This window comes from Caloenas nicobarica, chromosome 17, assembly GCF_036013445.1.
Source record: "Caloenas nicobarica isolate bCalNic1 chromosome 17, bCalNic1.hap1, whole genome shotgun sequence".
In the NCBI taxonomy this organism is placed as follows: domain Eukaryota; kingdom Metazoa; phylum Chordata; class Aves; order Columbiformes; family Columbidae; genus Caloenas; species Caloenas nicobarica.
This window is the reverse complement of record NC_088261.1, coordinates 1,420,887-1,481,834: the sequence shown is the minus strand read 5'-3', so window position 1 is coordinate 1,481,834 and position 60,948 is coordinate 1,420,887. Positions and strand designations below refer to the sequence as shown.

Below are 60,948 nucleotides of genomic sequence, written 5' to 3'. Positions count from 1 at the left end.
TTCCCTCTTTGCATCCTCTAACCCACGCTAAAAACACATAAAGCTCATGGCGGGGTGAAGGTTAAAAGCACAAGTCGCACCAGCATTAAAAACATCTATGCACAGCTGTGTGAGTGGTTCAGAACCACCTGTGACGAGCAGCTAGGGCTGTGCAAGAGCCAGTTTCTCATTTAATGACAGTCAAAGCAGGGGAAATGAGGGGTTTGGATGCTGGTGGGGAGAGCTCCAGAGGCTGGGGAGGCTGCCGCCCCAAAACCCATCCTCATCGTTCCCTATGCTGCCCATGGTGAGGGCTCCAACGCCCAGCTGAGGGCACAGCCCCTGCACCCAGCTCCCGAGGAGACCCCCACAGGGTTCAGCCCATCTCTGGCAGACCCGAGCTCGCCCAGGGGTTCGTCTGTGCCCCTGACACGGTGCAGCTCCAAGAAAAGCAGCAGACGAAGAGCAGAACTGATGCAACACAGAGGCAAAGCAAACCTTGAGCTTGCAGAGCCGAAATCCTTACATTTTCAGTTTTTGGCCTTTTGAGGTTTTCTTAATTTGTCTATTTTTGTTCCTCGCCCACCTCCGCGCTGAGTGTGACGAGAGCCTTTGCTGGAGAGGCCGAGCTTTAAGGAAGAGCACTGGCTGTTATAAAGCAGCGAGGCTCTGGGAAAAACAGCCTCTGGAGCAATAAACAGCTCCGGTGCCGAGGGCTGTGAGGGACGGCTCCATCTGGGCTGCTGAGTCATGAAACCTGCCCAAGGGAGACACAAGCCAGAGGGTTCGGGGCAGGGGAAGCTTCCTATTAGGGATTTTTGCTATTTCGGTCTGAACGTGTGACGGCAAAACCAGAAACCGAACAAAAGTGGGGTGGAAACGCTTCGCTCCAGCAGCTGGGGGGGTTAAGGCGGAGACTGCCCCCCCCCTCGCCCCACCGCACCCCGGTCCCATCCCCGCCGTGGTGGGGGGCGGCGGGAGCAGACCCAGACACCTCAGCCCCACGGTTTCCAGCCAAAGCCAAACTTGAGGATGTCACGAGTCCACAAAACCCTGGCTCAGCTCCCTGCCCCGAGGGCTGTCTCCCCCAGCAGGGACCCCACTACATCCCCCCGTGTTGTCATGTCCCCACAGGGACCCTGTGATGTCCCTGCACGGACTCTAACACATCTAAAACATCATCCCCACGGGGACCCCTCCATATACCCCCAGGGACCCTCACTTGTTCGCAGCCCTAAGGGGCCCTGCCACGTCCCCACACACTCTGGTAGAGCCCCCAGGGGACACAACACGTCCTACCCCTAACGGGGACCCCCCCATGTCCCTTCGCAGACCTGGCCGTGTCCCCACAGGGACCCTGCCACATCCCCATCCCCACACGGACCCTCTTGTGTCCCCACAGGGGTCCTGCCACGTCCCTTCATTGACCCTGGCACGTCCCCATCCCCACAGGGCTCCCGTCATGTCCCCGCAGAGACCCTCACTTGTCCCCAGCCCCACAGGGACTTGACCCCACACCCCGTCACATCCCCACAGGGACCCCGCCAGGTCCCCCGGGGCCCGGGCAGCCCTGTCACCGCCCACGGGACCCCGCGGGCAGCGGCGCCTTTAAGGCTGGGCCGGGCGCCAGCAGCCTCCGCCCGGGGGCCGAGCCCGCCGTAGCCTGGTAACCGCCGCTGGGCGGGCGGAGGGCGGCCCCGGCAGCGCCGCGGTCAGGTGGCAGCCCCGGAGACGGAGCCCGGCTGCCGCCCGATAAAAGTCCTGCCCCGCCGCCGCCGCGAGGGAGCGCGGAGCCGCCGCGGAGCCATGGTAAGAGCGACCGGGGCCTCGCCGAGCGGGCCGGGGGCAGCGGGGCCTGCGGCGGGAGGGGCGGGCGAGCGGCGGCGCGGGGCTCGGGCTCGCCGGCTGCCAGCGCCGCTTGCCAGGGCTGCTCCGGGGGCCGCCGGGGCTCTGCAGCCGCCGTAACGCCGCTCCTGCGTTATTTACAGCTCGCCCCGGTAAATGGGCCTTAAAGTGCCGGCCCCGGGAGGCCGGGCGGCCCCGGCCCCCCAGCCTGGCCTCGGGGCTGCTCGGGGGGCCCAGGAGATGCCCCCGCCGGAGCGGGGCGCTCGGGCTGTGCGGGGAGACCCCGGTGCTGCGGGGCCGGGGCAGCCCCGGCCGCGGGCATCGCCAGGGCCGGGGCAGTGCCGGGTGTCCGGAGGCGCTGGCGGCGGCGGGACGGTGCGAACCGCCGCGGTGGGTCTGCCAGGCGGTGCCCGAAAGATCAGGGCAAGGCAAAAAGCCTGGTCACGGGCGGCTAAACCCTGCATGGAGACAGGGAGTCGCTTCGGATCTGCACCAGAACCGCCAAGCGCAGAGGTCGGGTGTTTCCTCGACGTGGAAACAAGGCTCAGCCCACGCCGGAGCGGAGCAGCCGTCCCTGCTCAGCCATCCCCGCTCAGCCCATGGAGCCGCTGCCCGGGGCACCCCCGGTGCCCGCACCCCCGCTGCGTGCCCGCGGCCGCTCCAGCCCCGGCTGCGCGCACAGCCCTTGACTCAGCTCCGGAGTAGCTGCTTTGAGCAACACTAGTAATCAATGAGTGGCATTTGGCTGTAGGGAGATTGGGAAGGATTATAACCTGTTCGACTGGGCAGCAAATGAGTCCTTTATTCTGCAGCTCTGAGTATTGACAGATGTCCTAATATCACGTTGCGAGTTCAGTTTATCCCTAATGCCAGTGGCACAGGAATGGTGGAGGGATTAGCAGTGACAAAACACTGTTTTCCCTTGCGATACACCAGATCAGCTGTCCCTGCCCTGGCAGGGAGCAGGTTCCTCCCCCTGGGCCTCTCCATCCACCTTGGGGCAGGCTCTGGAGCGCTCAGTTTCCCAGGCCATAAAAAACAAGAGTCCCCAGTTGTGAGAGCGTGTGCCATTCCCCACCAGCAGAGATCTGCTGCTGTGACTTGGCTAACACGACCCCGGTGAACATCAGGAGGGGAGCAGTAATTCTGCAGGTTTTAATCAGTTTACACCTAGGAAGTGTGAACGTGCAGCTCCGCCTGTCCTTTCTGTGCCAAGGGCTCGCCTGGGTCCAGCACGGGGACACACACGTCCCATTCCTCCTCCAGAAACAGGTGAAATCCCAGGGATTTCATCCAAGCCCTCGCAGGGTCTGCTTTAGGCTCTGGCATTGCTTCCTTGCCAGTAAGGGCAATATTGAAATGTGCGTGGCTTAATTCAATACCTGATCCCAGCTGGAATCTCAGAGCTGGAAAGGCAGAGAGCTCACGCTGCTCTAGTGCTCAGAGACAGAGAGCTGGGGGGAGACAGAGATTATGGGAGAGGAAAGAAATGCAGAAGCCAACAAGAAAGTCTCACAGGGATCTCTGTTTTGAGGGTCGGTACCAACTTTGTCCCAGGGACTCAGCCACATGGCACAGCTGGGTGTCCAGGCAGAAGTCAGGAAGGAGGAGAGGGGAGAAGACACCAGGCACAGCAGAAGGACCAGGAGCAGCTTTGCTCCTGCTGGCCCCAGAAGAGCCACTTACGTGAGGAGGTTCACCAGTAGTGGAGAAGCCTTCCAGGCTTCCTGCCACCGCTGCGGGACCTTCGCCCAGGGCCTGCCCACCAGGGTGGATTTCAGGCTGGACATGGGGAAGAGATTGTCACCCCTGAGAGTGGTGAGAGCCTGGCCCAGGTTGGCCAGAGAGGTGGTGGATGAACCATCCCTGGGGACATCCCAGGCCAGGCTGGACGGGGCTCTGAGCAACCTGAGCTGGTGCAGATGTCCCTGCTCATGGCAGGGGGGGCGCTGGGGGAGCCGGGAAGGGCCCTTCAACCCAAACTATCCTGTGATTCCCTCAAAGGTGAAGGTAATACCCTAAACGGGGTATGGGAGCTTCTCCCAGCCCCTTTCCTCTCCAGGTACACAACCCTCACCACACACACACACACACACACACAGATTTATCACTTCAAAAAAGACACACTGAGCAACCGCAATGCAAACAGAAATGCAAACCGAGCAGATAGGGCTCTGGCTTTTGGAAATAGCTGAGAAATCTCTGCACAGCAGCCCCAACTCCTTGGAAATAGAGCCTTAAACTAGAAGACAAACACACTTCCTTGAGCACTGCAGGGCAGGGGACGGCAGCCCCAGCGCTTGTGCCTGCAGAGCCCTCCCTGGTGCCAGCGCTGCAGCTCATGGGCTGGTCTCACACAGATACTCCCCCACTTAAAAAAAACCAAAAGATCAGGCAGGTTTTAGTTTCCCAGCAGAAAGGCTCAACAGGTGCTGCTGTGCTCATTCCAGCCCTGTGCCTCACAGCAGGTTGCAGTACCTCGACTGGTGAGGCTTAAATTTCCCCTCTGCCAGCATCCCACAGTGCAGAGGGTGTCGAGGAGGCTGAGCAGCAGCTCACGAGGGCAGGAGCCCTGGTTCACAAAGGAGACTTGAATTTGCTCGGTGTCCCTTCTGCTGAGCAAAAGACAATTCCCCCAAGCCTTGAGCAGAGCTGCACACAGAGGGGCACCGGCCCTGCGCTGCTTACAGGGGAAGCGTTTGCTGCTGCATGTAAACTTGATTTCCAACTAATTGATTACGATTGGCCTCCCTTCCCATTACCCTAAGCAACCCCATCGATGTACTCAGAAGGTGACCTCATTCCTTGCAGCTGCTGCGGGTGAGCGCTGCCGACCAGCCCGTTCCTATCTCCCCATCCTGCTGTCTTGCTGCTCTCCCTTCAGCTCTTGTTCAGCTCTGGGCAGTCAGAGCAGGCAGCCCCTGCCCGGCCTCAGAGCGTGGGCAGCCCCTGCCCGTCCACAGGGATTCCTCCCGCTTCACCGGCCCTTGAGACCCCTGGGGAAGCGGGGCTGCATTCAGAGCGTGCACCCGTTGGCAGCACCCCTGGAAAAGCTCCGGGTGAGCACCAGCATGGAAGCACCAGGCAGTTTCCAGGGCACATGGCAGTGAATTTGCAGCTGCCTTTGATTTTATGGGTGTCAAGTTGGGCTGAGAGGGACAGGGCAGAGCCCAGAGCTGCTGCGCTGCCGCAAGAACAACAGGCACAACCTTGGGCAGCGAGCAGGGTCACACGCGAGCAAACACACCAGGTCCCTGTGTTTTGTTCAGCTAATAAGGAAGAGATTGTGTCCCTCCTGTGAGCTGTGACTGCGCAGGGCACAGCCCCAGGGAAAACAAGGCTCCATGTCGCAGCACCCGCAGCCTGCCCTGGGTCTGCTCCCCAACACACCCTGGCCCCTCTCCATCCACACCCCCAGGGTCACACGCACTCTTGGACACGAGCAGAGGAGCTTTTCTGAACTCCACCTGCAATCCGGATGCCGTAAGCTGCCACCAAAATAAGCTGTAATGCTTCAGAACAGACTATATCTCCACCTGGGGTTCAAAGCCAGCCCTCTGTGTTCAGCTGAGCACAGAACTGACCCTGCGCACAACTGTAGGATCCCATCCCTGCCTCCTCAAGGCTTAATTATGGATTTTAAAAGAGTGTTTCATGGACCCATCCAGAGTTTAAGTAAGGCACGGATGGCCACGCTACTGGCTGGTTCCGGGCCCCACAGAGGAGCCCTGTGCCCCCACGGCTCTCTCCAAGCGACTGCCACGCAGAGCACGGTGTTAGAGCTGGCCGGCAGCTCCCGAATAACAGACACCGCTTTCAAAAGAAAGATGGTTTGTTCTCCTTGCATAAAATCCTCTCGCTGGTTGCTGAGGGAAGCTTGTCCCCAGAGCTGAGTGGCTGTATCACGCAGGAGTTTACAAATATCACGGTGCTCTGGGTTGCACCCGCGCCTGCTCCCCGTGTCGCCCCGTCCCGCCGGCCGGCAGCTCTCCCGTGGCCAGAGGCTCCTGCTGGCAGGATCCGGCTGCCAGGCGGAGCAGCAGCGGCTCTGCCTGTTCCCGCTCCGGAGCGGCTGCGTGGCAAGGAGCGCGCAATGTGCCCGTGGGCGGCTCTGCCGCCTCGCCGACACATCGCGGCAGCGTGCGGAGGGTCGGAGCTGCCTCCTCCCGCCTGGCGAGCCGGCAGCCAGGGACCCCGGCCTGTGGGCCAAGGAGCATCCTCAGATCCTTCCAAAAAAATCTCACCACCCATTTTTTCTGCTGCTTTGATGCTGGGGGAAGAGCAAATCAGGGAGGCAGAGTAAGGAGGGGCTGGTAGAGCTGCACTAGACATTTAGGAGCTCATCAGCTGGGCTGATTTACAGCCAACTCGAGGCAGGCCCTGACAGCCTGCAGACACTCACAACGCTGCCCATGCCTTCTGCAACTGCTCGTTAACCCCTCCTCGGTGCATTAACCTCAGCAGCCTGGTCACAAACCAAGGCTCGGTGCTGCCTGGCGCCTGCAGCCAGAGCTGCGAGAGCGAGGATGCTGCTCCTGGGCTGCAGGAGGCAGACAGGCGAGGCTTGCGGAGTCCCGGCCTTAGCCAGGCCTGCCCAGAGCACCAGGCGCGCCATCCGTGCCGGCTGTGACGCAGGAGCGTCTGCTGTCACCCTCCAAAGGCAGCGTCACGGCAGGCTGGGACAGGCTAGTGAGGGATCGTCAGCCCTGCAGCCTGGAGAGCTGGCTCGGGTCACGGGAGCAGCCGGAATTCCAGGTGTGCGGAGGAGGCAGCGCCACACCAGGGAGCAAAAAAATACCCTGTACTAATGGACTAAACGTGTTTGATCTGGGGTCATCGAACAAGGACAAGCCTGGGACCTTTTGCAGCCATACCCCGCGAGTTTCTTGTGTAAAGGGGAGTCACACCCGAAATGCACCACGACACCTTTGGGAAGTTCAGCGGTGTGTTTCTGCAAGCGCAGGAGACCCGGTTGTGCTGGGTGCTGCACAAGCAGCCAGGCAGCCAGATTATTATCTGATTTACCATCTGACACTCCCACCCTGTGCTCACCCACGAGGGGAGCGCGGGCTGCGAGCTGGAATCAGGCAGCATTCGGTCGAGGCATCCTCTGCCACAGCCCCAGTCACCCCACCGTCCCCTCCTGCTTCTCCTTCCCTCTTTTCCGCTTCAAAACCAAACCACTCGTCCGTTCCGTCACGAGGATGTGCTGCTGGCTCTGCACAAGTCCGTAACAGCTCCAGGAGCACGTCCCGACAGCCAGAGGCAGGAAAGCCGAGACCCCGGCAGAGCGATCAGCGGGAGCCGGGCCTGCCCGTGGCCGCCAGCTGCTTCACACCGCCATGGACCCAGCACAAGCAAAACCTGACCCTCAGAATGGCTGCAGTTTGCACTCTCTGCTGAAATTTATTTTAAATGCTGTTCTCCAAGACCATTTCTGAAGCAATTTGCTGTTCAGCCTAGCTAGGAAGAGCCCTGAGCAGACTCGTTCATTCAGCGCCTCTAATATTGACTCTTCTCTTTACTGCAGCATTAGAGAGCATTTGTCATCTCTAAAATGAATAACTTTTCCTCTCCTGGGAAGGGGGAGAGGGCTTGCTTCAGTACTGACATTTCACATACCCAACCCACAAACCTGCTTCGAGTCCCAGATGATGCTCAGGGAATAAACCCAGGGGTTTCGGTGGCTTTGCTCTAGGGGCAGAAGGGCCTGGGAGATGCTCTCACCCCTGCCAGGTACCAGCTCCATCACCACGTTACTGATGGACCATCCAAAACCAACTGCAAGTCTTGCTCAGGTCCCTCAGCCACAAGTCACAGCCTCTGGGCTCAAGCCAGAGGAGCCCTTAAAATAGAAAATCCAAAAAATAACCCCAAATCAGAGGAAAACCTCCCAGCAAGCACCAGAATAAGAAGCCAGAAGCTCAGACTTGCCAAGTCATTATCTAGAGACTGACAAGCAAGGCTCTCCCCTCCTGTCCTGGAGATCACAGCGTATTGAACTAACATCTGCCTGTTTGCCTTTGAGCTCTCAGAGGTGTTTTCAAGCCTTTCTCAGGAGGTCCAGGAATGTTTTCCTGTGGGAATTTCAGCCTTTGTTAGCAGGACTGTGTTCCCAGGAACAAAAGCAAGAGAAACAGGCTCCGGCTATTGTGATATTTGAAAGAACAGAGTCGTAAGCATTACCAGCAGCAGCCTTTCCGAGGGACTGGACCACCCGATCCGCAAACCACGACATCAGTGTTGTCGTGTTGCTTTTGAAACCCCCGTGCCTGGAGAGGAGCTGCTCCAATTCCAGGAAACCCAGCCCGGGTGGGACATGACCTGGTGTCAAACTGCTCAGCCCTGGGAAGGCACAAAGCACCGGCAAAGCGCCTGCTCCCGGCAGACCTGACCGCACATGAACCACGCAGCTTCACCTCGAGGCGCAGCAGAAACACCCGTGGTGCCCGATACGAGCTGGCCAGACTTACCTTAGCAGCACAGCCAGGAGCGGAGGGTCTGCGGGGAGCCTGGGGGTCTGCAGGATGGGGTCCCGGTGCAGGGGGGGCTGGAGAAACACCCCTCATCGTAAACCTGCACCCAAGGACAGCGCTGGCCAGGAGCTGTGTGGAAAGACCTGGAGGCTTTGAAGACCAGAGTCCTCTCCAGGCTGTAATTATCCACTTGCTTTCCCCCACCCCTAATTATGCAGATGAGAGAAATGGCAGAACCCACCAATCTGCTGGGGAGGGAGGAGGCTGTGCAGGTCCCACCCCTGTGTCACCAGGGCCAGGGACCCCCTGCCACCCCCGGGACCCCAGCTCTCCCCAGTGGGGCGAGCACGCGGCAGCAACTGGTCTCTGTGCCTGGGGAAGGCCAGGGCAAAGGTTAGAAAGGGGCTTGCTGTGGGTCAGGGCTGTTACAACATTAATTAGTCAGTTAATTGGAGTCAGCTCAGCCAACGAAGACGTGGTAGCAGGAACTCCTGGTCAGTGCCATCCCAGCACCAGCCAGGCTGTGCCCAAGGACCACGCTGCACCCAGGGAAGGTCACCCTTTCGCAGGGGACCACAACCACGTCCCGGCTCTTTGAAGGCGGCTTTTGGCTGCTGCTGTAGGGACAGCCCCACTCTGAGCCCTCGGCGTCACAGGGTCCTGGGGAGCACCCACAGCCCCTTCGCAGGGTGACAACCGTGACGAACCAGCCGAGACGGGCTCCAGCACCCCGGGGACACTGACTTCAGGTTCTGTGACCACCCCAGCCCACGCAACTGCTCAGAAACTCAAACCAAGAAGAAATGGCAGGAGACGTGGAGTTGTTTTTCACACAAAATTGTGCAAAGTGGCTGTGTCAGTGAAGCCGTCCCTGTTCTGCCACTGTCCTTTGCAGGTACCACAGGTGGCACAGCCAGGGCTGGGCTCTGTGCTGGCCTCATTTGATCTTCAGCTAGTTTTCTCTTTTTTTTTTTTTTTCTTTTTTTCTTTGCACACAGCAACGGCTGGGAAGAGGCTTTTCACTCTTTTCCTCTCTCTCTGCCCCAGCACAATGAAGAGCAACAGTGCTGGATTACAGCAGGGACAAGGCAGGATAAATCAGGTGTGTTGAGAAAGGCAAATGCAGTTTAACGGGAGCGAACCAGCGGATTTCAGGCGAGCCTTTGTCCGAAGCTGGCTGGGCCAGGCACGAGGGTGACGGGAAGGTGCAGCTGTCCGGACGGACTCACATCTGCACGGCCGGCGGTGGCTCCCGCTGATGGGCTGAAGGCTCCGCAGCCAGCGCGGGCTCCGCCGTCGAGCAGACGAGGCCCCGTTCATTCCCCGGCTCCCTGCGAGCGGCAGCTGCTCGGCCTGGGCTGTGTGGGCAGGACCGCGGCTTTGTCACATGCCAGACACAGCGTGTCGCAGTCGGTGGCATCCCAGCCAGCTCCTGCTGCTGGAGCAGAAACACGGGCAGCGCCAACGGCACCTGCCGCCCTCAGCAGCTTTCCCCAGCATCTGAGACAGCACAGCAGCCTTATCTCTTGCCTATTCAATGAATTCCTCTCCAAAACATTAACTCTTTCTGGACGAGAGCTGCTCTGCTTCGAGCAGAGGCCGTGCTGCCTGGTGCCGGCCACTTGGAGCCCCAGGGAAGTGCCATGTAACTGGACGCGGGGCTGTGGCACCCACCCGTGTTCCCGGCTGGCCCCAAAATCCGCCCCGTTCCCCCGCTGCGCTGACAGCGAGCAGAGGTGGGACAGGCAGAGCCTCCCTCGCGCTGCTCCGCTCCTCCCGGGCGAGCAGCCTGGCCTGCGGCAGGAACCTGCTTGTCCATCAGATCGTCCACCTCATCAGTCTCACTGTCTCGGCCGTCGTGCGATGCCGTTGCGGGGGCCACTCAGCACAGCCAGCACAGACGGTTTGCTGCCAGCGTTTGCAGAGCCAGCCCAGCCTGTCACATGCAAATGTCCGGATAAGTTGCTGCCTGCAAACAGGAACCACTTTATGGAAAGCAGCAGAGCCCGTCCCAAAGCGCCCCGAGCGCTGCAGGGGAGCAGCCCGAGCCCGGGGCAGCAGCCGGGCTGCGGGGCCGGTGGTGCTCAGCATGTTCGGTGTGCTCGGCCCCGGCAGCGTGTCGGGGCCCTGCTGGGGCAGGGATGGGGTGCCCTGGTCTGCAGGGGCAGGGGGGACGCTGCCGCCCTGCTGCCCAGGCACCCGCCGGCCCTGGGCTGGGCGATGCTCTGCTCTCCATGGGCAGCAGCAGCAGCTGGGCTGCTTCACCTGCACTACAGGAACTCGAGTTGTTTCTGGTCTGTCTGGAGAAATAAAAGAAGGGGATGCTGCCCCGTCCTCCGCTTTCCGGGAGCGGGACGCTGCGGCTCTAGGCGCCAGCTCTGCCCCTTCCCGTCTGCCCCAGTAACTGCAGTTGTGCCGCAGGGAGCAGGTCTGGGTAGCGCAGCCCTCGCAGAGCAGCTCCCAGGAGGGAGATTTGGGCACCGTCAGAAGACACGCAGACCTGCACCAGCTCTCTGGGACTGGGCGAGCGTCTTGGCGGATGCTAAAGGAGACGTTAGAGCAAATTAATTACCTAGTGGGTTTTTTTTTTTTTTTAATTGAGTTATGACTTTTGTGCCAGGCTCAGATTCCTCTGGGCCTCCCGTGATTTTGAACAGTGTGTTGGCAGCAACTGGTGACATTACGCTGTCGGCAGCAAGTGCCTTCCTGAGGCCGGGGGCGGGCAGGGAAGCTGTGGTGCTCCCTCCCCGTTCCTGGACACCCCCTCGGTGTGGGGCTGCCTGGTGCCCTGTTCGGGTCAGGACAGATCCCAGTAAACCCCCAACTCTCTTCTCTTCCCAGTGCAGCGTTGGACACACTCTATGAGACATCCCAGCTTCAGCAGCCCACAGCATCCGTGTGCCGGCCCGTGATTTGGAGCAGGACAGTTTGTTACCAGGCGTAAGTGCCCAAATCCTCTGTGTCATCAGGAATGGCCATTTGAGAGTAGGGATTTCCCCTGCTCCAAGGACTTTATTCCTTTGAGAAAACACGCCTTTCATTGCTGCTTCAGCTGGGTGACTGCGGTGGGGTGTCCGCAGGGGAAGCCGAGCGCTCACAGCTGCAGCAAAGATCTTGTTGGGGCATGAACTCTTGCAGCACCAGCACTTTGGGCCCACGGTTTCAGAAGCTGCTCAAGTACCTGCCAGCAGGGAACAAGCCACAGAGGAGCCCGTGTTGTGCTCATTAAGTTACCTTACCGCAAAGCCATGCCAAAAATCCACTGGCAGCGTTACCAGCCGCTGCTGAGACCTGCCGGTGTTTCCCAGCACGCGGGATGCAGACAGATGGCTGCGCTGTGTCGGGGTACAGGAACCTGCAGTCAGGGCCTCTCAGCCCTTTGAGGACTCTCTAACCCGGAGAGTTAAATGCTGGAGGGACAAACAGCCGCTCAGCACCCCAGGTCCCTCCTGTGCAAAGCCCGGTGCACTTTGGTGGGCTCAGACGTACCCGGGCAGAGCAGGGACTCCCCAGCTGGAGACTGCACAGCTCAAAGGCTCTGGCAAATTGTTAACGCTCGGGGGCTCGTCCCCTTGCTTGTGCCTTCTCCACCAGCTTCGGAGAAATCCTAAAGGAGCAGGGGAAATAAAAGCGGGTCGTTCCTGGGGCCACAGCCGGGGTGCACCGCTCAGGCAGGCGAACCCAAGTCTCTCTCCAAAGCACTAGTTAGTCATTGAAGCAGCAGGAAAAGAGGCGCCCTTGTCCCAGCCTCTGCTTCGGTTTTACACAGCTTCTGACAGAACCAGGTCAGTCTTTCCACACTTCCCCAGCCTTGCTGAGAGCCGATTACTGCTCTGGATGGACATGACTCACTGCCTCCTCTAATGAGCAACTTTCCTCTGTTTATGTACTTTGGCGGGGCCTTTCATATACCTAAAAAAGGAGAAGGGCGGCACTGGGGAGAGGGCAGGGTCATCTCCATTGCTGGCATCTGCATCCAGCCCCAGTGAGCTGTTTCTCACCAGCCTTTGGGCTCCGGCCAGCTGTGAAGTTGCTGCTTCTGAGCGCGGCAGAGGCGTAGGTGCTAATCTTCCGCCTGCTAATCCAGGTGAAACGCTGTCCAGGCCTACAGGTACGCTGCCTAAACCCTCGACAAGTAATTGGAGCTAATTAGGCTGGGAGATTTTTTGGTTAATATCTGCCCAGGCCATGCCTGGGGGCCCCGTGGTAATAAGCCCGACGCAAACCCGGCAGCACCTCTGCGCAGGGAGGTTGGCAGCAGGAGGTTGTCCAGGCCACGGCAGCGAGTTGGGTTCTCCTGTTCTCTTGGCAGACGTGGGCTCGTCGGACGGTGTCCCGCTCACGGGACGTTGCTTGTGTTTTGCAGGGACTGAGCGGAGGGAGCTCTTGCTGCCCTGACACCAGCAGGCCAGACAATCCTTCCCTTGGCTGAAGATCCCGGTGGGTCTGTTCCCATAATGGAAGCGTGAGTGCCAAGATCCTCCATGACCTCCAGAAGCCACAACTCCTTGCCGAGAACTCTGATGGCTCCACGAATGCTTTCCGAAAGTGCCCTGGGGGGCATCGCCCAAATCACCCCCTCGCTGTACCTGAGCCGGGGCAGCGTCGCCTCCAACCGGCACCTGCTCCTCTCCCGGGGAATCACCTGCATCATCAACGCCACCATCGAGATCCCCAATTTCAACTGGCCCCAGTTTGAATACGTGAAAGTGCCTTTGGCTGACATGCCCAACGCCCCCATTTCCCTGTACTTCGACAGCGTCGCCGACAAGATCAACAGCGTGGCGCGGAAGCACGGGGCCACCTTAGTCCACTGTGCCGCCGGCGTGAGCAGGTCGGCCACGCTCTGCATCGCCTACCTGATGAAGTACCACAAGGTGTCCCTCTTCGAGGCGTACAACTGGGTCAAATCGAGGCGCCCCGTTATTCGCCCCAACGTGGGCTTCTGGAGACAACTGATAGACTACGAGAGGAAGCTCTTTGGGAAGACAACGGTTAAAATGGTACAGACACCATATGGCATCATCCCAGACGTTTACGAGCGAGAGAGGAGACCCCTGATGCCTTACTGGGGAATTTAAGGTGACTGCAGGCAGGAAGCACAACAGAAGGGACAGGCTGTTCTGAGTCAACCAGACTGGAGACATTCCCTTCTCCTTCTACAGCCAACTTTGGTTCTTTACCATACAGCAGAACCTCAACTAATTCTCACCTCACTAACCTGCAAGGCCAACGATTCCCCTCAAAGTGTTTCTCTCTACAGGGATTCCCCCATCCGCATTTCTCTGATTTAGCAGAATGAGGTCTCCTTCTAAGTTTATTCCTTTCATAAAGCCTCCCTCCTTTTTTCAGTCAGTTTATTAGTATCCTATGAGGAAAGGCCCAACAGGCGTTTGGCAGAGATAATGAACAAAATGTGCTTTGTGATGCGGTAGCCTGGATATTTTGTTAATAGCTTGTCTGCTTCCTTGCAAAATCCTGTAGTGGGTAGGGAGCGGCACTAGCACAGGGCGAGCGGGTCCCGCTCTGCGCAGCGGGATTTCTGAAAGCAGGAGGGCAGGGCTGCAGTGCTAGTGCTGGTGTTTTCTTTAACATCCGTAGTGACTCTCAGTATATAGTGTTTGAGATCTTTAGTCAGCTCTTAATCTGTATTAAAAGTCAAAAAAAAAAAAGTGGAGTCAGTTCATGTCGGCCACAAATAAAATTTGAATTATTCAAATCAAATAAATACAAGATCCTTTTTCACTCATTCCATGCCAGGGCAATGGTCCTGGAATACACTTACAGTACTGAAAAATGCTGGTGTTTTTTGTGGGTGGAAAGTAAACAGAGCTCCTTTCCAAATGTGGCTCAAGACAGAAGCGAGAGGTGAACTCTCCCTGCGCTGGACAGCCAAAGAATCCTGCAGGAACTCTGTGCTCGGCCACCTTCCAAAGGGGATGAGCTGCGTTTTCTAACATTCAATCAACCAGCAAATTGGAAGGAGGTAAATCCGCTTGATTACTCAGCTCTAAGTACAGTCATGATCTGCCTTAGCCCATTTCCAAATCACTTCATGACATCCTCAAGGTGACGTTACATTCTAGAATTATTCTGTGCAAAACAGCAATCTGTTCAACTTCCAGGACAGGGATGGCTTTCCAGAGAAGGCTTTGCCTTGTTCACTGTGCGACCAGAACGGTTCCAACCTGAGACAGGGGAGAAGCCGCTGCCTCCTGGACGTCCCTGCCGTCCCCGCAGAGGGGCCGGGACTGGTTTAACTGGAGCGCAGGAGGGCAAGGCGAGCCCATTCCCCAGCGAGACGCTGGTGTCCTCTGCTGATCACTGAAGGAGGAATAGGCAGACTGCTGGATGCTGAGATAGCTATCTGATTTAAATGAGATTCTATACTTGTAAAAAAAAAAAAAAAAAATCAATAAAGATTAAACAAGAACATGTGTTGGTTTCCTGTTCAGAACGGCACTAACGTATCTCGAATAACGGTGAAAACACGCTGTAACACTGAGCAGTGGCTTTAAACAAATCTGGACCCCAGTCCCAAGAGAAATACTGAGATCTGTTCCCATCGTTGGCTGCTCAGTTCACAGTCCAGCCCGGTGTCCACAGTCCAGCCCGGTGTCCTGCGGTTCCCAATCCTCGTCACCAAAGCCAGGCAATTAATTTGGCTGGGTCAAAACTTTTCTCTTGCCAAGGCCCAGCTGAACAGCCGAGGTTTGCAGAGCAGCAGAGGTTCCAGGTTCTCTCCAGGATCCCTGCGTGGCAGGTTCTGCTTTCCCCAGACTAAAGCCCGCTGGGGCTGAACTCCGGTTATCACCAACACAAAACCGTGCACAGCCTCCACCTCCTGGGGATCAGGAATAAATCCAGCCCTGGTTGGGGTAAAAGTCTAGATCAGAGGCTTTTATGAGTTCTGACCCAGCAGTCGGGTTTCACCTTCACTGCAGAGGTGACAGTTCGGGTTCCGCAGTCCTGGGTTCAGTGACAAACACACAGACGAAGGAGCCGGAATGTCCATTGCGAAAAACATTCTACTCATCTCTGTTTTTATCCTGAGTTAAACTGCAGCCAGGGAAATGGTAAATCAGAAAAGGAAGTCAGAATTAAAAATCAAGACTAATCGTTAGTCTGGAGACATTCTGAAAACATGGCGTTTCAAAGGGGAAAAATAAAAACAAAACTAAAAACTGAAATCTGCTTTCAAAATTAAACTTTACCTAGAAAATGGACTATGTTTTATATTTATATTTATTTAACATATTTATTTAACTATATTTTATATATATATTTTTTATATTTTTATATATATATTTAAATATATAATATATTTATTTATTTATATAATTTTTATATAATTTTATAAATTTTATATAATATTTATATAATTTTTTATATATATATATTTTATATATATTTTAACTATATATTAATATAACATTATATTTATTTAACTATATTTAACAGTATTTCCTATATAAAAACTGGAAAGTAAAAATTCTCCATTTTAAATAATTATATATACTTTATACACAGGGTGCCCTAGTACCTAGAGGAAGGGAAGATGCTGATGTTCAGCCAAGAAAGCATCAGGACTGACTTTTAAACAAAAAGGAAGGTTAGACCTATAAAAAATGTAATTGCCTAATAAAGCACATTATGAAATAAAGAATTCACCTGAAATACCCCTTAGAGATTCTATTATGGAGAAGCGTGATGATGTTAATACTTGTAGGCAGGTATTTCTCTGCGAAAGTTCCTCTTGTGTTCATTCCAACAAACGGTGTTTTACATGAGTGCTTTTCCCCCTCCAAACCCAGTTTTTCAGGTGTTCCATAGAACCCAAAGAAGAGCTGGAGCCGCAGTTTGACTGGGGCTGCTGTGAGCGAACCAGCTGGATTCCAGGGGCAGATCCTCCTGCAGCCCACGGGCTTTTCCAAATGGCCATTATCTTAATTCCTGGAAGAATATTTGGTATATTATTCAGTGAAACATCTTCAAGCCATTTCACAGGTTGGTCAGATATGAAATGAGCTTTTTATTGAAAACAAGGTTTGAATCTCAACAAAGGATTTATAAATCATTGCGAGAATTAAGGGAGTAAACAATGTACTAAAGTCAATAACGCGCTCATTGGATTTAAAATACAGCAGTGAGTCCAGCACAGCACAAACCAAGGCAGCTCCAACTACGAATCACAAAACCAGTTCTAGAAAACAAATAACATTCACCCTGGGGGAAGAAAAAAGGAAGCACAATATAAAGAGAAGTTTTCTGACCACTTCATAAAACGATGACATTTAGATTTTAATATTGAGGACTGGAATTAAATACAGGTCCAGAGAGGGGAAAAAAAAAATTCAGAAAAAATAGTTTGTACAATAGCAGCTTTTATTGAAAAGGCAGTTTTTGTTTCAAGTTTGTTTAATCTGCCGTGTGGTAACTAGAAATTGGAGCATTCCCTGGGTTTCAGGAGCTGCTTCTCGACCTGAGGTCGAACATCTTGATCACATTTATCCTGCGTGGTTTTCAAGGAAGAAGCTGCTCAGAACGAGCCCAGGAGAAGAGAAGCTGCTGCCAGAGAAGTCAGCGGAACCGCAAGTGCAGAAGGTGCCGATTCTCGCAGCACAAAGAAATAACCCCGAGCAGGTCCGGCCGCGCCGGGGAGCGCAGGGGATGCTCCGAGCGGCATGGAGGGCGCGGACCAGGCTGGATGATGAAACTGCTGCACACCGGCACTGCACAACAGCGGGAACACAACTGGGCAAAGTGATCTACGTATTACATAACCAAGCGACTAATCTCTTAAAATTCCAAATATACAGAAATATCTAGAAAAAACACTTTCCATAGGTAAACCCAAGGCAGGTCGAGAGAACACATACACTAAATTTAAAAAAACCCAACAACTCTGTTTCTCACTTTTTTTCTAGAGAAAGATACATGCAGAAAAAGGAGTTAAATCCTGAAATTCAGCGCAGCCGAAGCGAGAGGCAGCGTGTCCATCAGCCTGTGCACACAGGCAGCCGGGGAGTGCGGTGTGTGACGCTCTCTAGAAAATCCCGTAACCTTGGATACGGCAGCAAGGACACGGCTCCGGCAGCCGAATCACCACGATGCTGAACACAACGGTCGTTCTAACAACGTGGACAGGCAAGCGAGATGCTCCTCGTTGTGCAATGTATCGGGGATGTCTCCATGCAGCCGCCGGTGTGTGCCCGGCCACACTCCAGCAAGCTCGGCTGCAATTATCAGTGTAAATGTTGACTCCTTATTTTCATGGGCCAAAAGACACGCTGGATACATCTCAGAGAGGGAACTCGCTTAACAAGTACAAGAAAAGCATTCACTGAAAAATGCTTTTATGACAATATAGCTGGTGCTGTGTTTGAAATACTGGTTGCTTTAAGTTTCACATTGTGGCCTCTTTTATTTGTGGCATTCTCTTTTAATTAGGAAAAAAAAAATCCTATCTAGCTAAGCACTCAGGAACTGTGGTGGAAACCCACGCTAACAATAAACTCCCTTTTCCCAATATAGCATTTCACGAGCAGCAGCCCTTGCGCCACATACGTCCCCTCGCCAGCAGCGTTCGCTGCCAGTCGCACAACGCTCAAGCGCGGCTGTAATTCTGTACGTGACGCAGGCGCTGGCGTTCCCTGCTGAGTACCCCAAAATCAGGGGAACACCCGCATCGGTGCCGGGCACAGCAGCCCCCAATTCCAACAGAAAACAGCGCACGTGCTCAAAAGCTGCGGCGCTGGCTCTGTCACTGTTTCACCCCTAGTGAACCAAACAGAACCAGCAACGAGTGACTGCCCTTTTCTTGATAATGATGGGCAGCAGAAAGCAGCCGCTATCACACTGAAAATCTGCCACTTGAGGAGCTCCAGCTTGCGACTGGAGGCACGAGTTACTTATTTTATGAACGAGCTCATTTCAGACAGCAGGAAGATTTATTGTAATTTGTGTAAATAAGGGGCCAGACACTCAGCACTCCTATTAGCCAAGATGCTTTCATTTGGTATAATTAATAGTTTAGTATAACTAAGACTTTTTTTTTTTTAATACAAAGCATCATTTTTCCTCATTGTAATTTCTACTTCAGGAAATAATCACCTGTCAGTGTCAGCTACTTATAATGGAGGCAAGATTAACTTGGAAAAGCTGTTGGTATCTTTGGAGAGAAGGGAGATTTTCTAAATATATATACAGAGAGAGAGAGGAGCAGCCACGCGGTATTACTGGAGTCCAGTTTTCAGCAGTGATGCAGCCGCACAAGGACCCGAAGGGTCAGGTAAAACATCCATCACACCCGGAGTTCAGGACAAGCCCAAGGAAGGAGTTTGTCTCTATTTACAACAGAGTTTGAAAACCCAGCTGCCTGTACTAAAGAATCCAGATATGACAGGGAAAATTTCAACAGTTTTTCCAAGTCCTCACCCCCCGCTACTAACCAGTTATGCATATGAATACAGTATAATTTACAATACAGAACAGTGGAGTATAAATATACAATGGCTCTCCACAGCCTCATTCCCTCAGAGTCAATAATTCATCTTGCCTTGAAAGTTACTGTGACTCGTGCATTGTATGCATTGTAATAGTATAGCAGCAAATATTTAAAGAAAAACATCATGGTCCGTATACCAAAAACGTTAAAGAAAAGGTTTGTTTGCAAATTTGTACTTCAAGTATTTAAGTGGTCACTTCCATGCAAATCGGTCCAGCATTTCAGTGTTTCTGGGAAGCCAGGACCGGCCTCTCGCGGAGGTTTATGCCCTTGGTTACCAGACTGCTTTATACAAAAACTAACTTGCTTTCATCTTGAGAAAGACTGAAATGCCACATTTTTTGCCACACTACGTTTTTTTTCTGGGTATTTCTGAAACCCCGGCCATTTCAAGTGAAATTCTTTACCAGTAATGGTAAATGGTGGCTTTAACTTGTTATGGTACGAAAATCAAAACTAAACACTTCGAACACTACCCACACCTCGAGCCTTTCCACTTACCCTATCGCACCATTTACCCCACGTGTCCTGCGTTATTAGATCCGACAACCCACCTTCAGCGCAACCCATTTCAGAGCAGGTCTGGCAAAATGAGACCTGGAGGTTTGGGCTCCACACAGTTGATCCAGAAATTTGCACAGCTTGCGTGGTATTGGTGTCCTCCGTATGCCAGCTTAAAGTTATCCGTTTCTGAATTAAAGGCCTAAAACAACGAGAATTGAAACAAGTGTGACGGTCTCATCTACTCCAGGATCTAGAAACCAGAGTGGAAAACGGACAGTGCAGAAGTGTCACCCCAATGGCACAGCACGGCAGGACCCCCTCATGACAAATCGCTAAATACAAATATATTCTGGTTTAAAAGCTCCAACCGTCACACCTGCTGCAGACTTTGCCTGTTACACTGGGTCAAATCTTGCTGAGATTTAGGCAGGTGCAGTTCTTGATATTAGTGTTATTTCAGGTTGAATTTGATCTACTTTCTTCTGCTAATTGAATCTGCTTTACAATAGGAGCTTCTGCACAGTGTGTGAAGCCATGAACAGGCTTAAAACCTCTCAGTGTTTGTTGCTAGGAGATATTTTCCAATGCTTCACAGCTACCTATTTAAAACAATATTCTAACCCTGCTCCCCACACCCTGGATTTCCTGCAGACATTTCTAAAAATGCCATTGACTACTACATATAGTCAAAAGTCAATATTTGTAGCAAAAAAACCCTTCTGCAACAGACACACAGGCAGCTACAAATTCAGAAACTCACTGCAGTGAATTTTCTACCACACAACAGAAGTAGCACAAAACCAGAAAGCTGTTCACAAGGTACGAGCATGCAGACGAGACACAGGGGAGGCTCTGGAGCATGTTAGTTGATCAGATCAAGTGTTAACGGTCACAAAAAATGACTAGAAGAAAAGGACTCATGATTGGTACAATTGAGAATGACAGCTGAAGGCCAGTTAGCACTTCAGCCTTCCACACTCAACCAAGAATGATTCTACAAGGAATATGTTTTTTACAGATTCATACTTTTCTAGGAAGCTCTTCCACAGGTTTCTCTTCTTTCTGAAATAACGTTGAAACCAAAAAGTCAGCAAAACTGCCGATATACGTTAACGGGTTGGCATTACTCTGTACGTATCCTGGGACTCCCTCCCAGCTCTGCTAATTAATCGTCCCCTCCTGGTGGTCCTCAGAGATGCATTTCATAAAGGAAAGTCATTAAAAGATTTTTATTCAAAAAACATAGATGTACTTTTAAAGCCTTTGAATCTCAGTTTCTCGCCCATTATGAACAACTCAACTTAACCCTTTAGCCACATCTGTGTCATACTCGAAGCCCAATGAGTATCGACATGGACTATTTGAGTCCCGTCTACAGGTCAGATTTGGCCTTTGCCACTTCCAGTTACAAACTACAGCCATGACATGTTTTCAGATACACCCAAGGCCTAAAGTGAAAGTCCAAACTGCAAATTACAAATGAGATTAACAGTAGAGGCCCATATTCTTACTTTACTTCTTGAATCCACGTTTAAGAGGCACACTCCACAGGCAAGATCTTGGGCGTTTTTAATCCCTGGCCGCAGCATACAAGAAGAGAAATCCAGCGAGTTTTCATCTGGCTAGAGAAACAAGACAATAAAAATTAGGTATTTTCAGTGACTGGAAAAGTTTCAGACATCATGATAAAAATTATCGATCTGGTTGCTACCGAGAGCCACGGTATCACACCAGCAGCGTGGCAGGGATGATAGATTACATTTTCTTATAAACTGACGTGTGATTTAATCAAAGCCATTAGTGTGTATTTGCGACCCTGCCACGCAGTCTCCTCCAGCATTAATTTGTAACACTCCAGCTCTCGTAAAAGGGTTAGACTACAAAGGAAAGAAGCCTGAAGTTCCACAATCCCACATCAAAAGGGGAAGAAATTTCTGAGGAAAGGGCCCGGGCGGCGACCGCGACATTTCAGCTGCAGCGCATGGAGAGCGGGAGGAAGATAAAGAGCCAAACAGCGCCGGGCAGCTGTTTGCGCAGCTGCGGGGCCGCAGGCATCGCCCGCTGCCCCTGGCTGCAGCGGCGTTCATCGGCCTGAATTCCCAGCTATCGCCTGATCAAAAAAGGGCGGTTGTTATTATTTCTGAAGGTTTTTCTGAATATATAACATGGCGCAGAGGAACAAAAGGGGATTTTAAGGTTAATTGAACCATAGAAGAAATAAAGTCACCGGCCATACACAAGTTCAGCCTGCAAATAAATAATAAATTAACATAGTCACTTTTCTGGTATGCAATCTTTTATTTCAGCTACGAGATAAATGATACTTTAAAACTTTGCATAAGGGTGGTATAAAACTGTTGAAGTTTTGCTTGAAGATAGCAGTGCAAATAAAAACAATGGCTAGAAATGCCACAAGCTTAAAAAAAATGGTGTGATCCTAAACCCCGTGTACTCTTAATGCACACTCCAGGTATGCTGATCACGCTCCCCTGCTGAACGGCTGGGGAATAATTGGAATCCTGAAAAAAACACCCTTTAATCTTTAAGTAGATCAATCAAATTAATAAAGGCACTCTAATATTTGTTTACCAAATGCACAAGTGAAGCAAATGAGAAGGTCATCCTGTAATTTGCAGTGAAAAACCACAAAGCTGTGAATAAAATTACCCTGTAACAAAATCCTTTAAAAGATAAAATTAACCTTTCCAAGCACATGCCCCTGAGCTAGAACACTTCTCTCTGCTTAACGGGTGCTTCGGCAGCATTGGGCTCCGTGACAGCAGGCGCAGGGACGGCAGGATGGGCCCCACACCTCCCAGCGAAAATCATTATTCACATCTTCTAGTACGTTTAAAATTTATCTGGACTGGTGCAGCTCAGGGAACACATGGCCAAGGTTTGGACTTTAAGGTAATCCCTGTAATCTGCCAAGGAAAAGCACTCTAAGAACTAAATTTTAATCCACTTGCTTAAATCAGGTGAGGATCCTGATAGCTTTTTAGGTTGTTACTGTCAACACTGCCAGAGTTCAAACAGATGAATCCCAGTCTATCCAACTTCATCTGCCAAGCAGTAAAATATTGAAAGTATACATTTCATATTATGGCAGGCTTTGTGCAACACCTGACATCACAAACACACCTGCTTGTCACCGCTGTTTGTACTGGAGAGGTTTAAAATGTGTAAAAGGGGTGTAAAAAGGGGCTGATGATGTATAATACCTGTTTGCAGGGAATGACAGCGAGCTGAAGGTGGCTGTTTTAAGCAGAAATCACGTACTCTGGGCCTTACTTATAAACAAGTGTTTATTGGGCAGCAAAAATCTTTAGTGGCCACAGTTGCATTGCAAGAAGTAAGGCACAGATCAAAAGGTTCAGTGAAAATACAGCCACGGTAATGATCTACTTATCGGTGCTTGATGTGATGTACTGATACTGTGAGTTAAAGACTCCTTGGTATACATTACACAAGATGATATCAAGTACCTATGGATGGATGATTCCCTAAAAGTAGGAGTTTTACCATAGTTAACAAAATCATCAAGACACTAGGTAAGATAACATCATGTTTGCATATAAATGCCAGTTTTCTTATAGGGAGCTTTAAACTGGATATCACAAATAAGTGCATTTCCATTTTGCAAGAGACAAATACAAACTTTAAAGTTAGGGCACCCTGTGAAGTCACTTTACGTATAATTATGACTTTTTTTTTTAGTAAAGACATAGCTTATTTTTGGTCTTACCGTTAAAGCAGCAAGTGACATGAAGCTTATGAGGTTGTTCCACACTTTATCAATATCCTTCAGCAGCTGCTGGAGCTTCTCGCTGCAAACAGCAGTTGCTTTGATCCCCAGCTCAACTCTCTTGGTCACTCTGTAGACTTCAACAACCCCTGTTGATAGAAAACACAGTGGAAGAGAGAACTGCAGAGAATTCACTGCAAGCACAGGTCCCTGCAACTTTAACTCAGAAATAGCACAAAATGGGCACGGCACATGAGAGGTGCTCACGACAGTTAGTTCAAAGCAGTAGTTACATCTATTTAGCAGAAGAGTTGTTCCTTATTTCAGTACAGGCAAAGATTTAGCTAAAAAATAATACCACGTTGGAAAGAGTGATTATATATTACTGTTTGTCAGAGGAGAGCTTTCAGCGGAAGAGATGTGGTAAATTCAAACATACCTAATAAATATTCCATGCCTTGAGCAGACTGGATAACTTCGGTGCAAACGGATGAACTACTTATTCCATTTAGGGTGTCATTTGCTTTCTTTATGACCTGGTGGAAATGAATTTCGTAAAATAGTGGTGTTATCTACCTTAAAATAATTATTATGAACAAGACTGTCCCCAACAGAAACTGTTATATAAAAAAAGCAGGCAAAAGACATAAGGAACAACTGCCGTACTCTATCACGTTTTTATACATTCATGCTGTAACTATAAGCAGATCAGGGGTAAAGTATGAACATTTAAAACCTTAACATATCCCCCCAAATATTTTCATTACCAAAATAATAGCTTTAAGAGTATGGATGCATCGCTATCTAGTTTAATAACAGCATTCACAGTGTTGACTGCTTAATATTCAGATGCAAAAAACCAAATTTTAAGGAAAACTAATCTGGCTGTGAACCCCCTTACCAGAAAATTAATGTGTGTGTCTCCCCGGCCCCTTTTTCAAAAAACACTGAAGAGTCAGGTGCTGGGATCAATGCCCCAAGTGACACCCAAAACACAGGAACACCAAATTAACTCGTTGACTTGAAAATTCAAGCAAAAGCCAAAGTAATCACACATGACAGGGAGATTAGTACAGGATCTTTAACTGAGGAGGGAACGCTTCTGCTGGGTGACAGCTTTTGGTTTAAAAACGGTAATCGACCTGGGCAGATTCACAGCCTTTCAGTACCGTGTGGTCTGACACAGGAGGGAGGAGCGGGTCTGGCACACGTACCTGCAGGGCACTCTCCAGGCACCGCTGCCACTCGTACGCGTACCTCTCGCTCTCCTGTTGGAAGGAAAAGGACAGCCTGAATTCCTTCCTACACACATTTCCCTTTCTCCTATCACAACGGACACCCAGTAAAGAGATATTTTAAGAGACTACTTGCAGATTAGCTCTGTAAACTTTTAACTTTTCTCTGCACCTGAACTCTAAAATTTGATTTCTGGGAGTCAGAACTAGCTTCCAAAGGAAAAACATCTGAATCGATAAAAAGTTTGCATTGCACCTACCCTAGAGTGTCGACCCATTTGTTACAGGTCTGCTGTTCTAGAAATGGGGACTAGCAGAATTTAATCTGAGTCCTTTCACCACCTATTCTCGAAATGAGCAAGAGAAACAACCACCACACAGCCAAAAAAGTTAAGCCACTTCCCAAAGCCAATGGTCTCAGTGCCAAAACTGGGATTAGATTTAAATTGCAACTAATTTCAAGTTACAAGCTTAGCCAGTGAGGTCAAGTGATTGTGACTGACTTTCAGACAAAAGCATTCTTCCCACTGCACAAGACTTTAAAGACAGAAGAAACCTTCTTTATGAGCAGTTTCCAGTCAAAACATCTAACCCTACCCAGAGGCCACCTCAGAACCATAACCTAAGTTCAAATAGATAAGTCCCAAAGAGCTGGATACAGAACACCCTTGATATGGCTGTGATGAAGGTCAGTGCCACTTTACCTGTGCTCCAGATAATCCCTTACCTCAACTTCCCCAGTCAGGTCTTTGTACTTGTCCCTGATGACGGGCAGGGCAGGCTTCTCGCTCAGAGTATTGGAACGGTCTCTAAACGGCTGTTCCAAAACCGGTAAAGGTGAAGAGCGACTGATTTCTCTGTCGCCCAGGCTTAAACTCCTTTTATGAGACCCTAAAAATGTAGGAGATAAACAAGGTAGCCTTTTACTCATAAAGGCACAGACTATTTTAAATGAATAAATTAGTAGCAAGGGATGCCCTATGACTTTGGAAGAACGAAGCCTTCCATTTACTCGGCGACTGGTGAAAACTGCAGTTCCCCCCAGTTCCTTAATTCTTGCAATATTTGAGCACAACAAACATTTTTCTTCTAGCAAGAGACCTGCTCCAAATGCCATGGAAATCAATGAGAAGATTCAGCTAGCTTCCAGTAGCCTTTGCAACAATCTTCATTAGCTAATTTATAATTTGATTAGAAAAATGACTCTTTGATAAGCACATGCATTATGAGTTTCCTTTCCCTGAGCAGCCTTACCTTGAACAGACAGGTCAAACGTAGCCAGCTCACTGCGGATCATCTCTTCACTAGATTTCACCTTGCCTTGGGAAGTTGCCACCAAGAAGTCAAACTTGCTGATTTTTGGCTTTTCACTTTGGAATTCTCCAAAGTCATCTGTGGACTCTCTTCGCAGTTCAGAAGAGATATCGCTGGGGAAGAAGTCTGCCTCCTGGTTTGTGTCAGCTGCTGCTGCTGCATCCCGCGCTTCTGCTGAAGGTCTCGCAAAATCACCAAAGTCTCCGATGTCATCGTCACTTGGACCGCTGGATATCGGGCCAGAGTCTTTAAAGTTTGCAAAGGCTGCAAAGGAAATATCCTGTAAAGCATCCTCACTAGAAAAGGTTGTCACTTTGGAAACTGTTGTCATGGTAATGTTCTCTGAACTGCCAAACAAGGTCTCCTTCTTCTGCAGAACAGAAGTGGCCGCAGAGGATCCGCTTCCTGCAGACGGGACACAGGACGAGAGCTTCTTGCCCTGCTGAAAGTCTTCTTTGTCGGACCAGTCGTAGCTTGCCAGGCTGCTGACTGCAGACCCACTGTTACAGCTTCCAAACGGAGCACATTTTAAGTCATCTATATCTGAGAAAAACAAACCCCTACAGTTAGAAGCTGGAGTTCGAACGTTAATCTCTCTACCCTGCATAAAAACGACAGCAACTTGTTAAGAGTTTTAAAGAACTGCAAGAACAAACACAGGGAATTGTTATTTGAATGAGACTTGAACTAGAGTTTGCACAAAAATAATCTGAAAAATACTTAAGCATTTAATACCAAAAAAATCTGCGTTCAATAAATGTAAGCCTTGAGCTCTGATTATTGCCTTATATTTTAAGCTGAAAGTCACCATCCCACTATGGGTAGTGAAGAAACACTAAAAACATAGATGCTTCTAGGCAGTGCAGAGCGCACAGATCAGCAGCTCAGTTTTCTGATGCTGGCTGCAGAATCTACAATCCAAATGCCCACACGAGCAACTCCAACGCCGTACGGCAGCACTTCACCTCACCAAACCAACCTCGCAGAACACTGGGATAACTTTTTCATTCTCTCTTATAAAGTATGAATACACTTTAATCTTATACTCATGCTTTGATACAAATAACGTATAAAATTGTGCTGCAAGAATTTTTGAAAAATAGAAGCCCTGTCTAAGCTTTTCACAGTAATTGCAGAGCTGCGCGGCCGACCCTTTGAACTTACAGGCTCCAGGAATGACACAAATATTGCAAAGATCTTGTTTTAGCTTTTACAAACTATTTATTCAGTTAAGTATAGAGAATACCCAACCATTTTGCAGAAAGCTCCCAATATTTATACTCACCTGGCAATCATGTACAGGCCAAGAGGTTCTTGTCAGTGCCACGAGCACGCGCAAGGTGCAGCCCAGCTGCGGAACGGACAGCAAAGAGCTGCAGGGACCGGGGCTGCCGGGCTCTGTCCCTACGCTCCCAACTGATCCTTCACATTTAGTCTGAGGTTGATCGACAGTGAAGGCACAGAGAGCCAGGGGCTGGGCAGTTTGCATCAAAGCATTAAAAAAAAAAAAAAAAAAAAAAAAAGTCCCTACTATACTCCGTTTGGCATTTGTTTTCCAGCATTAACAATTGTCAGTTTGGATTAGACATTCGGCCGCTGCTCGGTGCCTGGGGTCAAACGGTCTCAAGGTGAAGCAAACCCAGAGCAGGAAATATATTCCTTTAGCATCATTTTAGCTGAGGCTCTTCTGATAAACATCACGGTCTTAACCGGCTGGCAGGCGGTAACAGCAGCTTGGGTTTAACACGGCCAGGGTGGGAAGCAGCTGACTGTCCGGCTGCCCTCTTTACTCCAGCTGAGGATTAAACCACTTTAACAAAAGATTCCTGCCTTCATTTATTCATTTTACTGGAAGGAGAGAGTGCACTACGCTTTAGGCCGCTTTCCAGGCATGACCCGCATACATAGCTAATTAAAAACGCCCAACAAACATACAATCTAACGATGGAGTTTAATGGCCACTACAAGAAAAGGCCCTTTGCGACGGGTCAGCGAGGACCGATGTGTCACCTGCCGGATCGTCCCCAGGGACGGTTCCCGCAGCTGCTGCGTCTGCACCCGGCAGCATCTCAATACCAAACCCGAGCACCTCGCCTCACACAGCCCATTTCAAAGGGCCAGTCGAATATTAAATTTGTAGAGCAAGCCGTTCACGGGAAGGTAAACAGCTGAGAGATTAATTCACCTGCTCATGGCAAAACTGGAGAGGAAGACGGCTCCGAGGTGAAAAGGAGCTGACTTGCAAGGGATCGGTAATTTATCACAAGAAACCACACCTTGTGCTCTCAACTACATGGTTTTGTTCAAAGAAGTTAAATGAAAGCTTCACTAGCATGAAAGAGAGTGCCAGAATAACCTCCAGAATGTCAGCCAACTGTAATTAATCCTGGGATCCTGAAAACACCACAGCGTACTAAGCAACCTCTTTTTTTTTTTCTAATTTGTGTTGACTCCAACACCCAGCAAAGATTCAAGCATCGTTGTTGTTTCAGCGTTCACCACAAAATGAAAAGAAAGAGTGATGATCCTTCTGTGAAGATCTGCGCATTGACATTCTACTGTGAATGATTTCTGACAACTGGTGAGATTTTGAGCTGAAAACACATTTTTAAGGGCCAGGTCAGCGTGGTCCTGATCGGACGCTGGCTCAGGACAGGCAGGATCGGCAGCAGCCTGCGGTGGGAATCCTGCAACCAGTAGCTCATGGCAGACAATGCAGAACGGTATTTTAATTATTCACAAACTAAGATTTAGGATTCTCTATGCAAATTCAGGCAGACATGGTGTAAGGGCTGAGGTGAACTGTAATGGTTTACTAGTCGGGGGTGCAGGTGGCGGCTGGTTCTGTTCCTGCTGGAACAGCATCAACAGCCCAAGCCCAGAGCTGTTACATTAAAGAATTTGCTATTTTTTAAAAAATTATCGTGATAAACAACATTTCACAGCAGAATAAAGACCCCGCGTCTCTGTGCCCTTTGGCTCAGCTGGGCTGGTTTCAGCAAACACGTTCGCACCCTCCGCTGTCAGAGGCCTTCGCAGGAGAAATAAGTGTTGTTGAGCTCTTCTATTTGCAGAATTATCCTAAATGAGAGCGAGTGAATTTGACTGTTGAGTCTGGACAAAAATGTAATAAAGTATAGTCATGAACATCACTCTCCCTCCTCCAGATATGATTAACTGAACCAATACTAATAGCACAAGCCCTGCAGAATTAAGTCTCTCAGGTTTATGTTCAAGCCTTCAGTCTAACAAGCTTCAGGGCTAGGCAGAACCTACTGGTTCTCCAGAATGAGAGAGGTGTTGGTTTGGTTTTTCCTTTTAAAGTCTCTCCAGACTGGTGTAAAGAAGAAAAAACATCTACTAGTTTCTGGTCTGTTTTTTGCTCTTGTGGCAAGGAACTAAAAAGCCCCAGTTTGCAGCGGTGTAATGCTTTCACTTGATTCCACATCTCAATTATTTTTAGCTTTTTACCTTGTCTGCTAATTTGTCGTTAATTCCAAACTGTTAGCGACCTAGGATTTGGAGGAATTCAAAGTGACATAATTATGTGACACCAATTTGCAGCTGTCATTTATGTTTGAAAGCTTCACTACTCAGTAAGGCAGGAGTTCCCAAACAGAAAAAGGAAGCAGGGCCCTTTACTTTGGGGCACTGATTAACTCACTCTAGATTAGCTAAATAAATATCAGCATATTGTTTAATGGGCTCCTAGTCATAAAGGCCTGGACAGCGACACATTTTCCAACCGGTCCCCTCCACAAAGGCGTCTCATAACCTTGGCTGGCAGCAGGGAAATCCGGATGAGACAACGGGACAGAGCAAACAGCATTTGTCTTGAGTCTGAACTACCAGCGTACCCTGAAAACCACCGCACAGAAACAACCCTGCCATCCACACATTTCCTCTATTCAACCCCTTGCAAAAACTGCTCTTTTGAGAAATATTTAGCCAGATACATCAAGTTTGAGAAGCGCCCAGGAGTGAGGCCAAAGGGCTGGAGGAACAGCAAGAGAAAGGCACAGCAGCCTCAGGGGATACTATGGCTTTAAACTTTGGATTGTTCAGGAAGAAGAGAGACAGTGCTGGTTTGCAACAAATCACACACATCCCCACATTTTCAAAATATGCCAAGATAATATTTATTAACATAGCAGGACTTACAGATCACAAAAGATAGTGGTACATAGGAGCTTGTAAGGGCGTTATCAGAATAAAGCATGCAGGTCAATACTTGCAGAAGAAAGATATCAAAGCAGATCTGAGAAGGCACATTCACACAGGAAATGTTTAGTTGGAATTAGACATTAGAAAAGCAGCAAAAAACCTGAAGTTGATTAAAATATACAGAGATCTCCAATAATGCCAAAGAAAAAGATACTTTACAGATTTGTCAGTGCAGCAAATGGATAACCCTTTGAGGATACCCGCACCAGGGTACGCTCTCGCCGCAGCGTTCAGCAGAACGCAGAACAAATCAGCTTTATGGAACATGAGGAGGTGCTAATTAAAATGCTTTTGTCTTGGAGTGAACTTAAATTTGGTTTAAAAGAAGCAGCCTGGTTGAAACTAACAGCATGCAGCCAGTGCTCAAAGGGTTATACAAAGTAAAATGCAAGAGAAATCAGGCAACATTAGTATAATCCACCTTCCACACAAAGAATTATAGCAAAGTTTAAAGAGACAGTATCCCCTTTGGAGAGAGCAAAACTGAAAACCTTTCCTCCCCCAGAGACCAAAGTTTGTCATGTGGGAAGCAACTCAACGATTTCTTTCTAACTCCCAGCATAAGCAACCAACCTACCTGCCCATCCCTGGAAGCTGTGCAATGTGAAATCCCAAGAACCAAAGGATAAAGAGCTCTGTACCGGTATGTCAGAACAGTCAAATCATCTGTCACACTTCTGTCCCGCTGCTGTTTTGCTGGAGATGCTGCACGGTGCTTGCAAACACACGGTTCCCAACGCCTCGTCTCCCCTTCCTCACAGTGAGGACAACAAAGGGATACTGTCCCTTTTTGACATTAGATTTACAGATCGAAGGAAATTAAGAGGGGAAAAAAAATACCTGCTTTTTAACTTATGTAAACTGAAAAAAAAAAAAAGGACTTGAACATCAGCAGTTCACAGCTTGAAATGCAAACGCACATACAGGACCACATGAGCGCAAAAGTGATCGTAACAGCTCACTCTTCTACGAGAGCCAGACAGAGTTAAACCGAGTCAAACTCCCTGTGGAAAAACAGCTAACTTGGCACCATAGGAGAATACGGACTTGTTTAGGTTTAATAAAAATAGCTTCTAATTAATACTTCAGAGTTCAAAAGTTTAGCAACAAGCACATGATCGGCTAACCCCTTTAAACAAACCTAAATCACTCCTGCCACAAACGGCAACTATTAATCACTGATTTCTGTGGCAAAAGCTCATATCCCGTAGAAGAGCTACGTAAGTCAAACTACCACCAAAAGAGGCTAGAAAAATATTAGGAAAAAGTGCTCTCAAAACCAAAGTAAACATTCAAGAATACACTGTAGGTGCTACGTTATTGACAGCTCACTCAACCTGGAATTTTACCAAGCAGTAATATGAAAATTAAATGTCTTTGCTAATAAATTATTCCTGATATTTGGTACCCTGTTATAGAGTATCTTCCATGTCAAAGTTGCCAGCTTAATTCTCTCCCCTACTTAAAAATATTATATAATGCAAAATTACAGTACTGTATATTTTCTCTACCCATATCTGCAAAAATGGAAGAAATATTTCATATGGAAATAACCAATTCTTGCGGTAACAGCTTTTACATCTACAGTTTGTATGCTCCCTCCTGTTCAGAAAAGCCTTTGACCGCATAATACTTGTCGCTAGAACACAGTAATGGTTCCCGTATTATTGAAGGCCACAGAACATTTAACTACATCTTATCTCCTATGTACATATGAAAAGAAAAAGCAAGACACTTGGGAAATTTGTTTTATGATATGCAATCAGATCGGAGATGGTCAATTCACTCTGTCAGGAGGACTTTCATAAAGGGAAATTAAGGAAGGTGAAAACCTGATAAGGATAAAGTAGAAGTCCTATGGTTAGAAATTCAGGCCCAAGAGTTACCAATCACAAGACCTGCATTTACAGGCCCTTTGCACAATTATTCCAGTGAGGGTTTTAACTCTAAAAAGTGTATGTAATACTCCTACTTGCAGTCCTGCAAAATACTGGCTACACAGATTAAGCCCCACCGTAACGGGAATATACTGGTGTTGTTGATTAGACAGCTTTTCATTAACAGCATGAATTAGTGCTCTGCCTACCCTTTTAGAAGTGGAGGGCAGGTTACGTCCCCAAGCCAAATGCTCTGTTGAAACCAAGGGATTAAAGTGAGACTCTCTGCCATTCATCTCGCTAATATAAATGGAATGACATTGTTTGCATTAGAAAATTTTCCAATCGGATCCCTTAAGTGACAATAGCTAACAGGTACCAGTAATACCATGTTGTCAAATGTCAAAAATAAACTGGCATGGAGTTCGAACTAGTCAATCTATTTATAGTGTTCTAAGACAAAAAAAATCCCCCCACCTTGCTCAGGGCTGTTGGCTGGCGGGTGCACGGATCCAGGAGTCTCTCACTGCTGAAAGACTAGTGCATAATACTGTAATTGAGCACAGATAGAACACTGCAACCTCCGTCACCTGCGTTACCAGAGCAATCTAACCAGTTCCTCACCTGCTGCTGGCGGATGCTGGCCACTAACTGTTGGCAAATCCAAAGAGCTATCAGACATGACATGCTTAAGATCTCCTCCCACATCAGCCAGTTTCATGTCAAACTGAACAGACAAGGCGTCTTCAGAATCCTCCTTGCCCACGCTGCTGCCGCCAATGGAAGGGAGATCCAGGGACTTCACCGAAGCAGAGTCTTCTTTGGCCTGCTTGAAAGCTGCGACCTTGTCCACCAGCGACTTATCTGCGCTGTTGCACGTGGAAGAAAACTTGTTAGAGTGGAAGTCGGCAAAATCATCATCATTCTTCCCAGAGGAAAGCGTGTTGTCCTTCGCCTCCTCGAAGCCCGGACCAGCGCCTTCCAGAGAAAGCTGTTTGAAGATATCGTACTTGGTGGGCGTAGCAGTGGGGACAGAACTCTGCCCGCTCTTCACTGCGCTGGCAGATGAGCCAGACTGAGCAACGGGACCGGCCTCGAGCTTAAGTGAGTTGTATTTGTCATCTGTTTTTTGTTCGGAAAATCCACTGCTATTGTTGAAAGCCATAAAATCTGCAAAGTCATCTTGTCCACTGGCTGACGCGCAATTAGAAAATTCCCCAAAAAGATTGAACTCTCCAAAGTCATCAGCTAAGCTTGAACTTTTGCCGGGTGCTGGCTGGGCAGTGGTAGACGGAAGGGGCGGTGGAGGAAAGGAGCCTGATTTTGTTGTATTAAATGCAGGTGGAAAGGACGGCTGCTTGTTTTCTCCAGTAGAGGAAAAGAGATCCAAGTCTGCTAGATTCAAAGAGGTCTTTGCTTGTGTTTGCTGTTTTGACTGAATGGGCAGAGAAGGGAAGGATGTGGGGAAAGTTTTGTCTTTTGCAGGTGGCTCTAATGGTGAGATACTGTCAGCCGTTTTAAAATCTGTGAAACCATCATCGGTTCCGGCAGGCTTGAATTCTCCAGGGTTATCTCCTGAGAATAAAGACAACAAAAAACAAGAATGAGACACTGCAGTGACAACAAATACATCATACTCACACCATGCAAGCAAGCAAATTATTTCATGCAATGTCAGATGGTTTTATGCAAACTATTTAAATTAAGACCTCAGGATGCACATAGAACTGCAAACTCAACTTCTATGAACCACACAAGTTTCAAGGTCAGCGATTCTAATATTCATTTCAGCAAACACATAAGTCTTTCAAATAGCCTCAGAGTCATATTAAACTCCCTTTACACTGAGCTAATATCAAAACAAACTATGACCAATAGATTCAAAAGGTGATCAGTACTGTCTCATTCAGCTTCCACATCTGTTCTTTTTCCCACCTCATCTTTCCTGCATTTGCCAAGCAATGAATGTAATCTTGAATTTCACTTATACCAATATAGTATTTGCCTTCTAACAGAAGCAGTTCACCCCTCCTTCCCTTCCAAATATTACCTAAATACAGTTTCTTCATGGGGCGTCAGCAAAGGGTTGAGACAAAAGCAACCCTGCTGAGAGGCTGGTGGTCTGAGCATGTTGGTTTAGAACATTTTTAAGCTCTCATTTTAATCTATCATCTTTTCCTTCTGTCAGGTTCACTTAAACGTACAAAAGTGTTAAGTGATCAGTAAATGTAGTAACCCTGGCATCTTCTGGCTTCTGCTCAGAATGATTCCGGTTTCACGAGGAAGCTGGAGACAGACTTGCACATGGAAGTCAGCGTGATTAATCACCTCTAGTTAACTACATACTGAACGTAAGATAGCGCTATGTAGGGATTGGAATTTAAACCTCATTAAACATGAGGTAACAATGTTTTCATCAAATTTACATTCAATATTTTGGTGTACTAATTTTATAAGTTTTTTCCTGTTCATACACAAATTTTTGAGCAATTTCTTTTGAACATGAAAAACATTGAGTTGCTTAACCCATTCACCAGCATGTAAGTATTTAGACTACTTGTAATTTTAAAATAGTGATGCATACTTTAAGTGTCCAATAAACAGATTTTGTTCTATTTTAGAAGTACACCATTAACATTTAATTCTTAAGCTACCACACAGTGTCATACTTTAAATTAGTTTAACTAAGATTTAAAAGATACTCCTTGTAATAGTAGTGAAGGACCGTGACTATACCTGACATACTCTTCCATTCTCCCTCTCTTCCAAATCAATTCACCAGCAACAATACCAGTATTCACAAAATTGCTATGCATTGATCAGAACTGAAACATCACAGCAAACTAAACTTACGGATGGATTGCAAACTTTTCCATTAGAAATGTAAGCTGGTGAAAGGGTTAAGAGCGGTCAGACTTGGATAGCAGGCAAATACAGTAATTTTCTGTATTTTAGAACATGTATGGAAAGAGATAAAATGTAATTACACAGATGTTGCACCTCAGATGCCACCTAGGTTTTACTTTCTCAATCAAAAACAGTCGAACACAAATTTCAAAAAAGCAATCAGATTTATTCTTAGAGCACCAGAGACTATAAAAAGTTTTGCCCTAACAATAGAAAAAAGTTGCAATTTTGTCCAGAAACATCTTATTCTGTCTTCTAAGACTACGTGACTCCTTAGTTAAAATGAACAAACTCCAGTCATATTATAATTTTAAAATAAAACTCAGAATCACCCACAAGACATGCCAATTATCTAGAAATAAAATCTGTAGGCTGTTCCAATAGTATATTATACTACTTTTCCAGGAGCCTTCCTGCTAAGTTGTTCAGAGGAGCAGAAGCACCATTATTCTAGAATTCTAGCAATGGAAATTCTGCAGCTCATAAAAATAATCATAAAAACATGTTAAAACAGCTCCAAAAACCATAAGGCTTACCTAAATATTTGCTCTCTGATGGTTGCTCTAGTTCACGGAAAGCACTATACTTGTCTCCACCATCTAGTGCAAATGAGAAGAGGAGCACATTTACATAAAGATATTAGGAATTTGTACCATAAATTTTATATTGACATAATTGCTTTGATTTTTAAATATTAATAATTTATCAATGCCAAAACCAAGATATGAAATATTGCAATAAATTGCTCATAGTGGTTGTGTATTTTTCCTTTTACCTCCAAAAGCAGCTGTACTTTCAGAAGGCTTCTCGGCCGCAATTCCTTTAAACGCAGCGTACTTATCAGTTGACGAGAGTGTCTTATTACCTGGGAGTGGCATTAGTAAAGAAGGAACGCTAAAAACAAAACAGATAAAAGCAAAGTTCCTTAATTTATCCATAAGAAATCTACATTTCCAGGTCTTATTTTAAGGAGCCTCTTGTTATGACTACACGATTTGGATCACTAAACCTAAGCTTGTACCCTAAAGAGTTCTTAATCCAGACCCTGCTGTAAACTACCTCAATATTGATTAAGAATAAGAGCATGTAAAGAGGCAACTGGGTAACTGATGAGTGAATTCACACTTTATCTCAACCATATTTCTTTAGGCCAGAAGTCAATTTTCACCCTTCTTGATTTTAATTTGGACCAAAACATGAACAAAAGGCTCCAGAGCCTCAGGCCCCAGGAGCTGACACTGAGCACACAGACATACGCAGGAGTCACTGCTGGGTAACTCAGCACTTTGCCCAGAACAACATAAGGACAGTTTACCCTGATAGAACTAGATATAGTCAAGAGTTAAAACTCCACGAGATTTTGCCAGCTCCATACTTTCACGTTATCTACTTTTGATTATATTTCATTACATATTGCAAAATTAAGAGAATAAAGTGGAACCACTGCTCAAAAGGATGGAAAGGATAACTTTGAATTTCTGTCAGAGCAAATCAACAAGTTTACATATCTAATCAGGAAAATAAGGATCAGTCCACAGTTACAAAAGGAAATATTTTTGCACATAAACACACTCCACTTTATAGAGTAAAACTGCCATAATAACCTAACACCCTGTTAGCAGCTGCTGGAAGATGTAGCAGACATTCTGCAAGAGCTCTGCTTGCCTTCCACACGAGCCCCTTATCAGGCCTTGGTAGCTCTACACAACAACATCCTTTACATACGAATGATGCATTTTACCTCGACTTTATGTCATTCAATACCATGCACATTGAAAACATGAATGAATTGCTATGTCGTTCTTCAGCCTGAAGCAAGAATCTTTCCAGAGCCATTTAAATCTTACCAGCAGCGTACAAGCAACATACAGACCCAGCACTTGCACACACGTTACCGACGGTCTGTTATGCTTGCAGACAGTGCAATGGCAAAAAATATAGTTATGGTAATATAATTAAATTTCACATCACTGCAAAACAGGCTGTTAGATATGCAATCTTGGCAAATGTAACGGTTAATCAGCTGTACTCTACAGATGGGGTTTTTTTAAATAAAGCTCCATAAGCAATTAGATTATAGCTCATTGTAACATTCTGTTCAAAACTGAAAGCTTTTACAACTGAATAAAGAGAATTGCTGCAGTGAAAAAGAAACACCATTTTAAATTTTTTTTTATGATCCCTTACTTCCCATTGTGGAATTTACAAACAATGTTTCTGTTAAAACTTTCAGTAACAGAATAGCTTTAATTGCAAAATGACATCTAATACATATAAAGATATACTTTGAGCATCTTCAGATGCCTGTGGCATTGACTGACATCAGCAAAATTCAATTTCTTACGTAGAACACCATTACGCACAGTGTAACAGAACAATTTGTTTCAGCACCTCAGTCTGACTTCACTGGTGAGGAAGGAACGAGTAATCACAGCTTACCTGGAAAGTGCCAGGTCTACCTGCAGCTGAGAACAGCCAGTCCAGTCCCAGAAAACGTGTCTGTCTACAGTCAGACACCTGGGAGGTACGTTAAAGTTTGCCACGTGCAGTAAAAGGAAACAACACTGAAATTTTGTAATCGCAGGACTTTGAAAGATTAATTGTAAACTCTGAAAGGGAGCAAACATGCTTATTTATTTTGTGATACAAAATTTGCCTGATCCAGAATTACATTTTGGCAGTCTCCCAGATGAAAAGCCAAGACTGCCAAAGTCTGAATGAGATTTCAACTGAGATTTATAGTCAGTTATCGAAAGTTTAAGCACTGGCCAGAGAAACAACAGAAATAACAAACACCCTGTCCACTGGAGTTCTCAGTCATTTAAGAGCTCTTTGTATGAATTTTGGGGTTCCTATTGAGGGCCTGAAGAAAGACCTTGATGTCAGCAAATGGTTTCTATCAGCTCCAACAAGCATGGACTCATACTTTAATGGAAGCGCATGGCACTCAGTGCAGAACTCCTCCGTCCTGGTGGATTTTTTCTGAATAGCTTAATGTAAGATTTTCGCCTGAGTGCACAGTATGAAGTAACTTTCAATCGCCTGTGCAGTGGTATAAACACTTGAAAACCTATCTCCATACCTTGTAAATGCAATTTACCTCAGCATGCTGACTAGAATGCTAAAGAATGGCCAGCCACCTATGGCACATCAAATGTCAGTTTTGATTCAGGAAGCCTAATTGTAGTTGTAACAACCTTCAAAAGAAACTGTCAGAGTAGAAGTCAGGTGATAGAAGAAAATTACAGACTAGAAAGCTACCAACAAAAGAGGAAAACATTTCCTTTCTTAAACGAGTTCTAAAATACTGAAGGGGTGGAAATCAAACATCTCCTACCTGCTCCGGTGCTGTGAACTGGCTGCTTTGGAGGAGCCAGTGCCATCCCCTTGGAAATCACTGAAAGAGTCATCCAGTGAGCCAGACTTTGAAGCATCTTGGAACTCCTGGAAGTCATCATCTTCTGGTTTTACCACCTGAATTACAAACAACATGTAAATTGCTATATTGTTCTCTTTTTAAATGGTCATATAGCATGAAAGCAGTTCAGAGTAATGTGACTGACAAGAGGGAAAAAACAAAAGGAGAAAAAAAAAATAGCTTTCAACGTTAGCAAGCAAAACTAGCATGGTAAGTGTTTCCACTTCACCCAACCCAAAACACACAAGGTGTACAGGATTACAGGGGGTACACATGAAGAACACAAGGACCTCTATTCCTTTCACGTTAAATGTTTAATTAATCATGACAAATATTAAAAATTTAAAATCAATACACACAGCAAAAGCATCAGAAGAAATATTTTCTAAACAAGGATGAGCCATATCTGCAAACAGCAAAATGTATCCCCTACATGATTTACAGTGTTGTAAACCAAAGGTTTTCACAGTTCTCAGCTTCTCCTGAAAACTCCGACTTATTTTACCAGCTAATAGAGTCCATTGTGTAGTTTAACTTAAAATTCCATTTTATGTGCATTACAAAATTCTAACTACAATGAAAATCCTCTTTCGTTGCAATTAGTTTGTAATGGAGGCAGCTTTTGTACCTCTTCTAATGCCACCAGAAAGAAACAGAAAAAATAAAATAACACCTTTAGTGCCGTGACTTCACATTTTGAGACACGACGTGCTAGATTTCAGCTCCATTTTTTGCTGCTGACTTAAAGTCTGTTGTCATTATGCAGCTTTGAAAGGGTCAGGCTAATTCTCTTTTCAGGCCAAACAAGATTTGCCACGCAGGAAGAGCGAGCTGACCTGGGCGGGTGGGAAGGCCGGCAGGAAGGCTCCTGAGGGCTGTGCTGCGGCTCCGCCAGCCGGTGCTGGCACGTTCATCCCCAGCACGCTCGGCCCCATGCTGAGCGGCACGGAGCCCGGCGGCGCTGAGGGCAGCAGGGGCTGCTGGCTCACCGCACCAGGCAGCGGCATGGGAAACCCAGTTAAAGTAGGAACGGGGGCAGCTGGAAACTGGTTTAGCACATCAGGACTCACTGCAGGCATTCCTCTCTGTAAAAGCAAACACAATCATGTACACATCAACAAAAAGGCATATTGCGTTCTCAGTTCCAGTTTCTAGCTTGTATTACTGAGATTGTGAAAGAATAGGGTATTGGTTAAGCTTCAAGTAAACCTTCCAAAGCAAAACCTGCTATAAAGAGCCTCCATAAGTGAATCATATTCAACACCTTGACCGCTGGAGTTACACGGAGAGTACTGACACTTGCCTGGTGCAGGAGAGATGTGGCAAGTCTAGCTGTTCACAGGCTGAGGGATACAGGAACTGTATAGTTTGAGGAAAACAGATGTGCGTACAACAGAAGAAAAATAGACAGTATTTTCTACTAGGAATACATATACATGTGTTTGATAGGTACATCAAACAACTATCTTCAACTGACACTAAAGAAAGGAGTAACTGAAATGTAAGTGCAAGGGAGCAAGGGATGTAATTATAATCCCACCAAAGGTACAAGGGGAGCTTCACCTCTGGACTTCAAAAGCAGGAGTACTTTACTACAGGTGTGCTTCACAGCCACTCGTGCCAACACATGATCAATGGCAGATTGGTGAACTCCCTTTTTGCACCGATCACCACAGCGTTGCCCATACCTGAGTCATAGCGATCATGGCCAGGACGGCGTAGAGCTCCTCCTTGGTGAGCTTCCCGGGGGTCGTGCGGTTGGCTAGAGCCCAGATTTGTCCAAGGGTCTCCCTGGGCAATCCAGATGACATCAGTATGGGATAGAGTTTAGCTGTGTCTATGCCAGCAGGAGTCAAAGTGGTTTCTAAAATTTTCTTATACAACTCTGTAAAGAGAGAGTCAGTATTAGACAGTGACTATGGCTGTTTTCAGGTGAATTTAAGATGGCTTTTCTATTTTGTCTCAAAGTCAACGTTATATCCAATTAGTGGCACTGAAAGCGTAAGGCAAGGCAACAGCATTCTGGCATTGTATTGTGTCATGTTTCATCTAAATGTGTTATTGGATGGTCTTTACAGACAAGTTTAAAACAAGCAAAGAAATATTTTATAAAAAATACGGTTAGTGCTCTATTTCAAAACATATTTCTTTAATGAAGTTGCGGGATAATCCATATGAAAAGATAGTTATAACAGCTTTATGTATTTAAACCTCTGTGTAATCAGTATTTACTACAGCATTTCATTTTCTATTTACTGAGTGATTTGCATAAGTAAGATAAACAGCCTTAAGAAATGAGCCTGTTTATTTACAAGACATGCCAAAAACCAGACTACCCCAAAAGCACTATTATCAGCAACACAACCTCTACTAGTATAACCTCTGTCATATCAAGTTCTAGATAAAACATTTAAAATAAATAAAATCCATACTTCTTCAAACACAGATAAAAGCACCATAAACATTTAACGTATCGAAGATATAGGATTCATGTGGTGACTGAAGAATAATACTTGGATCGATAAATGGCAGCGTAAAGTACACTTACATTCACACCTTACATTGCGCACTTTCTGGTTTACCTGGGACCAAGCTGTCATTGTAAATCCAAGGAGGCATCATTTGCTGAATCGGGTCCTGTGAAGGGAACACTCCAACTCCTAAACGTATTCCATTCAGGAAGAAAAAGACAGTTGTATTAGGATATACAGGTTCAGACTATAAAGATCTCAGACACTAGACCGTACTTGGTCAGTATCATTTAGCATTTCAGGCAAAGATGTCACAGAGGAATCACTGTGTGCAGAGGAAAAACAGCAACACGTATTTCACCATAACTAGAATGATTTGGCAGTAACAGCAAGTCCTCTCGCCCTCCAGTAAAGTGAGATTACGCAAAGGGCCACATGTATTTTTGTCATCCCTGACTACAGTGGAGCCCATGGTTCACGTAACCCTTGAGTGCAACATCAGAGTGCTAACCAAGGTGCACCAGGGACCTTGCATCCCTTTTGATTGGAACAAACCAGAACTAAACAGTCAATGGTTAGCTTTAGTAAAAACCAAATCGGAACTAAGCTTGCTTAAAGTTTTCATCTAGTCCAGCTTTTGAAATGTTGATCCCTAAAGCACAGATAGTTTTAGACATAAAGCATATGAGCAGCAAATTGTCTGGGAAACAAGTAGTAACTAGCTAAGAGTTGTAACCTAGCACAATTTTATCCCCCCCAAAGTCAGAAGATGAAAACCCACTACGACATCGACCATCTTTAGTAATATATTTCCTTAAATAATTAAACAGAAAAAAATCTTTAGAGAGGACTTTTTTTTTTCTCCAAGGAAGATGACAGAATATTTTAAAACAGCAGACCTGATTAAATAAACACGTTAAAAGTGATTACAGCAGTAAATTCATGTGGAAAAAGTTCAGAGCAAAATCATAGTTGTTACACTTTTAGCAAGGATCAAGAGGCACTGACGAATTACTCAAGCAGGCGTTCAGAGCAAAATGATGCAGGATTTGCCTTAGAATTAGTGTACAGAGTGTTAGCGTTCAAGCAGCATCTTATTAGATTGAGATTCTGTCAAATGTTTCATTTGCTCACCACACTCTTCAACTGCTATGTTTTGTTCTGAAGCCTTGTGCACCTCTGCAGCAGTGGGACCCCTTTCATGTCCACCCACAACAACCCAGTCAGTGATGGGCAGACTGGGATGAATGTGGCTTGCAGCCGAGGCTTTGTGCCCAACTTCGGATGTTTTAAGTTTGGTTTGCTCTTGTTCAGATTCATTTGAGCCATTATCTAAGACTTTCTCCTCCACGGAAGAGCCTGAATAAACAGCAGGAGGAATCACTTACATTTTGTTATTAACCACCTGGATCACAATTCCACAGTTCCAAAGGAAAGGTATCATTGGTACCACTGGTGCGTGATCAAGATGAGTATCTGTCGCAGCTCAGACCACTAGCACCACCCTGTTCAAACACTTTTAGAGTCTGATCCTGCCCTTTACTTACCATGCATACACAACAAATTCAAAAACCAAAAATCAATAAGTAGGAGAAGGAATACATGAAACTACTTTCTGTATTGGAATTACCATTGTAAAATTATCTAGGCATCAGTAGCAGAAGTATTCAATATCTACTTATATCTGCAAAATTCTTTGTGTTAATCTCACCAACATCCATTTAGCCTCCAAGAGAGGAAGAACACAAGTGCTCCACATCAGCATAATAGTTATTTTTATACCATCACCTAAGTGTATCATTTTCTGCTACACAGACTTACAAAGATGCTAGCACACAAGACTTAATTCACTTAAGATCAATCATACGCATATTTAGTGATCTTTGGACCCACACAGAATTATGCTGTGAAAGCAAGTCATAAGGGAAGGAGAAGGGGACTTAACTCTTCTTTTCCCATGGGTCAGGTTTCTACTTAATTGCCCAAGTATTACTTCTTTCAGCCAGACTGAAATACAACCCAACAAAATAAATAAAGACTCTGCGTAGCTCTATGACAGAAGGTGACATGTAAAAAAAAAAACAAACCAAGATACTTTAGAGTTACCTGTTTTATGGATACTGGGTGAAGATGCAGAGGTAGGAAAATAAGGACCCTGGCCAGTTGCAGCATGCAGGATTGGAAACCCTGGGGCTGGAGGGGCAGGCTGGGGTGCAGCCTGCGGGGAAAGGCGCTGCCCAGCCTCGGCACCAGGGCGCACAGGCTGGAGAGGCTGGGGGGTGGCTGCAGGCACCGCTTGGGGGGTTTCAACGGGCCCTTGGATAAAGTCACTAAATTCTTCATCATCGGGGAAAGCAGAGTGGGAAACAGATACAGCAGAATGGGATGATGTGGGATGATCTGTAAAATGGAATGAAGACACAACGCAAAGTGATGAGGAAAAAGGTCCACAGGTGGAAAGGCAGGAAAAGTGGCAAAGGGCAGGTTCACACAGTGGATGGGCGGGGGAAACAGCGGATGCATTATTGGAGAGACATGTGCAGAGTTACTATTGTCAGCATAACACACACGAGGTAAAACTGAGCAGCCACTTCCAACTACTCGTCTCCTCTCCCAGATTTTTATGATGTCAACACATTGATTGAAACTTGATTCCTCCCACCGGCCACGGAAGCATTCTGTTTGTTCTAAACAGCCTGGGTCAAAACAAGTGTTGAAGTAATATTTCACACGGGACATAACGAGGGTGTACATGGGGGGCATTCTCACTCAAAGAGGCGTTTTATCTTGAAAAGCTCAATAATCTGTCATAAGATCCATAGGAAATGTGTACTCATTTAGGCAATTTGCTGTCTGATCCCTTGCATAGCTAGCTGGATGGGCAAATTTGTCAGAAACCACCTGTAACTTCAAAATTATCAAAGAGTAAATCCACAGTAGAGACAAACATTTTACACAGGAAAAAGCTTGTCTAGATAAGCTTTGTATCAGGCTAGACACAGGTCAAACCATCCCACAACCCACAGGAAACCTTTAGGAGCAATTGTTACAAATACAGTAATTACTGAGAAGAGAACACACAAGGCTTTGGTCTGACCATGCCCAGGCAGCGGTACTCCAGTAAGCTGTTACAGTACATTGAATTAATTATACAATGTTTTGATCATTCTTAGCACTTGTACTGCACTTCTCAGCTTCAAAAGCACTCTGCAAAATATTAATTAATGCTTTGACTAGAAAAGAACAAACGCATTATCAATTTCTGTGATATTTCACATCAAGCACAATGCATTAAGCTTTCTTTTAAAGATTTGAAGTCTTCTAATAAATGCTGATATCTAATATTTCACCCTTATGACCTGACCAAGCAAACAGTAGCTAGAATGGCATTTTATTTTACAAAACAGTTAATCCACTCACTTTGTACCACTAAATAAAAGTACTTCTTGGAATTAGTTCCCCCTGCTGAGGATTCCAAACATTAGAGCTTTATTTTCAGTTGGAAGATGAGAAAAAATGACAAACCTGGCTTTTTTGCATGTGATGCTGGTGTTGGGTGCATTTTAGCATCTCTAGAAAAACCATCTAAATTTCCTTTAATGGCTTCCAAAGCATCATCCCGGCTTTTTTCACCTGTCTGAAATACCACAGAACACATTTTTGAAACATTCACAGAACAGGTCAGTTTTCTTTCAATATCCACATTTCTTCAGTACAAAAATTAGCAATGCCTGCTATTAAACTTTTTTTTTCTCCAGCAGTGCCTTCCTGAGGCATATCAACAATAACTCCCATATTTAGAAATCATTTATTTTGCAGACTACACCATAGCGGTGTTTTTAAGTCTTTAGACATAGCTTAATGCACAGAAGCAATATACAAACCTTACTCAGTTATTTCTGTTCTCACAGATAAGAGCCTTTGAGCTCGTTGTCCAAAGTTTGGGACATTTGCAAAGTTGACAAACCACCAAACAAACATTCTCTATTCTAGAAAGTCAATCTATTCCCAAATGTTACACTGCACATTGGTTTATTTTTCGAAAGCTGGTTTCAGTTTCAACACCAGACTTTGTTTACCATTACACCAAGAGTGTGTAAAGGACTAACTACTCCAGATGCTTTTCAAGACGTAATCTGATGTCTCATATAAGTTCCCCATTTATTTGCTTGTTGAAAAGCCCATCTCATTAAAAGCCATTAAAAACAAAAACCTGAAGAAAGAAACAGCCCACTTATTTTCTAGGACATACCTTGGGTTTCACACTGCTTAGGAGTCTCAGCTTTTGTTTCTGCTCCTCAAACTGGCGCCGTTTTCTTTCTTCTTCTAAGAATTTCTGCTGGTGCTCAAACCTCTTTCTGAAGCAAAATGATTTAAAAACAAATCTAATAATAACTTTTCATTACAATTTTCATGGCAAGCTTCTGCTTGATTTTTCCATTTCATCTGTCTCAAATTCAGATGGCTTAGTGCACACATTTCTTCTTCTTGGAGCTGTATGACAGCCACTAACAACTTCATAAATGGCCTTCAAACGCAATGGAATCACCTCAAAAATATTCTACAGCCTTAAACAGACTACTTTGCTAGAGAAACTAGCAATATTTTTACTGTGTGGATTACCCCACCAGACTACATCTCTCCCTTAACATTTCCCAAAAGTCAGGAAAGTATTGCTTACTGTTGTTCCTCGGCAAACTGCTTCTGCATGTCCGGACTGTACTGGGGGGCAGCCGCGCGCATCCCCAGGAAAGACGCCTGGCCCATGTAAGGCATCCCAGTCGCTGGCATCGGCCCCAAGGCCATGCCACCCTGGAGCAAAAGAAATCATACAAGTTCCATGAGGGTTTTTTTTCCATAGCGAAAGCTAAACCACTGGCAATTACACTCGGCCAAACCGCAAACCAGGTAGATGTCATAAACGCCGAGCGTTAGGAAGAGCTGGAGAGCAGTGCCCTAGCACGGCCCAGCTGCCGCGGAGCAGAGCGCTGCTCCCTCAGTAGATGGCACTCCTCCCTCTCAGGAACCGCTTGCACTTCATAATGGATTTTACAAGAATTTTCCAACCTGAAAATCAAGGCTTCAAAGCCATGCAACCTACCTCAAGAGCAGGAACGTTAGAGACATCCTACAGCACTACACATGGCTCAATACGTGCCTTTTGGGTTTACTTGGGGTTTTTGTTTCCTGTTCTAAGTGATTGCATAATACTTCTAAATTCCCCGCTGGAGTCGCACGCTCCTAACCAAGGATGGACGCTGGCAAAGCGTGGTGACTTGGCAAACACAGCTTATCCAGGGGAGGACGGGATACAACAACAGCCAAGAGGAGACTTGTCTGAATACACTGCACCTATAGCAGAAACAGTTGCTGCTAAATCCATTCTGGTGCAGCGAGAGCAGCAAAGTTTGCCTAATACAGAAGGAGTCAGAAAATAATTTACTTTCCTAACCATTTTGTATTTGGTATCAAAACACGTAGGAAGAGAACGAAAGTTGTTTATTATTTTTAGACCAGCTCTTATAAAAACATCTTCCTACTATAAATTTTACAAAACTAATCTAATAAATCCCAGGAGGGAGTGGGAAGGGAGTGTAAGGAGATGGCAAGATCCAATGAATTCAGTTTGTCACATAACAATTTGGCTACAAAGCCATGTCAAAACATTAAACTTCAGCAAAGTGCAAATTTGTACATAAGCACATATGGTGCTAAAGAGAAAACAAAAGATTAAAAGAGAGAAAACATAATATAAGCTACTCATATTTCATTCTTATTCCTCAATTAGCAACAGCAGAATTAAAGACAAAGTTACTTTATGCAAGAGAAAGAATGAGAATGAAACACAGGAAGCAGGACAAATGGGAAAACAGATCACGTGGGGAAATACAGCGCATTTAAGAGATTCTGTGCTCCCTGGAACAAGGTATTTAAAAAGAAAGCTTATGAATTGTCATCTGCACTTGCGAAACTTAATTCTATTAACTCCAGCATTTGAGTTACAAAGGGCTAAAACAATTCAGCGAATTGGTCATGATCAGACTGTGTACACAGACACTTCTTATCAGCTTATAAAGGTCTCCTTTAAAACACTATATGACATGTCACCTTAATGGTAAGTACATAAAACTAAAGCAAAGAAGAAAAAGCATGAAGCAAAATTAAAACCCCAGAAGAGGTGTGTTCTGGGAGTTTTAAGTTATAGTTACTTAACGATTCGATACTATTACTAACCACACCTTGGAGTAGGTGGCATGTGGTAGATTTTCAGCATCTTGCCAACACGTTTGTTTCCTTTCCTGTTCAGAGACCACGCTTCCCATCACACTTTGGTGTCATAACACATATAATGAAATCAAAGTGCAGATTCTGACATCTTTGAGTGGGCTCTATAACGTTCAAGTTACTTTAAATATTCCTGATGCTGTCCTCACACTGCGCCCTCAGTTCTCTCTACAACAGTGAGTAATGTGTGTCAAACTCCCCCACTCCCTCTATCCAGATCCCAACAAAACCTGGAGAATTGTTGAAATTGTCAGAAATATCTTCCAAGAGAATACTATAAAATACGATGTCCCACTACGGACTGATACCCACACTTCAGTTTGCAGCCACGTTCCACCCGCTCAGCCCGCGGCAGCGCTGGGAGGGCTGCAGCACCAGCTGTCACCTCTGACAGACACCCAGGTACCCCACATCACCCCACGTCCCATCGCCACAAACCTGCATGGTCATGGGGCCGGGAGGCAGCTGAGAACCGTAATTCATGCCCATCATGCCCGGCATGTTGGGCTGCATGACAGGAACCATCGGGAATCCTTGCTGCTGCATAGGAATCATCCCTGCAATGAAACATCAAACAAGGTAAGCTCCCAGTTAGTCTGAAAGCTTTTTTTTTTTTTTTCCCATCTCTCTCTCTTTTTTTCCCTTTACAAAACCAGCAAAGGAAAGGAAAAAACTTTCAGTCTTGCAGGACGGGTTAAAAAGAAAATTTTTAAAAAGCTACACTGCAAGCAGCCACAGAATTTCCTTAGTTTAGCTACTGGTCAGTGTAAGGGAAGAAATGTGATGGGGCTTTCCCTCAGCTGATGGATTCTCCCACCATCCTCAGGATTGTCTGTGGGTTTATTTCCATATGATTTTTGAAAGGGTCATTTCCAATTAAGATTTGACTGGTGCTGATAATTGTCTGTTTCTCTTGAAAGGGAAAACTTACAATCTGGCAGCTTTTGAAGATATGTCTTGGGAAATAAATTCATTATTTCACAACGTAACTTCATACTCTTATCTGGCTGGATAACTTGCCTGTAGGTTAATTATTCCACTACATATAATAGAATGGTTACAATATTTGTCAGTAAAAGCTAAACTCCAACAAAACTGGACAAATCAAGCTGGAATGTATTAATTCACTGAATAAAGCCTAGTGGATTATATTTCACTATTTTCATAGCTCATATTTTGCTGTCTTGGGAGACATACACTAACATAGATTTTATACCAGCACACCATGAGATAATTATAAAATTCCATAACTGAACATCATACACAAAAACACTCCATGAGGGACAAGACACGCTCAGGAACAATCCATAAATGAGTCCCCGGGATTTTTATAAGAAAACTCCCCACTTTCCCTAAAAGTCCCCTCTGTATTTTCCATTAACTAAACGAACAGCACTGCAACAGGAATGAGAACAAAGGTAATTTAAGGTAGAGGCTCTCCTATTGTATTAATACTTTCCACCCAGGTTGTGACTCTTGTCCCAGGGTCTTGCTGTGCTTTGTAAATATTTACCAGGTCTTGCAACACCCACACAATATGGGCATACACAGCTGGTACATGAAGCATAAAGAGGTTAAATACCAGACTCAAAATAACACAAAAATCTTAAAGGCAAATTCTGGTTAAAAATGGAGATATACTTTCCCTAGATCTTTAACCCACGTTCTGGTAACGCTGCTGCTTCAACAATACACAGAAATTTTATAAATAGAGTTGCAAGAGTCAGCTCACCATGACTGAATTCAAGGGGAACAACAGCTACGGAGTTAAATTAATAATCACGCTTCTGAGCATGAGTGCAGAACTATTTTAAGCTGTTTAATGTATCTAAACAAAGTAAAGAGCTTTGTGCTCAAAATGTTAAGTTCATGCATACCTTGAGGGGGGCCCAGACCACCTGCGACAGGAAACATGAAGCTGGAGGAAGAAAAAAGGATACGTGAAAGTCTATAATTTTAGTGCAAATATAAATGAATGCCTGCAATGCTGGGAAGAAATAGACCTTATCCTCCACAGCTGCACTGCAATGGCTTTGACTCATCCACATCGCCCATGAGCGAGTTTCGGCACCTCTGCAGGTCGGCACCAGGGCAGTTTGTCGGCACCGGGGCAGTTTGTCGGCACCACTCAGGCCCGCAAGCACCGCAGGATGAACAAGCATCTCCTGCTGGAAGGATGTGATTCAGCAAGACCATTAACTGTACCAAACAATAGCTCTCAGCTGCTTAGTAAAAGTTTTCTGCAGAGAAATAAACTATCCACCAAACGCCACAACTTCTGCATTTTGGCCCCCTGCAAAACACTAAGTGTCACAAAATAATAGAGTTTCTGTTTTCTCGGTTACATCTAATTACAAGAAAAATAGCGCCTTGGAAAAGGTATTCATTCGAGTATCAAGGGCCAAGTGCACCTGGAGGAAGAACTGCTAAAAATTCAGCTGAAATCATAATGGAAATTCTTACTGTCGCTTTCAAACAGAAGCATGTGCTGCACTGCCAAAGAGCAAAAAAGAACCTAGTTTAAAAGTCTCATTTGCAAGCAACTCTCAGGAACCCACATCAGCAATAATTTACCAAACAAGAACCCCACGCAGTGTCCCAGGCAGCTGTTACATCAAAATACCATGAAAGAGAAGCGCACTTATAGATATTCAACATTCTTCAGCACAAAGGTGGATGTAAAAGAAACTGCCAAAGAGTAAAGGAGAAAATGCCATCACTTTTCAAAACCTGCAGGAAGTTCTGAAAGCCAGCCTGGTTTGTAAATATGAAAGAGCTGTGTAATATGAGTATTAAGATAAAATAAGGAATGTAAATTATGCATTTATCCAAGAACAAATTGCACCTACCCACTGGACAGACAGCAGGTTACATGGTCACCAAGACAACACATATGACTCTTCATTTCACCCTCTAACTCAAAATATTCTTAATACTGAAGCTGCTTCTTTTACCCTGACCTCAATGTGCTAATTTCTCCTTCCACAACTAACACAGACCTACGTTTGCCACCAGGTCCAGGTCATACACACTATTCTTAGTTTTGTCAGAATGAAGAAATATTAAGTTATTTTTGAAAAGCTCACAAGTATGGAAAAGTGTCTGTAACTTCATGGCTTCCTTTCTTATTATGGAATCCAGTCAACAAGAACTCTTCCAAAACAGCAAATGTAATGTAAACTGAACAAGCATGGCAAGGTACCACTGCTTGTTGGAAGCAAATAAGGGCCAGACTATTAAATATTTATCCCTTCCTGCAGAGCTCCTGACTAATTTATAAGTCTCTGTTGGAGAAAAAAATAAATAAATAAACAAAAAACCGCAGAGCTAATTAGAGGGCACTGGAAGAGGGTTTAGTTTAAAGTAGGAAAGCAAGGTCTGTACGCAGGGCTTGGATTCATCACAGACCTCACTCCAGGACTGACCTGTGTAATTGCCAACATCAGCCACACACATGAGCACAAACCCCATCAACTCACTTTGTCAAGCAACAGGAACTTTATTTCTAAACTACTTTTTGGAGATGCAAAAGAAAAGCCCACACGCATCTAGTTAAAGCAGCCGATTCTCATCGCTGAGGAAGCAAATCGAGGCCCAGCCGTTTGTGAGATGAACTGAGGTGCCACAGAAAACCACTGAACTCAATCACCACACAGGGACAGCAGCAGTGTCAGAAGTAACTGGCTTTTAAAGAAAACATTTTAATTCCAGTTACCTGAAAATGGAAAACTGTCAGGAGAATTAACATTAAAAAGACAAAATAAGAAAAAAAAAAAAAAAGCATGTGCGTGCTAAATGAAGCGGCCTGTAAGGACCAGTACACCACGTGGGGACTGCAAGGACATCAATAGCCTGGTAACTATGCTGCAAAATGACCAAACAGGCTTTCTACACAATGGAAACTTTTATCACCCCAGATGTTTGAAACATATAGATTAGTTGACTATTATCAAGCATGTTATTTTAATATAGTTTCTTACTCCCTGTTTTCTCCACAGTGGTTTAATGCACTTGCAGACATTTCTTCCTCTCAACAGCAGCAGCACCACCCAGGTTCATGGAACGAGTTCCAAGACTTCAGGTAACACAGTAAGAAAGTGCGTAATACATGGTATATGCTGCACAAAATAAAATAAACATAAGGAACACAAAGCAACTGCCCTACAACGGAACTCTAAAAGTAGTAATATAAATCTGAAAATTCCTATCAGATAAGCATCTTAAATATGGAGCTTAAAAAAAATCTATCCTACTTGTACTACACTATAAAAGCTCCAAACTACACATAACATTCTACAAGTGGACTTTTAAACCCCTTCATTCCCAATCAGTACAACTCTATCAACACAATACAGACTGTCAGAATATTTTTGAATGGCAGAACTCCACAAAAATTAAAGTGCAAACAAGGCAAAGAACCCACACAGACACAGAGAATGGAACTTCACCTCCAGACTTAATTCTCAAAGAAACTGAAATACTAAGAATGGGAAACAAGGAGTTTTAAACCCTTTTATTTTTCAAAACCTATAGTCCACAAACAACACTTTTGTTACTCTCCTATTAAATTGCTGAGCAGGCAGCATTGCTCTGAGCACGGTTCATCCAGCCCCTCACAAGAACTGTTTCAGATTCACGTACATGGGACACACACAGATTGCCTCCCATCCCGCCCACAGCCCGCACAGACACACACACTCTCCAGCTTTTCTCTTCCCAGGAATCCCACAGCCCTGGGACGTCTGTTCCCCAGCTCAGAGCAGCGACCGGCTCAGCCGACAGGGACAGACACCCCGGCACGTTCCCAGGAACACCCACAAAACCGCAGGCTTCAGACATCCCAGACAACTCGATGAACTTAAATTCCCTTTCTCAAATGCAAAATTCACCCAGTCTTCCTACAAGTACGGCAACAGATAAACAGCATGCAAGGGCCTACATAAAAAACCAAAATCACTAAGTCTTGAAAGGCAGTGAATTACAGCTTCCTAACCTTTCCAAAAACACAACGGCGTGGTCACACATCTTTTTTACACCTGTTTATTTCTCCTGACACCATTCCTCAGCCCTTCCTCTTTGCTGAGGTGCCTTTTGTGGGATGGAGGGGAAAAGCAAAGAACCCCCCAGCAGCCGCAGGCGAGCAAGGGCTGCAGCGGCCACCAGCCTGCCCGGTGGCGATAACCAGCTTATCGCTGCCCGCACCAGCGGCACCCGAGCAGGGCTGGGAAATCCCGAAATCCCCTTCCAGCCCAATAGCTGAGATTGTGGAACCTGATGGCGAGTGGGCTACGACTGCCCGTGCCTGGACCAGCTGGGCGATAAGGCGGCTCCCAAAGGGCAAATACAACCTGTCAAACCACCACGGCTGCATTCCCCACACCCCGCCCGGGACCGCCACGTACCCCTCTCAGGACACCCGCACTCCACCTGAGACACCCACAAACCCCACCTGGGACCCCCCACCCCCCGCCCGGGCCCTGACCCCTCTGCCCCCACATCCCCCCCGTCCCCCGAGCCCCCACCCCACAAGTCTCCCCCTCACATCATCACCTCCCAGCTCCTCCCATCTTTGTCCCCGTTGTGTCCCCCTCAGTCCCTCCATCGCCCGCCCGTGACCCCCCGTCTCCGTCCCCACACACCCATCTCTACCCCACCTGTCCTCCTCCTCCTCTCCACACGCCGCCCCCCTCATCTGCGGCCCCACACCCCGCCGGCCGCAGCCCTCCAGCCCCGCTCCCCGGCCCGGGGTCCCCGCCGGGCTCCGCCACCACCGACCTGGCGGCCCCCGCTGCTCCGCCGCCCGCGCCGCCCGCCGCCCCGCCGGCGCCCCCCGCGCCGGGTCCCGGCCGCAGCGCCATCTTCCCGCTCCGGCCCGGCAGCGCCTGTCAGCTGAGCGGCGCCGGCTTCCGGGGCCGGGCCCGGCCGCGGCCCGCCCACGGCACGGCCCCGCCACACGGCCCACGGCCCGACCCCACGGCCCCGCCACACGGCCCACGGCCCGACCCCACGGCCTCGCCACACGGCCCCACAGCGGGACCCCACGGCACGCCGCCGCCACACGGCCCACGGCCCGACCCCACGGCCCCGCCACACGGCCCCACAGCGCGACCCCACGGCACGGCCCCGCCACACGGCCCACGGCCCGACCCCACGGCCCCGCCACACGGCCCCACGGCACGGCCCCGCCACGCGGCCCGCGGCCCGACCCCACGGCCCCACAGCGGGACCCCACGGCACGCCGCCGCCACACGGCCCACGGCCCGACCCCACGGCACGGCCCCACAGCCCGAACCCACAGCCACGGCGCCAACCGGCCCCACCGGGAAGAGACACCCGGGCGGCCGGGGCTGAAGGGCCTTGCCTTCTCTTCAAGAATGCTTTTAAAATCGAGATTTTATGTTGATTAAAGTTAACTTCAGGCACCTAAAACCATATATTTTTCCTGAAAATGAAAAAGCGCTGCCCTTCTGTCCCAAACCAGGGGATTCTGCTGAACCTGTCCCTGCTGAGGGGACTGGAAATACTAATTACCTGGTAATTGTACCAGCCCAAAACCTCAGACGTACTGTAAAATAAGCAGTCCTGGCGAGGTGCAATCTGATTTCCAGACAGTCAACAGAGCTGTGCAGAAGCAGCTCCTCTCTGTTCATAAGATCAGCCCAAGCTTCCTACAATACATGGAAAAGTGGGAGTTCTGAAGTTCTTCACCCTGGGGCAAGCAGCGTGTTCAGCGTGACAGCTGTTCAGCACTTCACGGAGGAGTAAATCCTGAGAAAGGCCACTGCTTAAACTTCTCAATAAGCTACCGATCAGTGTCAGAAATATTAAAGAGCCTGAAAGAGTTTTAAAATGAGAGCTTAAAATTTTGTGTAGCTAAAGAGAAATGTGGCACATTGTTCTGCAGAATTAGAATTGCACAAAGCTGCTCATTATCAAAAGCTTGTTTTCTTCCCTGCTACTACTTTTGGAATAAACATTTTAATTTTGAATATTGGTAACTTCTCATTCGCATCATTAGATATACTCCACCTTGTATCAGTCATCAATATCTTGCAGCAGGCAACTTGGTGTTTATCAGAATACACCACTGCATTTTTATTTAAATATACAGACAAATTCGTTCATAGATGTCCAAATGAAGACATTAGTTCCTATATAACCCAAATACAAGATGAAATTCTGCAAACAAAGCAAAACCAACTCAAACTTCAGTCTAGCCCAGGAATAAGCAGAACAGGACGCACAAAGTCCTCATCAGTTTCTCACAAAACATCACCGGAGCTCTGCTGTAAACGAGTTACACAGACCTGGGCTCCATTTCCAAATTGGATCAAGTATGATAAAGCAAGAAGGCAATCCTGTACAGAAGGATTACAGCTGCAAAGAAGCCACTTCTGCATTACCAGAATTCTGACACAACCACAGTGGACTGAGAACACAGAAGAGGAGATGAAAAATGCGTAACGTGTAAATGCCTGCAGACTTGCTCCATCAAGGCTGTATAGACAGGCAGGTCTCTGTATTAGCATCTTTTATGACCTTGTTTATTCTGGTTTGAGGCTTAAATATGAAACAGTACAAAATTACTGAGTTTACAGACATGTAAAGTATTAGTTATCCCAAAATTATTTTATAGAAGCAAAACAGTAGAAGGACTAAGGCTTTACTTTCACATACAAGTGGGTTTGGTTTGGTTTTTTAAAGTCTCCAGGGAAGCCTAACAGTAAGATTTGTGTGTTTTCTGCCACTGAATCTTCTGGAAGTCTGACAAACATATTAGGGATGACGTGAACACAGAACTGACAGTACTTCCAAGAAGTAATACAAAACTGCGTGATAGTAACACAAACAGATGCTATTTTTGAACTATTGTTCAGAAACATGAAGCATTTCCTGCAAGAGAACACTCTTCAGCTTCTATAAGAAGCATTCAGGAATCCACTACTGGTATTTCAGCAGAGACTTTCTTGCATGTGAACATCCATCCTCACCCAGAGAAAAAGTAAGAAATATTTTTCTCCCTTCACCTTTGCTGCTGCAGTCATTCTTGTGTTCTCCAGCACACGAGCTAGGGCTGACACCCGTGTCCGAGCAGCCTCTTACCATTCAGCTCTCTCAAACAGTCTGTAATTTACTGCCATTTTTGTCTTCTTTAACTTTCTTTTTTTCCTTAATATTTTGCTTTGTAGTTTTCCTACAAGAAAAAAAATTGAGACCAAGACACCTGAACATTATATATAAAAAAAGATGAACTACACAGCAGTGACACAGACATTAGTTGTTTTACAACATATTAGCACAGCTGAACATAAATTCTTAGGTAGCAACGTTCCAAAGCGCAGGTAAAGCTTGCTGAGCCTTTCCTGGATAAACAGCATCTCTTACCTCCTCTCGAGAAAAACCTACTTACATTTTTGGTTTGGCTTTTTTTAAGAAGCACTGAGGGGTGGTACAAATGGATTCTCTTGTCAGTGGTTTCTTAATGAATTTCTTCTTTTGTTTGCTGAGAACGACATTTAGTGAAGAAGGATTAAATTTCTTTAAAGGGTAAAAATTAATATTCAAAGTAAATATAACACCTAATGAAAACCTTTGCCGGTTGTTAGGGATTTATGGGTCTGAACATATTTTCAGTGTTGTTTATTCTGAGATTAGTTCAGCCATGTTATCTCCAAGACATATATACTAAAATAAAGTTTGTTTGAATAAGTCTAATATATATATATAAGGATTTATAGTTTCATAAACTATTATACGTTATGAAAAAACATGAAAAGAAGCACTAATTAAAAAAATTCTAAAGGTAACTCAAAAGAGTAAAGAACTTTATCTCACATATCAGAAGGTCAATTCATGAGTACCGGCCTAGAAGTCTAAAGCAGATTTCAGGGAACTCTTAAGAAAATAGTTAACTGCGGGAAAACCACAAGAATTCTTTTTGTTTCCACTTTCCTCTGGGTAAAAACAGCCACAGCCACACAGTCTAAAATGCCTTTTGCAGCTAAACTGTAACTATATTACGAAGAATCATATCATTGTAACCTTTATGCACCCAGCACCACTCATGCAGGCTTTAAAAATGGGAAACAAATGGGGAGAGTATTCAAATGAAGGTACCTTTGCAGCTTGGGGAGGTGTTTGATGTAGTCTGGCACAGGACAGCCAGCTCGCTGGATAACACTGGCTATGCTGGAAAGGAGAGGGGGGAGAGATCAGCTCCGGCAGGGAGTGCGCAGACGAGAGATGAGCATCTGCTGTGGAAACATCAGTCCCTAACAGCTGCCTGGTGTGTTGGTTGTTGTGGTTTTTTTTTTCAAAGCAAGAAATAAAGACATAAAAGCGAGTTTGAAATAAAGTGAGGAAGAAACAAAAAGGCATAAAAGGCTGATGACTCCATCTGGATAGTTTAAACAAATTTAAATGAAAAGCATTTTTACCATATCATGTTTCCAACTTACCTCCGTAACAGAGGTTTATCATCTTCTGTAAAGAAAGTGATGGCTTTTCCTGCGTGCCCTGCTCTTCCAGTACGACCTGAGAAACACAAATTTTGCAGCAGAGAGTAGAGATTTTACTTTCAATACTTCCCTTTATTCAACGCCCCTCCACAGCCCCAGCCTCCCGCTGTGTTAGTGCGGCCAGCACACGGCCACGCCACCCCCAAACACTGCTCCTGATGAACAGGTGTGGCTGAAGCATACAAGTTTTGTCAGTCTCCTATGAACCTTAAAAAAGTAAAGCAGTTTTACTGAAGGTTGAGCCCAGATATAAACTGTCTCCAGTGATGTGGAAGCTAGTGCTGCAGCAACAGAACAGGCTTGGTTTCAGGATTTTTGCTCATGCACAAGAGCATCTACATTAAAGATCCAGGAAATGAGAAAAAGGACATAACTTGTGAACAATCACTCACCTATCCTGTGGATGTATTCCACTGCACTCGTTGGCAAATCATAATTAATGACCATATTCACTCCTTTGAAGTCGATCCCTCGAGCTAGTAAGGCTGAGCAGATAAGCACCCAAATCCTCCCAGCTCTGAAACTGCGTACTACGTTATCTCTCTGGGAAAGGAAAAGAAAGATACCTGGAAACAGCCTAATTAGCAGTTTGAGAAAGGAGGTGAACTTGTTTCCTAAAAGTTGTCATGATGTTAACAAATAAAACTAAACTTCTAAATGAAAACCTGCAATAATTTATTGTCAAACCTACCTGAAGTTATATTCCAACACTCTCGCTTTTACCTTTCTTTCTAAAGTGTGTCTTGAAAAGAAATTATATCCTCCTACCTGTTGCTGAGTTTTATCTGCATGGATGACATCCACGTTGATGCCTTCGTAAATGAGTTCATGGAAAAGCTCTTTAGCCCTCTCGATAGACTGCACAAACACAAGGACGGGAGGAGCAAAACCCTGCAAAAGAATCAGCTTGTTTAAGGTTCAGGTCCTTTTCCTGCCATTACTGGTTACAGACACTGAGCCACTAAAGAGACTTAACCAGCCCCAGTATTTTACACCTCAGAGGATCATTTTTTTTGACTAGCCAAATCAATCTCTCCAAACTACCTTTTTAACAAGCTCTCTCATTGCCGTTAGTTTTCCTGTCTCTGATCCAACAAACAATAGCTCTTGCTCTACCGTCTCTGCTGCAGAGTTTCTGAAAGCAGAAATCCAACAGAAGCACGCTACCATTAGAGTTTATTCACATCTTTATAAACACTAGAAAAAATATTGCACAACTAACTTATTTCACCAGTACACACCTACCTCGCTCCAACAGACACCAGCACGACACTGTCGAGGTTGAGTTTGCACCACTCCTCCACGTCCTGCGCAAAGGTTGCGCTGAACAAGGCTCTTCTCACCAGGTGGGACGTGCAGGCCAGGAAGACAGAGGCCAGCTGATCGCGGAACCCCGACTTCCCATCCTCAAACAGTTTGTCTGACTCATCCACCACCAGCCACTCCACACTAGGAACACAGAGGTTTTCTTTAGTGAGAGGCACTTGTGGAGAAGGCAAAAGTTCTAACAGAGTGTCACAGATGTAAGGACAACACACGCAGCTGCTTTTCAGCGGCAAAGCCAGTAGCAAAGCCAGATTTCAATAAAGGCTCTCAGTACCTGGTCAAGTCTATTGCTGGAGGATCCTGCTTCAGCAAATAAATGAGTCTGTTTGGAGTAGTAACTAGTATATCTACGGGAAAAAAAAAAAGGGCAAAACATTAAAAAAAGACACAAAATAAAGCAGACCAACAGAGGCCTGAGAAATGCAAGTTCCAACCCCATCTGCTGCAGGTGCAACATCGCAGGGCCCGCTGTCTGGCTCACATCCCATTTCTGCCACACCAGCTACTTGTTCAGTGTTGAGCAATAGACTGCACGTCTTGAGTGGTGTTACCCAATCGCTTTAAAACCACACAGGCCAGAAGAGAAAAGTCAGTGGCATTTTTTAAATTTTCAGAAGCACTTCAGTAGTTAAAACAATTACCAAATTTCTTAGAAGACTTGGGCCCAAACTTCTTGGCTGCTTCAGCTGCCTTGTGGATCATATGGATTCTGAAGCCGGTGCCCTCAGCCAACTTCACCAGCTCCCGATGTGTCTGAAAAGGCAGCAACAGGGATTAGGTTTCCAATTGCTGACCAGAAAAACTGTGGGCAATCCCTAAATGACAATTTCAAACATCACTCTGACCCCAGTGTTAAGAGAAAGTTGTCTGGTCTTCTTAGCATAATAAAATGCAGCTTTGTAACACGTGTTATCCACCTGAAAGTTCTCTCAGATCTGACAACCATGGTTTGACTCTAACCACGTAGCTCCCATAAGCCCCCCTCTCCCATTTCAATCAAAATGGAATTCTGCCCAAAGCTGTAATTTTTAATTTAGTTTAATTAAAAAAAGCTTCGATATAAAGTTATTCATTGAAATTCTGTGTTTGGGACAAACAGATAAATCTCTTGTAGCAATCTTAAATATGAAGGCATTAAGAGCACCTAAACATTGGGCAGTTTTAAAATATGAACAAAGAATATTGAGCCTCTAATCTAACCATCTAGATTAGACTGAGATGCTAGATATGTAGCTATTTCACAGAAGAAAGACATGTTTAAATTAGCTTTTTCTGATATCTGAGGGTAATAAAGGAAAAAATATCTGCTAAGTTGCTATTGTACTGATTCAGAGTGAAAACCTGGAAGTACACCAATATGACAACTTCTTTCCCCTCCGCACAGACCTGGCTCGCGAGTTCTCGGGTAGGTGAGATGATCAGTGCCCTGAATCCTTTGTTCCTGGGTTGTTTCAGATGTGCCAAGAGAGGAATACAAAATGCCAATGTTTTTCCAGACCCCGTAGGAGCTGAAGCTAGAAGTTCTCGACCCTGTAAGAAAAACAAGCAGGGTGTTATATTTTACTACAAAAAAGAGTAAAAAAATCACATTCATGTAAATATTAATATTACAAATTAACCCAAAATACATTAGTAAAAGCACAGGTCAAGAATATTGTAATGGCCAAATTTTGAACTCTGATGCAGTTGACATATCTCTAAAGCTGAGCAACTAACCAGTGCCATGACCCAAAAGAGGCCGCTCTCCAAACTCTGCCATACTCCCTGTAGGAAACGTGGTACCAGAAAACTCACATGCAGCATGACGGGAATCGCCTGCATCTGGATCGGCGTTGGGACCTGGAAGCCAGCAGCTTGAATGTTCTCTATTATTTTAGGGTGGATTTTGTATTCCTTTTGAAGTTGATCAAACGTGGCAATTGGGTCAGGAAGATCTGTTCCTTGAACGTTAATCCTGTGTTTATTTCTGAAGCGGTTTATCTAAAAGGCAAAAGACAAACTCTCTTTCATTCTTCGACAGCATAAACCTAAACATATATGGATTCATCTTGTGGTTATTTTCCCCATACTCAGCCACTCTCCTCCCAAGAGAAATTACTGTAAATGACCCTCGGTTTTCAGATGAAACACCCACAGAAACCAATTACATCAGAATTCTATGGTCCCACCTTTTCCCTTCTCAAGCGTTCAAGTTTTTCTGCAGTAGGTTTTTTGTCTTTTGCATCTTCAAATTTTGCTTCCAGAGAGGACATCCACTTTATTCCATTATTTTCTGACAGCTCTGGTATTGATGCTGCTTCTGGAAGTTTCGAGAAATTGGTATTTCCATTAGTAAAATCTCATCAAAAAACTATTTGGTAAAAAAGAAGCTCTCAAAACCATTTTTCTCTCTTTCTCACTAAAGTTAAAGAAGGCTCTGGAAGGAAGGCAACAGCATCCCCATGCCTTAACACCAAATCTTGGTCCAGTTATTGTATCAGCTCTGACACAAGCCAGTCAAAGAACCCAGAAGCCTCCTTCTTTCTGGTAAAATGACCTACAGTACTTGCAGATTTAAAGGAAACTGAAACAAGTAAGAAGCATAAACTTAAACAGGGTATTCTGCCAGGGACACGTATGAATACATAAATACCTCGCGTCTTTTTCTTCTTTCTTTTCCCTTCGCTGCTTTCTGCAGTTCTTTTTCTCTTTCCTGCCATCTCTCCATGGTTTGTTCCCACTCCATTCTCCTGCTGCTCTCCACCCTTTCCCTCTTCAGCCCCTGCGAGCCCCTCGCCCTTTTTGTCAGACCCCAGTGGGGGTTCCTCCTTGTGCCCGAAGAAGTCGAGGCTCTCCAGAGAGACGCCACCGCCGCTCCCTTTTATCACCTGAGGGAGAGAGCACGGAAAGCGGTGAGAAGCCCTGGCCAGATCCCACACAAGGCCGCAGGCAGGCCCGGGGGCCCGCCGCGCGGAAGGGACGGGGCCCTGGGGCCCACGTCGCGCAGGGGACGGTACCCGCGCCCGTCCCAGTCTCCCCCCGGTGGCTCCGCACCCCGAATCGCCGCGCATCTTGCCCGAAGCGCCGCACATCAAAGCGAGCACCGGCACCCAGCCGCCGGAACAGCTCCTGCACCTCCATCTTGCCAATACCCAGCACGCCCCGCGGCGCCGCCGGAAGTAGCGAGCACGTGCCTGCCTGGGTATCGTAGCAACCACCCCCGCGGGGTGTCATGGCGCCGCGTTGCCGTGGCAACCGCGTGGTCAGGCTTCGCCGGGCCGCGTTCCGCTGTAGGCCGCAACAGGCCCGGGGTACCTGGGAAGACACCCCGAGGCGGG

The 60,948-nt window shown here is 46.4% G+C and overlaps 3 protein-coding genes across 8 annotated transcripts; 1 reads left to right on the top strand and 2 right to left on the bottom strand.

The window, feature by feature from the left end:
• Nucleotides 1–1,670: 1,670 nt before the first annotated feature.
• DUSP14 (dual specificity phosphatase 14) lies at nt 1,671–14,716 on the top strand. 3 transcript variants are annotated; one of them, XM_065647075.1, is made up of 3 exons: nt 1,671–1,788; nt 11,147–11,240; nt 12,667–14,716. In XM_065647075.1, the coding sequence occupies exon 3, from the start codon at nt 12,785–12,787 to the stop codon at nt 13,379–13,381; it is 597 nt and encodes a 198-aa protein (XP_065503147.1). In that variant the 5' UTR covers nt 1,671–1,788; nt 11,147–11,240; nt 12,667–12,784; the 3' UTR covers nt 13,382–14,716. The 3 variants fall into 3 exon arrangements, with proteins under 3 accessions (XP_065503147.1, XP_065503146.1, XP_065503148.1); XM_065647074.1 differs by having other exon boundaries at nt 11,142–11,240; XM_065647076.1 differs by lacking the exon at nt 11,147–11,240.
• Nucleotides 14,717–16,386: 1,670 nt separating this feature from the next.
• SYNRG (synergin gamma) lies at nt 16,387–52,645 on the bottom strand. Of its 4 annotated transcripts, none has more exons than XM_065647086.1 (23): nt 52,563–52,645; nt 48,665–48,705; nt 47,226–47,344; nt 45,184–45,314; nt 44,755–44,860; nt 44,028–44,139; nt 42,609–42,902; nt 41,637–41,861; nt 40,614–40,691; nt 39,720–39,916; nt 38,868–39,116; nt 37,951–38,087; nt 35,389–35,507; nt 35,150–35,212; nt 32,331–33,281; nt 25,546–26,148; nt 25,019–25,182; nt 24,271–24,324; nt 23,496–23,592; nt 23,057–23,205; nt 20,823–20,933; nt 20,338–20,373; nt 16,387–19,510 (listed from the first exon to the last, which is right to left on the bottom strand). In XM_065647086.1, exons 1-23 carry the CDS (start codon nt 52,643–52,645, stop codon nt 19,379–19,381), a joined length of 4,251 nt encoding a protein of 1,416 aa, XP_065503158.1. In that variant the 3' UTR covers nt 16,387–19,378. The 4 variants fall into 4 exon arrangements, with proteins under 4 accessions (XP_065503158.1, XP_065503160.1, XP_065503159.1 ...); XM_065647088.1 differs by lacking the exon at nt 52,563–52,645 and adding an exon at nt 48,791–48,870; XM_065647087.1 differs by lacking the exon at nt 20,338–20,373.
• Nucleotides 52,646–53,875: 1,230 nt separating this feature from the next.
• Nucleotides 53,876–60,765, bottom strand: DDX52 (DExD-box helicase 52). The gene is made up of 15 exons (XM_065647101.1): nt 60,665–60,765; nt 60,264–60,498; nt 59,800–59,930; nt 59,426–59,611; nt 59,018–59,161; nt 58,273–58,384; nt 57,906–57,978; nt 57,551–57,754; nt 57,350–57,440; nt 57,074–57,196; nt 56,698–56,848; nt 56,246–56,321; nt 55,905–55,976; nt 55,198–55,290; nt 53,876–54,981 (listed from the first exon to the last, which is right to left on the bottom strand). The coding sequence occupies exons 1-15, from the start codon at nt 60,749–60,751 to the stop codon at nt 54,903–54,905; spliced, it is 1,857 nt and encodes a 618-aa protein (XP_065503173.1). The 5' UTR covers nt 60,752–60,765; the 3' UTR covers nt 53,876–54,902.
• Between the last annotated feature and the right edge of the window lie 183 nt (nt 60,766–60,948).

Coding starts and splice junctions, on each gene's coding strand:
- DUSP14 (XM_065647076.1), top strand. CDS start 12,785: ATGACCTCCAGAAGCCACAACTCCTTGCCGAGAACTCTGATGGCTCCA.
- SYNRG (XM_065647086.1), bottom strand. CDS start 52,645: ATGGCGCTGCGGCCGGGACCCGGCGCGGGGGGCGCCGGCGGGGCGGCG. Junction 48,706..52,562: donor GGAGCAGCGGGGGCCGCCAG/GTCGGTGGTGGC, acceptor TTCTTCCTCCAG/CTTCATGTTTCCTGTCGCAG. Junction 45,315..47,225: donor CCGGCCCCATGACCATGCAG/GTTTGTGGCGAT, acceptor CTTTTGCTCCAG/GGTGGCATGGCCTTGGGGCC.
- DDX52 (XM_065647101.1), bottom strand. CDS start 60,751: ATGGAGGTGCAGGAGCTGTTCCGGCGGCTGGGTGCCGGTGCTCGCTTT. Junction 59,612..59,799: donor AACGCTTGAGAAGGGAAAAG/GTGGGACCATAG, acceptor TTTGCCTTTTAG/ATAAACCGCTTCAGAAATAA. Junction 54,982..55,197: donor AAAAAAGCCAAACCAAAAAT/GTAAGTAGGTTT, acceptor TTTTTCTTGTAG/GAAAACTACAAAGCAAAATA.